The sequence below is a fragment of the Netta rufina genome (genome assembly GCF_964035555.1).
Source record: "Netta rufina genome assembly, chromosome: 16".
In the NCBI taxonomy this organism is placed as follows: domain Eukaryota; kingdom Metazoa; phylum Chordata; class Aves; order Anseriformes; family Anatidae; genus Netta; species Netta rufina.
Window position 1 is genome coordinate 10,478,123 of NC_140140.1, and position 68,858 is coordinate 10,546,980.

At 41.0% G+C, this 68,858-nt stretch overlaps 3 protein-coding genes across 3 annotated transcripts; 2 read left to right on the top strand and 1 right to left on the bottom strand.

Annotated features, from left to right (window-relative positions):
• Positions 1 to 3,821: 3,821 nt before the first annotated feature.
• On the top strand, positions 3,822 to 26,595 carry CASS4 (Cas scaffold protein family member 4; the record flags this gene model as incomplete). Its single annotated transcript, XM_084296565.1, has 6 exons — positions 3,822 to 3,866; positions 16,747 to 17,175; positions 20,170 to 20,274; positions 21,288 to 21,434; positions 23,257 to 24,582; positions 26,182 to 26,595. The coding sequence occupies 6 exons, from the start codon at positions 3,822 to 3,824 to the stop codon at positions 26,593 to 26,595; spliced, it is 2,466 nt and encodes an 821-aa protein (XP_084152691.1).
• A 1,547-nt stretch (positions 26,596 to 28,142) lies between these two features.
• RTF2 (replication termination factor 2) lies at positions 28,143 to 52,895 on the top strand. The gene is made up of 9 exons (XM_084296528.1): positions 28,143 to 28,263; positions 29,017 to 29,111; positions 29,213 to 29,306; positions 29,544 to 29,683; positions 30,462 to 30,540; positions 46,022 to 46,135; positions 48,508 to 48,562; positions 48,646 to 48,738; positions 51,397 to 52,895. The coding sequence occupies exons 1-9, from the start codon at positions 28,195 to 28,197 to the stop codon at positions 51,582 to 51,584; spliced, it is 927 nt and encodes a 308-aa protein (XP_084152654.1). The 5' UTR covers positions 28,143 to 28,194; the 3' UTR covers positions 51,585 to 52,895.
• LOC311215435 (beta-1,3-galactosyl-O-glycosyl-glycoprotein beta-1,6-N-acetylglucosaminyltransferase 7-like) lies at positions 35,462 to 38,056 on the bottom strand (the record flags this gene model as incomplete). The annotated part of the gene is made up of 3 exons (XM_084296580.1): positions 35,462 to 35,688; positions 36,508 to 36,603; positions 37,081 to 38,056. The coding sequence occupies 3 exons, from the start codon at positions 38,054 to 38,056 to the stop codon at positions 35,462 to 35,464; spliced, it is 1,299 nt and encodes a 432-aa protein (XP_084152706.1).
• Positions 52,896 to 68,858: the final 15,963 nt, after the last annotated feature.

Genomic DNA, 68,858 nt, shown 5'->3' on the forward strand with positions numbered 1-68,858 from the left:
TAATGTTCTTGAATGCTTCAGCTCCACAAAACAAATTTGCGTAGGCTGAGCAATCCTCTTCCTTCCTCTGCCTCCCTTCAAGTTTCTAAAACTTTAGAAACATGGGAGGCATAAGATGGTGGTTCTGGTGGCTTTTTGTTGGAGGAACAAGGAGGACTGGAGCTTGGTGGGCAGGAAAAGGGAAGTCTTGACGCAGTTGCAAGCGCGTGCTATACTATCTCAGCAGCAACAGCCCTCCGACATTAAAACCAGTCAGCTAAATTGTTAGTGATAATTCTTTATTGGAGTGCAGCATTTGTTCCTATTCTGTTAAAGAAGTTGTCTGTAAGCAACTCGTTACTGGTCTTTAGACTCTCTTATTTTTAAAACGATATTTTGGTGTTTTAGATACTAAACCACTTCTGAAGTTGATAAGTTAGCATGCTAGCTTTCACTTTGAGCTTCCTTAATTCCATTTAGAGATTTAATCTGTTAAAAACATCCTGAAATAAGCCCCTTTGATTTTTGTCTTTCAGCACTACTTTTTAATAAGAATTTTGATGGTTGTTGGAGAGAGAAAAATGAAGCTGCAGGATGTTTATTGATTTACTTTAAATAGCTTGATTTCTGTAGGTAATTAGAGTAAGAGGCCGTGTTTTTCACAGTAAGAATAGTAAATTCTTTGCCAAATTAGTTACCTTGTTCCATTACTTATGAAGATGGTTTGAAAAATACAAGAGATTTTGAAGGGGTTCAGAGAGCAATGTAGATCTAGGATGACAAAATACAAAGAAAAAAAATGTACAGGCTTTAGAGGAAATAGGATGTCCTCTACCTGAATAAAAATAAGTTTGTTTTTTTTATCTTCAGATAATTGGAGTCATGAATGCACAGTATAACTATATGAAAAGGCAGGTGACCTGAACCTAATTCGAGTTTGGGGAGCCTGTGAGCAGCTGAACCAATAGCAAGGAAGTAAGGTTAAGCATGTTTAGCCTGAGGAACCACTATCAAAAGTTCAGGGGTAGTGAGGGTACAGAGAATGTAGGTTAGGGAGGATAACACATCTACCTTCTCTTGCCTACTGGAATATTTTCTCTAATGCAAGGAGAGGATTGTTTTTAGTGTACTGAAATTTGAGTAAAATTGATGAGGCAAATTAAGCTTGCCTACAAGCAGACTTGTTCAGAGCTGTATCCAGAGAAATTACCTTCTCAAAGATGCTGTTTGTTGTTATCCTTGTGTTCTATGCTTCTGTTAATGCAGCTGGGAGGAAAAAAAAAATTATATGTTCCAATATTTGGGTTGTTTTCAGGATGAGCTTTAGGAAGACAGTTTCTAAAGCTCTGCCTACTCTTAAGTGATATAATCATACAAGTGTTTTTTGCTGAACTCACCACTGCTCTCAAGAGTAGACAGATGTGATGGTGTCGATCATGCATATTACTAACAGCTTCAGAACAGCTGTTTATCTTAACGAAGGTTACAACCCAGCCTTGCAACTATGTTTGATTTCCTGGGGGCCTGTTTTGGAATTGTTTTTCCTTGATATAGTCAAACTAGTGTTAAGCGAGTCTCATGCTTTCGGACTAACGCAGCTGGTGAAGGGAGCATCCTTGCCACTGCTTTGTCCATGGTAACAGATAGCAAGCTTGGTACACCTCTTGTATGGAAGAAAACATCTATTTCTGGCTGTTTTACCAAAATATCTCTTCCACTGTCTGCATTTCTTTCTTAAGCAGCTCAGTGGGATTCCATAGGGGGGTACCATGAGATGTGGTGGGAAAGGACTTGGGGACTGTAGGAAGCTTTCTCCTGGTACAGCTAAGTGCTCCTTAGTATTCTGTAGAAAGTGAAGAGACAGCTGCCTGCGCAAGTACAGTAATGAGCTAACCCTGCACCTTTGTTTTTCAGAAGCTCTGTTTTTAGGACCTTCCAGAGTCTATCTGAGGCTAACAAACTGGGTAATTATCCCAGTTTAAGCTCTTTGCTCCTTAAAGCTTAAAGGCAGCTTTGCTTCCAGGAAAAAAAGAGGAAGCAAATGTATAAACAAGCTTTTGCAAAACCAGATGCTTGCCCAAGATTATGAGTTGCCATGGGTTCAAGCACATGCCAAAGAGGCAGCAGTGACCTCATGCCCTTCCAGGAAAAAGGGATCTTCCATTGGAAGGCAACTTAGACTCCACTGGTGAGACTCGTTGACCAGCAAACATCAGTTTCCTCTCTCATTCTCACAGTTTAGGCAATCCTCCTTTGGCAAAGGAATGCCTTACCATGCATTCAGGGTTTGATCTCTTTAATCCTTGCATTACAGGAGGTAATCTCTAATCATAATCGTAGCAGCCCAGCTGAGGCAGGAGGCAGTGCTGCTAGCTGATGACAGTCTGTTTCACTTGGGAAGCCCTTAGAAAGGGGGAGCTTCAAACTGCCTGTGACAGTTGGAGCACTGGCTTGAAAGTAGGCAGGGAAATACAACCAGAATTCACCTACTCTTCACACAGGAGTGGCTTGAAATGAATATCAGTTCCTCTATTAATCAACAAATTCCAGAGAAGCTGCTTGCCCTCCTCCAGTTTCGCGGTCTGTACTCCCAGTAGCTACATCCCGCGGCGCTCCTCCGCTCACAGAAGCACGGTCATGCTCGGGATTTGTTTTCTCAAGGAAGTCTCCGTCACCTGCCTGAAAGTCAGTTGGATGCATCTGGTGTGTAAGTGGCTCAGAAGAATTCATCATGAAAATGTGGTGAGGTAATGCCGCAGCTAATGTGTTAGGCCAGCGAGCTGTGCCTAGCCAGAAGCCAAGCAGCTCTGGAGACAGATCTTAATCGTGGGTTTGTAGCTTGGCCTGCCAGCACTCCTTGGCACCCTGACTTGGCAGTCAATAACTGGCCCAGGGATCCAGGGAAGCTCGTTCCTAAAGGGGCACTGCTGGAATTTAGCTCGCTTGCTACCCATTGAGACAGATTTCAAACTTTCTGCTTAAGAGGGCAGAGTGGTCTCGGAGAAATATCCCTCATCTCCTGGACACAGAGGCTGCCGTGAGAGACTGAATCCCAGGAGAAAAATGACAAAATGTAATTAAGGAGAATTAGTTGAGAAAATTGCAGCTTGGGATAGGAAGTTGTCCGTGTGGCTGGAACAGGCCCTACAAATGCTGCAGCAAAACTGCTCTGCTCGCTGACCAGGGCATCGGGACGAGCTGAAGCCTGTGCATTTGCTTTCTGTGTATATTTAAGCCTTAGTGCAGCTAGGAGAAGTCTTCCACATATAATTCACCCCCTAGTATGTATGGGAATATATACGATTTTCACAAGCTCCTTCATATATATCAAAAACGGTGCCTTAGATGACAAGACAGCTTCGGAAAGCATGTAAAATACTGGCTTAGAAATCCTGGATCGATAGGACTGTGGCAGTCTTATTTCCATCCAGCACTGTGCAGCCTCTTGTGGTACGTAGTACTCTTGTATTCATTGCATTTCTAAAAGAGGAAATACAGGAACATGTAGCAAAAAAGAAGGGTGAGACTTCTGACTGTGGTTAATTGCGACAAGTTGGTGACAGAGTGATCAAGGAAAATTCCACTTGCAGACAGACTTGTCTCTCAGTTCTGAGCGCTAATAGGGTTTTTCTGCTCTGTTTTCTTCTTTTCAATCTTATCTGCTGTGGCAAAAACTGTCTTTGACAAGAATCTTTTGCACACATTCCTAAGTGCTTTTAAGGGTAGAGCTGTCAGATGTCTTTTCTTGAGATGTAGTTCCTGGCACACAGTGACTGTGCAAAGCTGACGGCTCTTCTCCCCGCGGTAATTATCTGTATTGCTCCAAGTGACACTGCTGGTGAATGACAACTATGGATAAAAACATCATCAGCAACAGAACTGCAAAGGTATGTCTGTTTTGTTTTTGTTGTTGTTTTGTTTTGTTTGTTGTTATTGTTTTTGGTTTTGATTTGAGTAAAGCACATAATTAAAATATATATGTTCTAGAGTGGGGTTTGACATTTGAATTCAACGTTATGCTAGGTGATGTTGGATGTGTTTGGTATTCTCATCCTGAGGGACAAGGGAGGGCTCTTAGGATGCTAACGTACCTAATGCCTCTGTGCTTTTTGTTGTGACAAAACCATTAACTGGAAGAATTGTCTTCTTGAGGAGCACTCCACATAAAGCAGGATTCCCAACAGCAAATACCTGTAAATAAGCTCACTTGTGAAATAATAAATATATAACCACAAGGTTCCATCTGTCTTCTTGTTGTTCTGTAATAACGTTTGGTATACTGTTATGTTGTTTGAGACTTATGGGGATACTCCAGATGAACAATTGCATGATAGATAATTTCCCTACATTACAAGTAAAACAGGAAAAGGTTTAAAATATCTCAGTTTCTTTTGAAAGACTGAAGCTAGTTTATGAGGTTTTCCATATTTACTTATATATTCAAATTGTACCTAATATATATATTTTTATACATGTATAGAGAGATAAAACAGCCTGCTGCAGCTGTAAAGGTTAGAGAATGCAGAAGTCTCAATTCCTAATTCAATGCCTTGATTATCCTACTGTCTGTGAGTCTAATAAGCACTGTAATGGAATTACTCTTTTCACCCTGGTCTCAATATTTACTGTAAAGAAACTGCTGCCTGGAAATTTGATACAAAACTGGCTGTGTGGGGGAGGTTAGTACTATCTTGATGAGCCATTTGTGGCACTCCGAATTTTCCATTGAGGCATGTAAATGTAAGAGGGCAATCCTCATCATCAGAACCTGATGCAGGACATCTATATAAAGAGAGCGTCTATTTCGGGGAATGCTATTTTCGGGTTTTCTAAATGGCTTGCTGATGGCTAAATAAATTTAATGGTAGCAAGCTGGTTTCCAGTTCTAGTCCAAGGACCTTAGAAACAGCAACACTATGCCCAGCCAAATTCAGGGACAATAGTAACTAGAAAAAGACAAATTTCTTTCTGCTGTATCATTTATGAATCATTTAGGAGGGAGTATCCTCCCTGTACCGCTCGTAATAATATCTGAATGCTATGCTCAGTACTGAAAATCAAAAGATGTTTTTCCTACTACCTGGATTTCTTGAAGTCCCATCAGTAGCTTTCCTATGACAGGTGATGCTTTGCCATTACTGCTGTGCCCCAGCTCTTCCATCTCCACATGGAAAACCGCTTCTGAAAATGAGTTCAGTCTAAGTTCACACCCAGAGAAATGATGTTATTTCTTCCTTGTTGCACCTGTGACAGTCCGCACAGGAAATGTTGCACATCTTGGTGCAATTTAAAGCACGTTAGCATGACAGCCTGTGCTTGGGAAATAGCTCTCTCACTGCTGGACAACGTTTTCTGTGCTGCTGCCAAAAGAAAAACAGGAGCATTTCTTTAGCATGCATTAAGTTGATCTGATATTTTCCTCTCCTTCCAAAACACTCAGTTTATATACTCCTGTCTTTCCCACAAACAAGCGCGTGAGTGAATGCTTGTTTCTGCGAGCTCCTCTGCACCTGGGAACAGGGATACCCCCAGCCCCTAAGATGCCTGCTGCCACCCACCCGGACTCCATCATGGAGCAAAGACATGCTTCAGGCCACAGCTAATACATTGAGCAGGGAGTTATTTAAACAGCCAAGAGGAAATACAAGAGAGAATGGTAAAGTCTCCATTTTTCTGGGCCTGGGGTAGTACATTTTGGGCTACTCTCAGAGAAGCAGTCAGGAGGAGGAGGACTCAATGCCCATCTTTCCTGGGGGAAATCCTAGAGGTAAAACTTTAGTTCTGCCATGGGCAAAACAGCTTCAACACAGGGAATTTTTGCATCATTTAATTTATTGCCAATTAGCCACACTTCTAATCACAGATTTGGCTGGGTATTGGGAAAGACAAAACCCACAGACAATTAAGCAAGCACTTACGTAAACACCTCTTCTCCCCCTTCTCAATCTCAAAGTGCCTTGTTTTTGGCAGATTTGTTCCCCCAGCCCCTCTCAGCGCAGGAGGTTGGGGCTGGGGTGCGGTGGTCCCTGCTTCTGCTCCCCAACTGCCCCAGCATGGGTCACCCGCAGCCACAGTCCCTTGGGGTATCCCTGTCCCAGCACACCGGGGATCCTGCCTGGGATTAACTCAAGAGAACAGTTAATCGTACGTGAAGGCAGTTTTGTGGCAGTGCTGTTACTTGTGTTTCTGGAACACCTCAAACGCTGGTGGCACCTTGGAAATTCCTGGGTAGAAAATGAGCGCCTGTTCTTTATCTTCTGCATGAAGTGGGGTGTTCAGGCTAATAAAAAGGCTGACGGCAAGAAGGAAAGGAGGAAAGAAAGACCCCGAAAGCATTCAAATGAGTTGTGCTGACAATTTTCTCTCATTTGGACAACAGCTTGTCTGTTCCAAGCCTGAGCCCAAAGGTGTGGATTTTGTTGAGAAAGCATTTTCAATTCAACATTTAGCGTGTAAGATGCATTGCGTCTGAGCTCAGTGATTGTGGATGTGGGAGTGAGTATCTAATTTCATCTTAAAGCTGATGTGGAAAGAGGAAGGAAAACGCTGTAGCCAGAGAAAAAGCAGCGAACACAAAGCAAAATTAGTAAAAGTGTGAAAAGCTTTGAAGCTCAGAAAGATATTAACAAGCACAAATCAATGAAATCTGCTCATTTGCATGAGAATAACCTGGACGGAGCTCCTGCTGAGCAAATAGCAACTATGAAAAATTGTATATAGCAAATATTGTTGAACAACATTAAACAATTTTTAGTAATCAAAGAAACAAAACCTTTCACCCACAGTTAATGTTTAGCTCTCCTCCTCAGGTTTTGTGCTTTGTGAGAAAGTGATTGTTTTGCAGTGATTTCCATAACTACAAAGAAGATCTGTTCAGTTTGTGAGAAACATTAATATTGCAAGGTTCATAATTTATTTACTTTTTTAATACAATACAACAGCAGTAAAAAATGATGCTGCAAAATTCCATAAAATCACTTTCTGGTTCATCTCCACCGCCCTCGTAAAACAGAAAAGGTAATTCCAGGGGGACTCTGCAAGAGGGACATCTGGGTGTCCTGTAGCAGGCCCTCATTAACATCAGCAGCTGCAAGCCAATTGCACCACGGAGATAATTTTGCTACGTAATTAACTCCCTTCATTCCCAATAGCTGCTCTCCTCCTGAGCTCCTAGCAAAGGCAGCGGTAGGTGGAGGGAGGCTGAGCATTTGCTTTCCAGGCTTCCAGCCAGCCCCCAGAGGACTCCCGCCTGCTCTGCCAAGCTGGACGGGGAGAGAAAGGGCTGGGAGAGATCACAGCCTCCTGTTTTAGGTGATGGAGTAACAGGGAAATAGGAGACAACAGAATGAAGGTCAACGTAAGTACTAGATTATTTTATTTCTGTTGCAATGAATTTAACTGCGTTGTTTATCTCAGTTGTAACGAATGCGTGTCTGGCATTAGACCTGGATCTGCCTGGGCTGCTTCTCAAAGCACGCTGTTGATCTTGTAAATGAGTTACTAACAAAATAAAAGGTCTTATATTTTAAAACACAATCTGAATTTAAATGAGGAAAAAAAACTTTTTTTTTTTTTTTTTAAAGAACAGTATGTCTCAGAAGGGTGAGGTTTTGTACCACGAATATTAGGCAGTAATGTGCCTTACTATAAAGTTATAGTGAGTGACACTGGTTGGCTATGAGGATGCCCTTTGCCTTCCTCATTTGATTGGAAATAATGTGTATAAATAACAACAGTTTCAGTTTTACCCCCCAAGAAAGAGGATGCTGTATTCTTGATGTCAACCTGATACCAATTACTAGGATATGAATAAAGAAAATATTTTAACAGCTTGAGTCACTCAGATGAAGAAATGTAAGGTCATTTGAATGCCTGTCATGTGAGTATGGGAAAGGCTGTGCTCTCTAGGACTGGGATTGACCACGTCCTACAGATCTTCTGCAAAGAGAACTGAAGCTCAGAAGAGGAAAGGGATGGTGGTTGTATTCATTTTTAGGAAATACTGCTTTGTTCTGGGAGAATGGGGGAGTAAGTGGATGGAACGAATCCCATTCACAATTATATGTAAGTGTTTTGTCCCAGACTTCAGAGCCGTGCACATGCAGACAGCTTTAGCTTCCTTTGTGCTAAGCAAAATTTATTTGGCTGTGAGGCTAAATGAATCTTTCAGTCTGATGTTACAGCTGATCCCTGGCAGCTGCGACTCAGGGCAGGGACCTCCGCGGTCCCCACATGCCCCAAGTTAATGACAGCGTGGCAGCAACGTGCAGCTGCTGCACGGGAGTGGTGCTGTGCCCCAGTCATCAGGGCTGGTGGAAATCCACCTCTTCTCTTCGCTGAGGAAAGTTAAAACTTCAGAGAAATTAAATTTTGTCCAAAAGGGTTGTTTCGGATCAGAAAAACAAAAGGAATTGTAATTTTGGGGCAGATCATTTCGATGAGGGAGATGGAGGAAGCCGGAGCACTTGGGAGTTGCAGTGTTGCATTATGAATCACTGAGAGCAGCCTCCTGGAGCCTCCATCACTTCTGCTGCCTTCATGGCATCACTAGAATCCCAGAACCTGCTGAAAGTCATGCAGGGCGCAGGGGTGGCATCCCATCACCCTTGTGCACTCAGGAGGAAGGAAATACAACAGTCCCTGCAAATGAATAATTTTTCTTTTGTTCCAGACAACTTATCTTAGGAATTTCTTGCCTGTTCCCTGGGAGGGCAGAGAACAGCATGGACCCAGCTCCAAAGAATTGCTGTTAAGCTGCTCTTTGCTTAGAAGTACTTGCTATGTTTTTAAGCCCATGTTTGGAAATAAATCCTGTAGTAAAATGAGTTAGGATACTAAAAGGTTTAGAAAAGCACAAAAAGTACATTAACTGGAGCATATGAGCAAAAGCCTTTGGATAGTAGGAGGAAACAAAAACCAGATATATACACACTTTTTGAAATATCAGGAAACAGCAGTTTGTTTTTCCTTTAGTGTGGGCATAAGAGCCCATGTGAAAACACTGAGTGGGAATGAAGTCCTGATTGCATGCAAGAGGGTGGGCGTGTGTCAGTTGGTTTTAATACAGCCAGGCTTTGATTAGCAACACTTGTGGAGGAAAGAGTGGTTGGGGGAAATTAACAGAGCTGGCCTTTAATTCCCACCACTGCTTGACTGATTAAATGTGACTCTGCAGAAGTTTCCATCTACGTTTCTAAAAAATCAGTTCTTTATTTTATCAAAAACTGATTTGACCATTCAGGACTTAAAACCTGATGATCAGTATGTTTCCACCCTCCAAAAATCAAGTAACCCGTTGAACAGGCAATAAAAGCAAGCCCTGATATTCATTCATTCCTTGCTCATACAAAAAGATCTGAAACTCTGCATAACAAGAACAGTCTTATTTTCTGAAATAAACAAAGGTAGAAGCGTGTTCTGCAAGCCGCAGATGATGTTGCCCATCAACAGGGCCATACAAACCCCGCACCCAGAAGGAGGCCTTGTGCATGTAAAGAGAGATGTGAATGCTTAATGCAAGTGCTTCTCCTGCATATGTTGAACATGTGAGCTCTGTCTGCAATTAACTGACTTGGGTAAAACTTAAATTGACTAAATTGGCCTACCCTTTGAAAGGGACTTATTTGGGAAGCACGTTCCCAGCTAGCAGGGCAAGGGGAATGTTTATTTCTTCAGCTTTGTTCAGAGGTGAAGAGATTAACTGGAAATGGTTCTGTAAACATGTCAGAGGGTGTCACTGAGGCATGAACATAGCTGTATAGCAAACACAGCCCACTGCCTTGAATGGTCTCTTCCTTCTCCTCAAATACTTAAGTCCCTTTTTTCTGCAGTAAAAGAACTTACAGACTTTTTGAAGTGTAAAATGCAGCTACAGAAGTTGGAAAAATGTTTGTGTTCATCCACAAGAGAAGCTTCCACAATAAAAATTATCTTGTTTAAATTATCTCAATAGGTTATTTTTAAGAGGCAAATTTAAGAAAATAGATGAAAATTTTCTTTTTTTTTTTAATTGAAGATGAAAATACCATCAGGACTGTAGTACCTATGGATCACAGAAAACACTATGTAGTAGTACTGGAGTTTCCAAATGAGAACTGAGGGGGAAGGGAGTACAGAAATGATTTTAGCAGACCTGCAGGTAAGCAGCTAAAATGACTGTTTGATAATTGTGAAGGATTTTTTCCAGCAATGTTTGCATGTGTTCTGTGTTTCATATTGCTATCGGCTGAAGATACAGACTGGGGTAAGAAAGCGGTCAGGATTGCTTAGTAACAGTAAATATTTTATGATGTTCTCACATTGTGGGTTGGCTTTTTTTTTTTTTTTTTTTTTTTTTTTGCCTTAGCACAGACATTCATCCTATATATAGAGCACAGATGCCAGCCTATGTGAGTACTCCAATTCTGAGGCTATAGGAATTGTTTCTCATAGAACTGTACAATTTTGTACAATTACCAGCTTTACTGGCTCTTCATTTTTTTCCCTTTCTGTATTAACAAGCAGGAGTTAACAGTTTTCATTCTGAAGGCTCTCAAGTGTTGTTCTGTAGTGGGAGCGGGATAAGGACATACAAACTATAGAGATGCAAAAAATCCAACTAGAAGGGAGAGTTCCTACTGCAATCTTGAATTAGATGAATTGATCAGAAATTCAGTAGAAGTAGGTGCACTTCCAGGTACACAAGAACTTTTCTTCACACCTAATTTAGCCGAACCCATGTCACCAGAGGTGTTATACAGCAAAGTTATTCACTACAGTTGGCTCAATATACGTGACTGATCCGCGTTGCGGTTACAAGGTCACAGGCTCCGTATGGGGGAGAGCAACAACTTAGAAAAGGTTGCAGAGGATGCAAGCTCTGTTTTCTAGATCCGTGCTCTACCGTCATCTTGTTAAAACGTGCTTAGTGAGCAGGAAGAGTAGCAGCGCTGTCTGCCAAGGTGCTTTCTCATGTGGTGATACACTGGTTTTTAAGATGTTCTTTATCTTACAGTAGGTCTGTGGGTGTTTTTTTGGGGCTGGTTATGGGATGACAGGGAAGAAGCAACAAACGCTGAAGAAGAAAAACACTTTGATCTCATCTACGTTGCTTTAGAGCTTATTACATGCTGGGCACTGCAAGGACACATAAGGAAGGAGAAAGGACACATTATGAAGGAGACTTCATAAAATAACGAAGAACTACACACAGCTGGCCCGAGATGGCATTTTGTGGATGACAGTGTTAGACAGCCCGTTTCCGCTCCTCTGGTAATACAGAAAAAATGCAGATCCCACTGGCCCCGAAGCACAGCTTCCTCCTAGCTAAGCATCCCATAAGGTCTCTGTGATCCTGGGAATGCGAGGCTTGTTTATAGTTAATGGCAGGTCAGAAATGTTTCTGCTTACATGACAGAAAGGGGCTGCCACAGTGATTCTGTACATATGTCCTAGGCAGCTGAAAGTGCAGATAGGGCCCGATTTCTGAGAAATAACCTCGCATTAGATAAGGCAGAGCCTGCACTACAAATGACCTCATTCCACAAAACCCTGGACACGCTTGTTATACTTTGCTAGATGTGTTGTTGGATCAGACGCTCACCTGCTATAAACATAACCTTAACTTTTATCCATGGAATTGCTCCCACTGTTATTGCAATCAATTGGTTAGGATAACTTCTCAATAATACATGTAAGTGTCTCAATAAATGAGCCATTTGGAAGAATTCTGGCATCCAGCAGCTGCTCAGTAACTCCCTCTGTGTCATAACATGAACAGATGGAGCCTGGAGGATGCTGAGCTGTGGGGCTGGCTGGGGCCTGGGTGCTGGGAAGGGAATGGGGCTCAGACGGGGATGGCAAGTTCTTTACTCAGCCTTTCAGAGCTTTGGTTTACTTGGTGTGACTGTACCTTCCCTGTGGGAGCATTGCTGAGGATTTCAGTTCAGTGGAACATGGGCAGAAACAGTTTGGCTTTAATAACTTACCCAGCTTAGCTGCCGTTGTAGGTTTTTCTAGCGCGGAGGAGTTCAGCACCACCTCAAGCTCCAAGGAAAAGCAGCTAATGCTTAGCATGCTCTCTGCTGCCAGAACTACAGCACTTTCCAGGACCCAAGCGAGCTAGCTCAATGCTTTCCTGTATGCATATCCCATAAAACAGCTAAACACATCAGCACCTGTGATGTTAGGCATTGCTGGGAGCTTGTTGCATTTTATTTTGTCAACATTAGGCTGATCTACAGCAGTTGTTTCAGCATCCTGGGCTCATACACATTGAAGCCATAGCTGGGACTCCAAAGAGCTTACAAAGCTTACACAGTTTCCATACCACCAGATCCTGAGAGGCTGGTAAGTAACCAGAACACTCAGAAAGGAAGCAATAAAGGGGACTTACTACTCCTGTAAGCAGAGGAGCAAAGGGCAACAAAGGGCAAGATATGAAGGCAGACATGTTTGACCTGTTGGTTTTTCACATTGTGAAGTTGTTCCTTCTTCTGATTTCTTGGTGGTGAGTGTTCAGCAGAAATTATGTTACTTCAGTGGCATGGTGTGGTGCTGCTTGGGTTGGATTTACTACATGTTGTAGTAGCTTTATGCCAGGTTGTGGACACAGAGCAGGCAGAAGAGTCTGCTTAAAGGAAGAAGGTGGTTGTGTGTTTTGTGGTTTGGTTTTCTTGTTTTTACTATTGCAGTGTGAGATGAAGATGCAAATAGAAGATTACTTTGAAAGAGTTTTGCCTAGGACCTTCCTTTAGTTTGGTGGTTACAAATTACTAATATTCTTACCTATCTTTATCTTTTATAAAACTCCTTCAGAGACTAGTTCCAAGGCAAAAGGAGAAGAAATATTCATTAAAATACCTCAGTTTCTCTGCCCTTCTTGAAATAGAGTTATACAATATATGCACTTATACTGAAACTGAGAATGAATGGAGAAGACTTGCTCTCAAACTATCACACTGAACCTATGCCATGAAATGTGAAATTTGATTTTGCATTGCCTTAGGTGAAAGAGCTTTTCCATTTCATTTTTATCTCTGACAACTCAGCTGGCCAGCAGAAGTCTGACAGTCACCCAAATCAATCGTGTTCTATAGTCTGGAGCTTGGTGTTTGTCTCCATTGATTCTCTATTCAAAGTCTTAATTTTCCCAGGTTCCAGCCTTATGGATGGGATACAAGGAGATCTAAGAGAACAGGCTTGTTTTTCCAGCTCAGTTGGATGTTTCCAAAGCTTTCTTCTACTTTTTTTTTTTTTTTTTTTCTTCCAATCTCCTGGTTGGCTTGCAATTGAGATAATGCCCAGGAGCCTTTGAAATCCATGTTGCCAACTGATGTGAGCCCGTACTCCCTAATTTGATCTCTACAAATCAAGGGCTGGCTTTCAAAATTTGAACCACTCTGTTCTGCTCTGAACTGTGTCTCATCTTGGGTGTTTGCACAGTGTCTGTTGACAAAATTGTCGTGGTTTAACCCGGCTGGCAGCTAAATACCACGCAGCCGTTCGCTCACCCTCCCCCCTCCCTCTCTGGGACTGGGGAGAGAAATGGAAAGTGAAGCCCGTGAGTTGAGATAAAGACAGTTTAATAAGACAGGAAAATAATAATAATAATAATAATAATAATAATACAATGATGATAATAGTACTACTAATAATAATATGTACAAACAAGTTATGCACAATGCAATTGCTCACCACCCGCTGACCGATGCCCAGCCTAACCCCGAGCAGTCCGGCCCCCTCCCCCCAGCTAGCCACCCCTATATATTGTTTAGCATGACGTCAGATGGTATGGAATACCCCTTTGGCTAGTTTGGGTCACCTGTCCTGGGTCTGTCCCCTCCCAGCTCTTACTGCACCCCCAGCCTGCCTGTTGGCAGGACAGAGCAAAGGCTGAGGTGTCCTTGGCTTGGTATAAGCACTGCTCTGCAACAATTAAAACATTGGGGTGTTATCAGCACTCTTCTCATCCTAAGCCAAAACACAGCATTCCACCAGCTACTAGGAAGAAAATTAATTCTGTTCTAACTGAAACCAGGACAAAAATCAAAGGAGTGGGCAGTGTGCTTCAAGTAAAGAGATCCCTGTGTTGAAAAGGTTTGATTTCCGTGCAGTAAGTTTAAAATGTAACTCCTCATTCACTGGGGTTGTTACTGAATATATTCATCTGACTTTGCTAAATGAAGTGTTGGTCAGCTGAGTTGTGATGCTTCTGTGGAACACCTTTGCTGTTGAATGGAGTTCAGACTCCCGTGTTGCTCATGCTGACCGGGCTGTTCTCTTGATTCATTCATTTGGCAATGAAAGCAGACTTGGCAATGTCTAGAAAGAGAGATAAGAGGACAGTTGGAACAATTGCTCTTGCTAATATTTGTTGCAGTCATGTTTGAATGTTGTTGAAGTGTCACTGATGGGAAGAGTACCTCCTCACTCTCATAACCTAGGTTGCAGCCTAGATGCAAACAGAAATTCTCACTGGTGTGTACAGACCAAATTCTGACCTAGTAAAAATCAGCACGCTTACTGTAAAAGAAACACAATTTGAAATTAGACTTGAGTAACTTCACACACAGGTTAATTAATGAATTGGGCTCAGTATGCTACTTCCACAAGAAAGAACTAGTTGGAAAATGTTGACGTTTGGACTTCTAAAACTATACTGCAATCAAAATTTCCTCTTTGTTTCAGTGGAACTTGGAAGAAAGGTTTTGTTGAATAATGCATTAGAGAGGAGATCAGTTCCTGAGTTCAGATGCCCTGGCTCTGCCACCAGTGTCCTGCCTGACCTTGGATAAAGTTCTTTGTACTTCAGCTGTCTGTCTGCACAAAGGGGATGGAATTCCTCTGTTCCTATACGCATCTTCTTGGCACATTATTAAGAGGCTCTGTCCTTCAGCATCTGTAGAGTGCCCAGCAAAAAGAGGCTAAATGTCAAGCCATGTCTAGAAGTGGTGTTGAACAGTAGGAAAAGTCAGATGAGGCAGGGGAAGGGGGGTCAAGTGTGGTTGTGTTTGTGTTTGTTTTTGTTTTCCATTTGTTTTGTTTTTATTCTCCTTTCACTTGTAACAGCATGTGAAGCCCAAGCCCACCCTGGGCTGCACTCTGTGATGAGATTCCTGACAGCCTGGCTTCAGCATGGGTGGTTCAGAGCATTTGGCACTGCCCAAATAGAAAGTGGGCTACCATGTTCATGGCAAAACTACTTTAATCAGACTACACCACAAGGAAAATGGGACAGTTGTCTGTCTCTGACAGCTGCTGATGGACCAGTCCATGTATCGTGAAAAGACCATTGTTCATGGTCATTCTCACAAAGAAATGTGTGCTGCTAACAACAAGATACTTTCATCAGCTGAGCTGGCAAATGGGCTTTCTGCTGCTGCTCCAAACCAGCTGTTTCTTTACAGCAAATGCTCTGCATAAAAATACAAGGCATCATGTTTCCTATTTGGGTACTATCTTTTTGGACATTACTTGCACTTTCTGATAAGAAATTAATGCTGGAACAGCCAGTGGGAAGCAGTCAGTCGCATTTTAAAGCTGCAAACAAATGGTATGTTGTATTAAAAAGCACTACATCACCGTTCTTTCTACCCTTTGCACAAATGCACCTGGCTAATAAAGCTACCTCTTGCAACTGCTTTCACTCTCCTGTCTTGTAATGAGTAAACATACCCAATATAAATATGCTAAAAATAAAACACAATCATCACATATATAGGCTTCAGCTGAGACGGATATGGCAGTCCTGTGGTGAAGAAGCTTAAAAAATAGGAGTATTTGCTGTCTCATTTCTGTGATCTTAGGCAAGCTGCTTATACTATTCTTCCTCGGATTCCTCTATATTTAACAAATAAACAATAAAAGCGCTGTCTGAAGATGTTGAAAAATACTAAATACTTTGGTCTTCAATGTACGGTGATGTCTGTGTGATGGAGAGGAGCATGGTCACTGTTTCAGGTGTTCTTGCCTGAAGATAAGTTTATGGATGCACTGCTCTGCCTCAAAGACTTACCAGCTATCAGGGAGATCAATTCATTTGGTGTCACCTGCACAAAGTTGGATTTTTCTCCCTTAGCTAAAGTGTCACATAAATTGTTAGCCTGGGATTCTCTGAATTGGTAGAATCCAGCTCCCCAGGTTGGGGTTGACAAGGATCCAGCTGGAGGTTGCGTCTGCGGCAGCTTTCCTGCCACTGGCATTACCAATGGACATGTATTAAACTCCTCAGTGTTGATGTTAGTGAGAGGTCTGTCTTTATAAGGCTTTGAAAAGAAAAAATAAGTTTGAGGGAAAATAAGTAGTGTGTGTGTTTGCTTCTTTTTTCAGGTAAGAAACAGTTAACCTTTTTCATGTGCATCTGAAGGCTTCAGATAAATGAGGTAGCGGTCAGGGAGGGCAAGTTTTATTTTTAGTTGGGTGATGCATTTCCTCTGACTTCTGACAAAGAATCCACAGAATGCCAGTGGGGGAAAACCACCTATTTTTCATAGCATGGTGTTCATAAAATCCAAGCAATAAATGTTGGCTCTGCTTTCAAGAGCCTCGGTAGGCACAGTGATGAAGAAGCGTATAGCAGCATTATGCTATTGCTGCACAATATAGTAGACAGATGCTAGAAAACATTTAACACTCTGAAACCAATGCTGAGAAACATTCTTTAATTGCAGCCCACCAGTTTTTATACTTAATTGAAACTAAAGTGGAGATGAACACCAAACTGGGAACTAGCACAACGTTTCTATCAGCGTAACATAACAGCACAACGCCATGGCTTTCTCTCTCCAGAACACCTTGGCAAAGGCGCTTTATGACAACAAAGCGGAGTGCTCAGATGAGCTGGCCTTCCGCAAAGGAGACATCCTGACGGTTCTTGACCAAAATGTCATCGGCAGCGAGGGCTGGTGGAAATGTTCCCTCCATGGCAGGCAGGGCCTGGCTCCTGCCAACCGCCTCCAGCTCCTGCCCGGCGCTCAGGCCCTTCCACTGCCTCCTTCCACCCACGGCGATGTCCCAGAGCCACCAGCAGGCCAACAGAACATCTACCAAGTCCCCTCAGTCCCCAAGCCTCCTGTGGCATCCTCTACGTATGAGAAGATGGAGGGGTGGGTGAAACCACCAGCTAGGGCCTGCACTCTGCCTGCCCAAGGGATATATCAGGTACCGGCCTTGGCTGCGCAGCTGCTCAATGAACGGACTCAAAGCTCAACGCGCCAGGTAAGAGTATCAGTGGCTAGTAAAGTAGTAAAGGTTGTTGTAATTAAAGTAATCCTAGGCGAAGGGAAATAATAATGGCTATTGGCCTGAAAAATCCAGGGGAATTTGCAGCGAAGTCGTTCAAATAAATGGTGTTTAGGAAATTCCCATAAAGTCTCACAATTTATAGCATTATGGGAGAAAGGCTGATCTGGGCAGTATATGAGTCTCCATATTCTGTAGTGTCTCACTGTTTTTGACAGTTTAAGGCAGCTGTAAAGTACAGCAGGAAGTACAGAATATACAGTTTGTTTGGGGGAATCTAGAAATGATTTACAAACCCATCCCAAAGTTAAACAAGACACAGAGCTTTCTCCCCTGGCTGTATACAGCATGCATCTATCCAGTGTCCTCTGGCACATGAAGGGGTCTTTGCAATCATCTGCACAGGAAGATGATTCCTAATAAACAAATTGTCGTTTGAGACTGCTGGCTTTGATGTAGTTTCTCAGAGTGCTGCTGTCTCTCTTTTTGGCTGTTCGAGGTTGTCATTACCCTTGCACAAAGCAGAAGCGCCTACTTTAGACATGCTGAAGAACGCGGGGTTGTTCAACAGTGAATGGGGCCTCAATCAGTTTCTCTCCCAGCCTGTTTTTACTGCTGCTGAGACAGTGACCAGGGTATGTGGGATGAGAGCAGTTACCAGCACCCCTGGTTAGGGGGAACTGCAACCCATTTTTCTAGGATTTCATTACAACTGCTGGCCTGGCTTTTTCTTTCTCCCTGTTCCTTTCATTTGGCATTCAGATGAAACATGTAAGTGGAAAATGAAATTTTGTTAAATGTCACATAAAGCATCTTAACATCAAAAACTTGAGCTTTCTTCAGCATAAAATTAATTGGGAGTCTTCTATAATAAAAGATAAATAGAGCAGGTGTGGAGGGAGTTCAAGTGCAAGCTTTTGTTGGGTCCCATGAGCTCTTCAGCCCAGGGTAGTTCTTTATTCTGTGTGTGAAAACCACATTAGAAATGTTAATTGGCAAAGGAAAGACGTTCAGCCCTGAACTGTATAGCCTTTCAGGCTGTTTAATGAGCATCTGATTATGGGACTCAGCTGGCCAGCTTTCCTCCTACTGTGTTGGAGGCAAGCTACAGGACCAGAGGTGCTGGTCTCTTCTTTGTAGCAAATGGGTGGTGGAAAATGGACAAATTCAGTGCATCTCTAGTGACTGAAATCTCCATTTTCAGTACTTCAGCTGCACACCCAGACCTCATACACACCTACCATAAAGGCAAGCTCAAACAGGGAAATGGCTCCAAAAGACCCTTGTGTGGTTGCTGTGGTCTGATTTCTCTGTGTTCATAACCCTAAAGAAGGCAAGACATTTGCAAACTGAAGTGAGATCAGTCCAGGTTTTCCACATTGTACCAGCAAATCAGGCCCTGAAGTTGTCATCTTTTTCTCTATTCAAGTGCACAGCCCAATGTTAGAGATCGTTGGCTTTTCCTATATCTGTAATTTCATTATACGTGCCTTGCTTACCCTACCAGGGAAAGGAGAAAGGGAAAAGAAAAGCCCTAACCTGCTTTTATTATCTAGAAGTTCAGCTTTGCCTGAGCTGTCTCCTGCACAGCATCACAGCTGTTGTTACAACAACTGTACCTTGGCGGTCACAAGCTGCACGCAGATGCACCACAGCATCCTGGACTGCCCTGGGTAGATCCTACAGGACAACTGGCAAAGCTCCTGGCATACTCAGCTGTTCCCTGAACAGCTGGGTAAAGCCACTGTAAGTCTTTGAGGGAGATGATTGAAAGCAATAAAACAAAACAAAACCTCTCAAAGGCTGTATGCTTTCACTCTATACAAAAATGTTGCCCAGAGCTTAGGGCATCTTCCTCCATGTGACTAAAAGTGTTATCAGTTAAGGAGAACAAATCATTTTATAGTAAGATGTTTCCTCTACTGTATACTGAATAGACTTTTTCCACATGAAAATGCCAGTTAGTGCTGTTTTGCAAGCAAGATGGCTCATGCTGTAGAGCACTGTGGGGACCCGTGTTCACTCTCTTTTCTTTAGATAGGAGCAAAGAGCTTTCACAAAGACAGAACAAGCAGCTATGAACCTGGAGTCTTGTTGCCCTACCACGTTTCCCCTAGATTTAGTTGCTGCGACTATTATATGATGGAGATTATTACATTAATTCTGATATTACACAGTTTGTTTTAATGCCTCATCTCCAGCAGCGTTTCTGTGGGTCAGTAGTTTGTAATCCTCTCTGTAAAGCAGGCATGGAGACCCAGGCTAAACCATGCTGAATGAACAAAACTCTGTTTCTGAGGCTGATGAAAAGATCTTTCCCATCATTCATATTTTGGCATTTTAACTAATTGTCCCACAGACCTGGTCATAGCTCTTAAAACAGTGTTTTAAGCAAACAGGGGAATTAGTTTGTAATTGGCCTCAATAATGTAATTCCCGTATCAGACTTCTGTTTAAAGAGCTGGACAGGACATCAAGGTAATTATGTTTTCTCCTTCCAAATGAATAAATCCCTTGAAATTACAGAATAATGCACCTCAGCTTGTATTTTTTGCTGCCATTACTCCTGCTAAATACGGACTGACCTAATGGCTCTCTGAGAGTGAAGAAGTAGAAATTCCCTTGCTTTCTTTTTTTAGTGGTTCTGCTTTTGGGCAGTAAGATTTAAGTGATAGCAGAAGCTTGATTTTTCTCCAAATCCTTCCCCTCCCTTGGCTAATCACGCAGATTCTTTGAATTGTATGTGCCCGTACTTATTTGAAATAAAGCAGATATGAAGGTGAAGGAAAAAGTATGAGGCCTGCTTGTAAGTTTAGCTCCTCTCTATCACCATAAGTGAAAAGCTGGAAGGTTTTTAATCACTTAAGAGCTCTCTATAAGTGGCCTATTCAGCTGGTTGAGTTTTCAAAGATGTCCTGAGCCTACTGCTGACTGCAGTTCCCTCATTATTTGTTTTTCTTCCCTTCTAAGCACCTGTTTACTCTCCCAAGAGCATCCCGGGCTTCAGTCCCAAACATCAGAAGTGAGGTGTACGACGTTCCCTCCACGCAGCGTCGTGAGTCCCTGTTCACACAGGTAAGTCCTGCTGTGGTCCCCCCATGCAGCTGGGACCTTGTTCTGCCTCCCTCCTCTCAGAAACATAGCTGAAGGTTTAAGGTTCAATTCTAGAATTTCCCTGTTGGCTTTTTGCAAAATTTGGCAGAAAACCATGTATTTTTGGGGAAGTTCAAAGCATAAAGCAGTTCTCTTTTGAATCTGTTAAACACTTTAGATTAATGCATCTTAAACATGGTTATGTTTCTAACAAACACTTTTAGTTTTACTGTCACTGAGTTCTAGGGTACTCTTCCACAGGTGAATTCCCAGTACCAGAGCGGCCAGCCTCTCTGCTTTGGTTTATCCATCAGGAAAGGGGCTTTGTCTTTGTGTCTCTTGCCTAGGAAGATTTCAGGATGTTTGCAAAATGTCTGTGGTGCATGTACAAAAAGCCTAAATGTCACCCACACCACCCACCCTCTGGGCAGCGAAATACAAGGGATGAGATCATGTAACCCCAGTTCATTCAGAGGAAAGACAACATGCTGATCAGGTCTTCCACTGGAGCGTCCTGGTTCATGATCTTCCTCTTGATAACCTGTCTCTGTGGAGAGCAAATGTCACCATTCCCCCTGCATCTCTGCAGTGTGTCCCAGCCCCATCTCGCTGCCCACCATGCAAAGGGGGGCGTGCAGGATCACAGCAAGTCACAGGAACCTCACACCCCCTGGTACCAGCTGGCAGTGCAGGGTTCAGCTCACCTGAATTCACTTAGTACCAAGCTGTAACAAAGTGGGTTTGTTTTACCCGCTTTGTATTAATGAGGTGATCCCTGCTCAGCACCAGCACCAGGCTGCAGGTGACAGCTGCCTTGCACCACCTAGTGCTCATCCCCGTCCTGTCCAGCTCTGCAGACAAGCACTTCAGCAGCTCTCCAGCAGATCAAGCCCTGATCCAAACTGTATGATCTGAAAGCCTTTGGATACCAGCAGAGTCTTCAGTGGGCTCTAGCAAGGATTGAAGCCAACCTCTTTGCTTTTCCCTTTGGCCAGAGCGCTGCCACTCCACCCACAGCACGAAAGGGCTCTGTGCTGCTCAGATCCACCGAGTGCTTCCAAGAAGAGCAGCAGCTTTACAACATCCCATCCAGCCCAGAAAAGACAGGAGCTGTTAATCACAGAGACTCGCCAGTGGCCAATGTAAGTAAGGTTCATTGGGCATGAGAGAACAGTCTTCTTTTACTACTGGGATATAGGGTGTGTGTGCTAAACTTCCCCCTGAGCGTGTTTGTAGGTGAGGGTAATGGGGATAAGACCACATCTTCAGTGCAGTCCTTTGTCCTTCATATCAAAAGGACGAATACAGCCTGACTCCTGGATAGTCAGGATGCCTACCAGGACAAGGACTACCTCTTCTTTTTATGACAGTGTGAAAAGCAAATTCAATACTGTGCATTAGCGAGTGTCGGATTATTTGTAGTATTCAAGCAGAGAAAAACAAACTCTTCCCCTTGCATGCGGCACTCCTGCCATTCCATCTGGGAGAGCAGCACGCTTGGTTTTGGGGGCGGTATTGAGGTGTAGGGCAAGCATCCCGTCTCCTCCTCACTGTTTGAGGAGCACCCTCCTTGAAGAAAGGGCCGATCTGAAATTTCACAACAGGAAATGCCTCAGTGGAAACTCTTTATTAGCTGAATGCCAAATATTTCAGTTTTCCTAAACAGTTTTAGGATCCGAGACAATTTTGACAGGTTCCCTAGCACGTGTGCGTGGACACTTCTAGGGTTGGCGAAGGGTTCCAGGGCAGACCAGCCCAGCACAGGAAACTGGAGGCTTCATCGTTTTGTGGGCTTAAAGAGAAGTGCCATAGGTTCATGGCTGCACCGCAGCTGGAGAAGCCAGACTTGAAGAGAGTGTGGTTTCCCCAGTGAAAATAAAATGGAGACCTTGGCATATGAGCAAGTGCTCATTGAAGCTGGCATTCCTGGCATCTTCATGGCTATTAACAACCGTGCCAACCAGCTGCAACAGCCTGGAGCAGATTTCCTTTTGGAGACGCAGTTTATCATTGCTTCCAAAATGAATTTTTTCTTAGAATTCTTCTTCATGGGGAAACTTAAAAAATGCTGGCTTTGGTCTAAAACACCCTTGTCTGCGCTCCCTTTCTCATGCACGTTTTCTGCAGAGGACCTGGCCAGTTCTTTCTAAAGTTTTTATTACGTAGTGGTACCTTCAGTTGTTTCTTGTTGTGACACACACCTGTAGCTCCTCCACTCCTTCCCACTTGTGTTTTGTGCTTGTAAGGCATTTACATATGATCTATTCCAAAGTGCCTCTTAGTATTAGTTTGGATGTTCTCACACAAGAAGTGGCCTTATGTGTGCATTTTCAATTTCACAGATTTCAGCTGTGCACGCATCTTTTTAAGGCATTGCATGAGATCTATAGACATCTTAGTAAAACCCATCAAGTAAAAAAAATTAAACTCACTGAAGCTTTTTGACAATGGTTAGTTCTGCCTATTGGTGGCTTCTGTTTGTCAATGTATGCATACGAATGTGGGTGGGGATACTGAAAAATCAAGTGTTTTCTTATACAGAGGTTAATAAAATCTTACCTGCTTCACTCTGTAAAGCTGAGTGTCTAATGTTTCCTACTAATAAGCTAATATTTAGCTTTTCTTATAGTCATTTCAGAAAATTATGAAATGAAAGTGTCCCACGCCAAGGAAGATACCACAGATTTCACTGGCTGGGGATACTGCTGTGTGACTTAATCAGTAGTGCTTGAAATATTTTAACCTCCACATGTGCAGCCTGTGCATTTTAGAAAGGAAATAAATACTATGGGTTAGACTTTTCATGGTACGATTCCATTGACATTACTGGAGTCACATACATTTGCACACTCCAAGAATTCTTTTTTTTATTGTTGTTGTTATTGTTGTTTGTTTTTGTTTTGTTTTGTTTTGTTTTGTTTTGTTTTTAAAAAATGCTTATAAATCCTGTGTGCTCTGTTGCAGTTGTATGATGTGCCTCCCAAAAGAGAAACCGATGCTTCAGGGAAGGGATCTCAGAAAAAGTGCTGGGGCCACTACAATACGTTGCCAAACCCTCGAAAGTCAGAATGGATTTATGATATTCCAGTTTCACCTGAAAAAATGGGATTAGAACACAGCCCTTCTGGCCCTTCCTTGGAGAACCAGGTGCTATACGATATACCCCCAGCCAGGTACAAGGCACCAACAAGTACTGAAGCCAAAGGTGTGAATCCACAATTATACGATATTCCACCAACACAACGGAAATTAGTGTTTCCAGATGCCCCTCTTTATGATATTCCACCCCCAAGGGACATGCTCCTTTTGCCACAAAACGGTAGCTGTGAGGCACCCCCAAGTCACCTGGATCCAAAGGCAGAGAACCAGACTTCTGAAGAGAACGTTTATGATATTCCTAAAGGTTTGCCCAACACTTTGCAGTCCAATAAAGAGAGGGAAAAACCCAACAACAGTTCTGGAAACCAGGCATACCGTGTTCCAGTCCAAAGCTCAAGAGACACCAAACTAGAACACGACAGATTATCTGTTCCTAGTGCGGACAGCAGAAGCAGCACTGTCTCTAAGTTCTCAAACTCTTCTGCTGAGTTTATGTCATCATCAGAAGAGCCTGTCAAAGAAATTAAACTGGATCTTGATGTAGCCATAGAGACACTGACTAGACTGCAGCATGGTGTATCCAGCTCAGTTGCTAGCTTAATGATTTTTGTGAGTAGTAAGTGGAGATTACAAGAACACCTGGAGAAAAACATTGAAGAAATTCATAGGGCAGTTGATCACATAAAAGTATCACTCAGAGAATTCTTGGCCTTTGCTCGAGGCATAAAGGTAAATGCCTCCTATATCACTGATAATAATCTTCAGACCAGAATTAAAAAACAGCTGGAAATTCTTATCAACTCATTCAAAATCTTAACAGAAACAAGAGAAGCTCTAAACAACTGCAACTGGTCACTGGAGGCTTTGGTCCTCAGGAAGCCTCAGAACAGCCCAGATGATCTTGATCGCTTTGTTATGGTAGCTCGCACAATTCCAGATGATATCAAGCGATTTGTATCCATCATCATTGCTAATGGAAAACTTCTCTTCAGAAAGAGTGAGAAGGAGCAAGAAATGAAGCAATCAAACGTGAGCCCGGAATATAAAATGGCAAAACAAATCCCAGTGCCAAGAAGAATAGAAATAGAATCGCTTCAAAGAAATGCTCACGACAAGCCGAGCCAAAGTCAGGTCTCCCAAGAGAAAACAAAAGACGATGATATTGAGGACTGTGAATATGTTCAACTACAGGTTAGTATGATAGGATTTTACACATATTCTTGATTTTTATAGGCATTAAGTCATTAGCACTATTTTATCTTTGCATCAGAGCAAACTTCAGTTTGCACAACTACTTTTTGATGGCACAGGTGCAGTGACCAATAATTTTAAGTAATGAAGAGAACTGGCATTAGGGAATTTGCCCACATAGAAAGACAACAGTGAGAGGAGATTTTTAGCTTGTCTGTTTAAATAAATTTGAGAGACTTAACATATATATATATATATACATATATATATATATATATATATATATATATATATATTTAGCTAGGAGTTCACAATCTTTTTCTTCTCTTTAGACTAGTGGTTGCTTTCTTGCCTGTACATTCCATTTGTTGGCTCTGAAAATCATTATATGAGAAATGCTGACTTTCTAACTTGAAATGTATTAGGCTTTTGTAGAAAATTTTGACTCACCAAACTAAACTCTAAATTATCAAGCTTCTTAGAATAAAAATGGTCATTTGTTAGAATTATTTTTCTTATAATTACTGAAATGCCTGCTAAGAATCTTCCTCTTTATTGGTTTTACAAAGAAATGCTGACTTGTCCTTGGAATATAAGAAATGTTTTGTTTTGTTGAAGCTGATTTCAGTCTTAGACCTTGCAGGATCCTGACACTAATATTTTAGTAGAAAAAACTGCAGTTGGTTCCAATACGTTTATCATTGTAGTCCATAACATGAAGCAAACAGATTTCATGTTACTTCTCCTGAAGTAAGTGGAAAAACATATTTATACTCACATATTTTATGCAAACTATTTCAATTTTGCTTTCACTTTGATTTTTAACAGGCACAGAAAATCATTTCAGGTAAAGAAGTGTCAAAGAAGAGTACAGATTCAAAACCAAAGGTATTTCTGACTTTCAAAACTATTACATAAAAGGACTTGTAGTTCTTTATTTCTGTGCTTGCTAAAATTCAAAATAATTTGTGTTTGGAAGCACATATCTATACATAAAGATCTAGTTATTTTCTCATAGTTCATTTTCCCATAACTAGTTCTTCAAATAAGTGCTGAAAAACTATGCAAAATATTTTCCTCAAATATAATGAACTAAAGTCATACTGTTCTTTATCTATTTGCCTGTGCACATCATTTGGGATAAGGCTGTGAAAGGTTGTACTTCAAAATATCTTGTAATGCACTGTTATAAAGACTGATTCCCATTATAGTACATTTTTAATTATTCATAACCCTCATGAAGACAGTACCATTAAAAATCAAGTCTGTGTTTTGCCCAAGAGCTTGAAGTCCAGACTCTACAAAGGATTGATATTTAACTACAGTACTTTGTGTGCTATCCATTACTAAAATTGCGTTCAGTGAAAACTGTTTAGAGAACAGGTAATTGGGAGAAAACAGCATTATGAAGCACAGTACTTTGTAGAAAGAAAAATTATTCCAAAAATATTCTGGGCTGGGGATGGGGCAATTTGGAGCCCGTTAACTAAAAGAACTTGTACGTGAAGAAACATGCAACGAATACAGACTAGAACAAATAAAGAAATAACCAGTGTGACCCCAAACTGACTCTAATTACTTTTTTTATCCCTTTTCTAGGTCTTGCCATCTTCAAAAAAGAATGTAATTCAAAGCAAGCAAGAGCCTGCAAAGAAAATAGCTCTTCCAGAACATTGTAGGCTGTGTTTTGGTGCGCTTCAAAAGGCAATTGCTGTATTTAATAATAGTCTGAGCAATAACCAGCCACCTGAAGTCTTTATATCCCACAGCAAATTGATCATCATGGTAGGTCAGAAGATAGTGGATTCTCTCTGCCAGGAAACTCAAGAAAGAGATGCTCGGAATGACATTCTCCATAGCAGCAGCCGGTTTTGCAGCCTCTTGAAGAACCTGGCTCTTGCCACCAAAAACGCTGCAATACAATATCCAAATGCAGACGCAATGAGGGAACTTCAGAATCAAAATGATGAGCTGTATAAATATACACAGCAGTTTAGAGCAATGATGGAATGAAAGATGCTTCATGATTTTATTTTTTATTTTTTAGAACAGTGGTGAAAACTTGAGTCTCTTCATTATTAGAGTTCTCTTTGCTCCCTTTGTGTAGGAACCAAGGGGAGTGCAAGAAGCTCAGTGCTGCCAACTTTGTCCTCCCCAAGTATTCCTACCAGGTTGTCCTCTCTCAGGTACTGATGCTCATTTAGCAGGTGAAGACCCACACAATAGCAGACAGAGAGGATTTGTAGTATTGAATTTGTACTTTCTCCTCCGCTGTTCAGACACTGTCTAGAAGTGTTATCTTACTGTTGGGGCAGAGATGTTTGCTGTGTATTCGAGCAAATTTTATTATCTGATTTTTTTTTATTATTTTTTTTCTATACAGATAAATATATTTTCCTACTTTTTTTGTTTTTCTATTTGGGTATGTAAAGTCTGTCTTTAAATTTAAACACACTGTTGTGTAAGTTGTCATATTGCTATGTGTACCCATCATCGTTTCTAGAGCACTTGACTCAGATCTTGTAATTAGGGGTGGAAAAAAGTATCCGAAGAATTAGCTTTGCAGCTGTTTAATGTAAAAATGTGTGTTACAGGATGAGATCTGTATGGTATAGATATTAATCAGAACTGTTCCAGCGGGCTGTCTGAGCACTGACAGGAAGCTGGGGGCTCTGCCTTGCCGGGTACAGACACAAGGAGCTGTTCCTGCTGCTCTGCCTCAGAACAAGGTGGTTTCAGTCAGTAAATATGGAGCAAGGTGGTTTCGGTCGGTAAATACCGAGGCTTTGGACGAGCACCTCCAGCACACGGGCAATGCTGATGGTGTTTGGGTCGTGCTGTGGGCGCACACCTCACACTTGGGCAGAGCTGGTGTGGCGCCTCAGCGCTGCGCCGTGCTGTACGCCTGGTAACTGCTCCTGCGGACCGCTTCTGTGCCCGGCTCCTTTTTATTTTTCCTGATTAATTTATTGTGAAGTTCTATCTGAAATGTGAAGGCCGGGCCTTTCGGGTCTATCTGTACGTTTGCCCTGACGCGGGCCCAAGCCCTGTGTTTCTACAGCTGCCTCCAGCCTCCGCTCGTGCCCGCGGGGCAGAGACAGTCCCTCACGGCACCGCCCCCACCCCCTCGCCCCGCCCCGCAGCGCCGCCATTTTGCGGGGCTCTGCCCCCCTCAGCCAGACCCCTCACATCGGCGCGGGAAGCGTCGTCTCAGCACCGGGGGGGGGGTGTTACGAGTTTGGAAACGCCTGCTGTGGCCGTAAATCCTCCGGAGCGGGCGTTCTGCCTGCATTTGCTCACTAATTAATTAAATAAAAGAATAAATAAATAGAAAAAGACAGTTGCTGCTGCGCTAAGAGGGGGAGTGAAGGCAACCGCGGTTGGGACGCCCCCCCGCTGGGCGCTGTGGTAGCTTCCGACGGCCTCCAGATGGGCGCTCCCGGGTGGCCCCGCCCCCTCCCGAGTAGCCACGCCCCCCTTTTCAAGAAACCACGCCCCCAAGCGGCCGGTGGCTGCCGCGCCCCTCTCCGCGCGCGCCGGAAGTGCTTCCCGCCGCCGGAAGCGCGTCGCGTGTGGGGAGAAGGGAGAAGAACCCGGAAGCGCGGCGGGGCGATGGGGTGCGATGGCGGCACCATCCCCAAGCGGCACGAGCTGGTCAAGGGGCCCCCCAAGGCCCAGAAGGTCCGGGCGGGGCGGGGAGGGCTGGGGGAGGGCCCCGGGGGGCGTTCGGAGCGGCTCGGGCTCTGCCTCGGGGAGCCGCAGGGTGCGGGGCGTGCGGGGGGGGGTCACTGATGGGAGCGGGGGGGGGAGGCGGGGAGAGGGGCACGGGAAGGGGCGGAAAAATAAACAAGTAAATGGGAATAAGTAAATAAAAACGCTTCCGTTCCCTCTCCGGTGTGGTCATACTGCTCCGTGTGTCGGTCAAAGTCGCTTTGAATATCAGCGTGCCTTTTATGGCCGAATTTGCCACAAAACCCGCGTTTTAAAGTGAGATTCTGGAGTTTGTTTTTACAGCTGACGTCCCCTGATACAGTTGTTGCTTTTCCTCTCGTTATAGGAATGGCCCCGGTAGTTAGCTCGAGTTGGTGAGGTGGGAGGGGTGAGATCCAGGATTAGGGAGAAAAGGGCGGTGGGTAAGGTGTGGAGAGATAGTGACAGTGCTGAGGGCAGCGGTTAAGCGCAGGTGACAAAATGGAAGAAAACTGACTGAAAAAGTAGCTCCCAAGATGCAGAAATGAGCTCAGTAGCTAAAAACTAATTATGAACTTTCACCACAAGTTTTTGTTATTTTATGGGGTAGCTTTAAATGTAAAGATGCAGGTTTGGTAAGGTGCATGGGGATTTGATAAATATTTCAAGTGTTGTTTGAATTGATATTTAAATAATTTGTGAATAGAAAAGCTATTTTAAAATCATGGATATATTTTCATTCAGGTTGACAAAACTGCTGAATTGGTGGCAAGGTGGTACTACTGCACTCTGAGTCAAGAGAAGCTTTGTCGACCGATTGTAGCCTGTGAGCTAGGCAGGTATGAATTTCTATACAGATTTCTATATTGAAAGGTACTAATTTGTAAATAAAAGAATATTTTGAGCATCAAACGTTATTACTGAAAATTTTATGTTACAGGTTGTATAACAAAGATGCTGTCATTGAATTTTTGTTGGACAAGTCAGCTGATAAAACGCCTGTGGAAGCTGCCTCACATATCAAGAGCATTAAGGTAAAAAGGTTGTTTTTAACGCCAAAGCGTGCCACAAAATTTAAAATGTGCTGCAAAAGTTCAGTTGGTTTGTCTTCTCACTGTATATTAAAATCGTTAAAAATAGCAACCCTCAATGAAAAACATCTCTGGACATGTTGCCGTGGCTCAAAAGTCAGCTGTAAAAAGCCTAAGGCTTTTTATTTTTATTATTTTTATTATTTTATTATATTTATTTTATTTTTATTTATCTTGCAGAACGTAACAGAACTAAACCTTGCAGATAATCCAGCTTGGAGTGGTGATAAAGAAAGCAAGAAAGGTGACACGTACGATGACATCCAGTCAGCACGCTTTATATGCCCTGTGGTGGGACTGGAAATGAATGGAAGGCATAGGTCAGTATTTTAGTTACTGTTTGTAGATTATAAAAGTGAGTACTATGTTAAATATGCAGCGGGTTAAAAGTTTTAAATCAGTAGCATTACAACTCACGTACACACTTGAGCCTTTGTGGGGACCACGTGTCCTTCATTCATCCCATGTTTAAGAGGAAAGATGAAATGTTACCTGTGTCCTAAATCAAATTATGTCTGTAATAAAGGAGTAGAGAGCAATGTTTGCAGCAAAAAACTGACTTAAAGTTGTTTGGGGCTAAACCGTGGGAGACTGACATGGACAAGTGGAGGAAGGTCAACTGAGACATTTTGCAGTGGGATAAATTGCAACAAGGAATTCCACTTTGCCCTGTGCTAGGATAAGAATGAAGGGGAGGTGTATGTCTATTAAAATCCTGTGCTAGCATCTATTTTTTATGTTGCTGAAGAAGGATTTTCCTTAGCATTCTGGTTTAGGCAAATTACAAATTTCTTCTTCTGTACATATTAAACCTGATAGATGAGAGAGGTTTGGTTCACAGCTTGATAGTTTCAAAGTATTTCTTTGTTCAGTGAACGATTAGCCTGTATTTTTCCATCACTACTTACATTAGGTACGTATTAATTCGCACATCCAAAATGTGCAGATACCTTGTTTAGCTGCAAGCATATATAAAGAGAAAGTTAGCTGTGTCCTACCAGCTGTTTGCAGTATTTGTTTTGTGTTAATTTGGCACTTCAGGTACATGCTTCAGACGCACAGGGTTTTTTAAAAGTGATCTTATGCCTTTGTTTAAAGGTTTTGCTTCTTGAGGAACTGTGGCTGTGTGTTCTCGGAACGTGCTCTCAAAGAGATTAAAACAGAAGTTTGTCACAAGGTGAGATTTTCCTTCAACTTTAGTAGCAATGGGTTTACACGTAACCCACAGAGATAGATGTAGATATATATGAACAATTATGTTCACATCCACTATTGTAAGGCGGCTTTTTAATCAGAATATGCACATTGAAACGTGTATAAGTTCTGTTTTATGGTGGCCTGAAATAAGTCTCTACGTAGTTGTCAAAATGAATGTTTTTGCTCTCAAAAACAGTTTGGTGTTGCAATAATTACTTTCAAAACGTCGTTTTTCAAATATTTGGTTATAGTTTGTTTAAAAGAGGGTGATTTCTTTGTCTGGTTTGTATTTATCAGTGTCTGCTATATTTGTTTAAAATGATTACATTTCCAAATTACGTTTTGATCCCTGTATTTTGAAGGGCCATTGTCTTTTTTTGGAGGCAAAAAAAAAAATCATTTTCAGCAATTTCATGGATTGTTGTTGAAAATACTGGCCGTGTTTAATTTTCACAATAGTGGAGTGATCTCCTTATGAAGTTCTCTTTGGAGATGAAGGCAATGATTCATGTTGCAAATGCTCTCATTTTCATATCACTACTTTTATTTGCATTTGATTTGTGGTGACACTTGCCACAGTTATTTTTCACCAAATACCCTGATATTTGATAAGCTGTACCGTGTACTTACAATAAACAAGACCTGTGAACCAAATACTTTCTCAGTACGGTGTTGTATGTGATGTGAAATAGAATTAATCAGCTTTAGCCTCATTTTGCTGCATTCAGTGTTAATTTTGTTCTATAGAATGCTGCTATAGCCCTTTAGATAATGGCTCTGCTTTCATGTTGCCAGATGCTGCTTTATTTTTAATGTGTTTTTTCTCTGTTTCTAAGTTTGTTGTTGATAGATGGATGTAATGGGATTAGTAGATGCAGAAACCGGATGTTTTTTCCATGGTTTGGCCAGCCTAGTAATCTTATAAAAAACTAAATTAGTCCCACATGTTTTATGTAATTTTATTAATAATTAGGAAGTATTTATCATAATTTCATTATTTGCGTGCAAGTGTTTTTACATGTATGTGACTTCACTATATACAGAAGGATGCTTCTGGAAATAATGAAGTGAATATAATACAGCTTAGTCTGTCTTCCTTTCGTTACTGGATTTTTATTCAACAAGGCAATGGTAACCAGCCATGAGGATGTTTTAGTCTTCCCTTTGATTAAGAGTGATTCAGTAGATTTTTAGATACACGATGGTAATGCTCTCATTCTGTGCTCGGAATCAGGAAGAGGGACTGTAACTTTTATTGAAAGGATCATGAGGAACTGATCGCCATGCTTTCTGGTGGCTAACAGTTTTAGTATCCATAGCCCTAACTAGCTTCATTGACCCAGCACACTTTGTTTTTATATTGCAATATAGTAAAATGAGATGAAAGTAATGAAAAAGAAAAAAAAAAAAAAAAACTGTTGTGTGTTGTACGTATGCTGTTTTCATTTCATCCCAGGGGATGAGATTTCTAATATGGATGCAAACTGGGGAAGTGTCAGTCTAGATGTTTAGCAGCTCTTTTCTCCACTACTGTGAAATTCAAGAAAGCTCTTTCAAAACAAACTATTCTTGTGCGTTAGTCTCACCTATGAGCCTAGAGAGCAATCTTGATGGTCTGCTAATTTGTAAACAACAGTTCCCCAGAGGACTCTACCAAACAGATGCATTAATGATGCAGTAAAAACATTCGCCAAAGAATACAGATATCCGACAGCCTGAACGGTAATTCTGCAGTCCTCATCTTCCTACTCATTTGCTTTAAACTAGATAAACTGAATTAGATAATTAACATATTTACATGCTATAAAGATACTTAGCACAAAATGCTGTGCTGAAGTATTTGGGACAAATTTTGAAGATTTTAACTACTTAGGCTGAAAAGGGTTAAAAAAAATAGTAACTTGTGAATGCAAATAACTTCTAGTACATTTTTACAGAGACATATTTTGTCTGGGCCGTATTTTTGAGGTTTTGTAGAACAAGTTGAGAAAACTTAATCAGTAGGAAGTTGTAGGCTCAAATGTGCAGGATATGACTCCCAGTAGGCAGGAAGGGAAACAGCTTTGTTTAAGATACTGGAGTTTGCTGGTTATGAGTATTCTGTAGGAGGAAATCCTGAATAATAGCAGTTCTCTGCTGCCTCCTTCCTGCCTGCAGTTCTTCAGGAAGGGTTTTATGTGATGTAAAAAATATCAATTTAAAATATACACTTCTAAATTGGAACTATCCACCTACTATTGGTTTTGATTCTTTGTCAGAGCACTAAAATTAAAAGACCAAGCCATATAGTTTCCAATCACTGTGTTTGTATTTGATGGTTTCTTGAGCAAGACCGGTACCAGTGTGTACGTTCTGTTGAGGCTAAATGTAATTGAATGATTAGGATAAAGAGCAGCAGTGAGAAGGAGCTCTCATATCACTCAGTGTTGAAAATTCCACGGGTCTGGCATAACCAAAAGGGATGACCAGCTTCAGAGTTTCATGAAGCTCCCCCTGTATGAAGGGGGCAGGAGGCAGGGGAGAAGCACGAATTCCTTATTATAATATTTCCTGTACTTCGTATAATTAATTTCTGGCTGATGATCATCCTACAAACCTGTTTCTTAACCAGCTTTTTGAAGTGTAATCTCTTGCATGTCTTTACAGCTTCTTTTGGAGGTGATTCCAGGTTCAACAGATTTCAATGCACACTTGAAATAATACCTTAACTATTCAAGCTTATGCCATATAGAACACTTAATCAAATGTTTAACTTAGATACAGAGCTATTGAACGTGTGCCTTCAGCTTTTTAAAGCAGAAATTATGCATACATCTTTCAGATACAGAGTTAAGGTGTGTGCAGTATGTTATGCAGCGTAGTGTTTCCTAGAACACGGTCACATTGACAATTTATGCTTTTAGATCAACAGTTTCCAAAAGTTAGTAAACATTGGTTGCTGAGATCCAAGAGTAGTGATCTATCTACTTGTTTCACAGTAGCACATACAGGACTTTAATGAATGCTTCTCTATGCATGTTGAATGCTTTCAGCTTTCACAATTTTATAACTTACTCTTTTAATTGTTGTTAGAAGTAAAAAAAACATTTCAACAATTTAATGAAGTTGTGATCACTCAGTAATGGGTAAAATAATATTTCTCAATAATTGAGAATGGGGTGGCTTGTTTAAGATTTTGCATAGGGTTTTTATAGGCGTAGAATTTTGTGTTTAAAATATTAATTTCTTTAGGAAAGGAGAGTCACTCCTCAATGTTTTTCCTGGATTAACATGGCTAAAGTAAGACATAAATTATATTTCTAAGAGGGATTTAGAGATCTACATTTTTTCCTTATTTTTCTGGTCAGTTGCTGCAAACCAAGCCAGTTTAACTAAGTGCCTTGCTATTGAATTTCACCTTTTCAGTCAACTCAGAGGTGAAACAGTTGTTCCGTATGAGGGTGATGAAAGGTAAAAAAACCTAGGTGCTGGATTGTCTCCAAAGACAGTAATGAGGAACATTACATCCATGTTTTAAAAAGCAACACAGAGTAGATAAACACTGGGAGTGCCTTACAGTGGATTGGGTGTGGTTTGGAGAGAAATTCAGTCTGAATATTGTTATGGTTAATACATGTCTGGGACCCATTAGCTTCAGTAATGGCTTTCAGAGGGACTCTCAAAATGCCCAGTGTGAGCATGGTGTATGGCTTTTTTCCTTCCTATCCATAAAAAAAATCTTCATCAATAATTAGCCATAAGATAGGCCATGGGTTCTACATGAGACTGAGTACAGGGTTGAGCTTTTTAAGTTTCTGTAAATAAATATAGACCAGATGGTCCTCCTCTAGGTTAAAGTTCACTTGAAAGAAATTGTTTCCAAGAAAATTGTGTGGGAAAAGGAGCACTACAGTTCCAAGAACCTAGGAGTAAGTTTGTAATAAGAAAATTTTGTGTTCTATTGTTGGGTCATTTCTTGATTCATTTGAATTTTCGGAAGAATGTGCAGTCTTTAAGTTAGTTTTCCTGGTGCTGAGTTCAAAAATCTACTTCCTTGCTGTAGGCTAGTGAGAACTATGCTTGGTCTGCAAAGGATCTGGAAAATAAGATCTTTGTCCTAGATGGTGGTAGATTAACGCCACTTGTCGCAGACTGTTGCAAGATTCAGGGAAGTTTTGTTTCCCTACCCTGGGACTGAAAGGTCTTCACTCAGTTTTTCCATTGTTCCCTGGCCTCAGATTTCCCACGTCTCATTGCCATGAGCTCCTGCAGAGAATCAGAACCAGGGACTTAGAGGTAAACATGGATTTCAGGACCCCTGCTAATGTTACTGCTACAGACACCCTCGTCATTAGGAGCAAAGCATGAATAGTGCAAGAGTGGTGTTGCCATGCTACACAATGAAATTAGAGATGCAGATGGCCATGAAAAAACAGTGAAATGGACTGTGTCTGAAGTTGGCTGGCACCTGCTTCTCTACAAGCTCTGCAGTTTGTGTCAACTTTGTTAATCAAAGTGATGTAGTTCATAAAACATACAGCAGACACAACTTGTGTTCTTCATATTTCACCTTTGTTCAGTCATTACTTCCATTTTATTACTTTCATACCATTTTTTCAGCTGTAGACACACAAGGGGAACATGTATTTTCCACTTGAATAAGTCACGTAAAGGATTATGAATGTCACCTTTGTGTTCTGTAAGTTGCAGATTTAGATATGTCATTTTCTTTAAACTGATCCCTTAGCAGTTGTTGCTTTCTTTTACTGTAATATATAAAACTGCTTATTTCACTGGTGAAACAGTAGTACAGCATTAAAGCATGAGGGTAATCACAATACACCAAGTGAGTGAAGTCTGTGGCTAAAAATCTTGATGGGTTCTGTCAATATTTTGAGTATTTTTTTTAGCTGTTGGTTAACTCAAATGTTCAGCTTCATGTTGAAGTAGTTATCTTCCTGAAAACGCCAGTGATCTTCAATTGGGACTTCTGCCTGGTGCAGTACTTTAAGTCTGTGGCGTCTCTCTAGGCAGTCCGTAACAAGGGGATATGTTGCAGGCTCAAACTTGTTTGCAAACAAGTGAGGTGATTCAATAATCCACTGTAAATCCCCCAGTCCATAGACGCAAATGTCTCTGATGTAATGACCTGCAAAGACAAACAGAAGCATCTGAAAGCAGCAGAAAGCTGACCTGAATCACTTGAAAATATTTTGACTCTGTGCTGTTATTAATAAAAATTACCTTTTGAGTTCTCACAGAGCATTATTACTCTAGGTTTTAATACTAGTTGTTTTTTAACAGTAGATTTTTTTTTAATACTAGATTTGAAACTTGATTTTGTATCTCCAACTGCTTCAATGACACACCGTATCTTGTAGTGGGGCATGCTGAAGTTTTTCTCATATCCTATTTCTTTTTGGGTGCCTATTTAATCATGCAATGTTTTACTAAGCTGAGTTTTATGGTTTTGTATTTTAAACTTTTTTGTGTGTGTGGTCAGCACATGAGGAGATTTAACCCAGAGCTGATGTGAGTATCCGACAGTCGTGCTTGTCGAGTAAATCCCTTCACACTTCTCACTGAAAACTGATAAGCCAAGTTAATGCATTGGTAAATGTAATAGAAGAAGGCAATCAAATAAACAAAAGCTTGCAAACCTTAGCCACCGAAATATAAAATAGATGCAATCCTGCCGTTGCCCCCCTTGAATTATTGAAGTATTGTAACTGGAGGTTGAAAGAATGGTTGTCAGTATGTGGTTACTGTGAAAATCTTTGCAAGAATCTGTCAGAACATATTTAAATTAGATACAGTGGAGGAGGATGGATTGCTCTTTTATTCCACACTTCCAAAATAAAATATATATGGCTAGTGAGACACGTTTAATAGCTAGCTTAACACATAATACGTAATTTGCAATGAATGCTAGTCAGTGAATCAAATTCTAGTTCACATTTCACATTACCTTTGCAGCCCTTGTGTGTGGTGCCTTCTTGATCTTTCCATTTAATGGCTCGTATGTTTCCTTCCCAGTCTGCATTTGGTGTAGCACCTGGAGCATCTTTAAAAACAATGTTCTGATAAGATTCCTTTCTACTTATTTCTACGAAGAGGGATAATTTTCACTGCTGTAGACTTTTTAAGCATAGCCTTGTCAAGTATTTATTTACAGTTACTTACATCATAAGAAAATTATTTTGTTCTCTGTTTCATTTATTCTTTTTTTTTTTTTTTTTTTGTGAGAGCATAAGCTTTTATGTAGTTTAAAAAATTACTTTTTTAATCAACATTTTTGTAGCCTTGTAGCTAATGGTCTACTACAGCATAAGTAGTACTTCCTGGAGTTAGGCTTCATTTTACCATCAGGAGATGGGGTTTGAAGGAACAGCACCAGGACTGAAGAAATTACCATATTTATGCAACACAATTCGAGCAAGGTGGCATTAAGCCCCAAAATGGAGCTCACTAGCTCTCTGTTTCATAGACCCTGCAGTATTGGTGCAGGAGTTATCCACAGTAAAAATTGCATAAATCTTACCATTTAAACGATTCAGTGTGACCCAGTAGTGTTCGTCCGGACTGTATGTGTCTCTTGACCATTCAAGCAAGTCTTTTGCACGTGCATCAGTCAGTGTAAACTCCACAAATTCTTTAGTGAGAATGTAATAGGCACTACCGAAATATATAGTCAAATTATACGGAGGTTTAGATTTTATGTTCTTGGTTGGATACACGTATGACGTTCCAGAACGCACGTATTCTCTGTAACTAAACTGTGTTCTGTGTTTCATATGAAGGGGTTGGACTACCCCAGGAGTCATATTTTTACCATTCCATTTACTTTTGATGTATTTGATAATGTCTTTGTTTGTTTTAATGGGATAATCTTGGCCACACAGATTAATAACGTAATTCCACTGAATTTTGGATTGAACTAGATCTCTCATGCAATTAATATCAGCTTGTAATCTTGAAAATCCGGCATAAACAACATTTTCTCTTTTTGAGGAAATAAAAATATTTTCAAAGCAATTAACAATATTTTGTACAGCAGCTTTATAATCCTCTGATGATTTTTCATCGACATGTATGCAGTAAATATTCTGAGGCATATAAATAGCTCTTAGTAGCTTTACAAACATTTCCAACTCCTTGTGAATTGTGATAATGTATGCCAGTGAGAAGCTTCCTTCTTCAGCTGACAGTGGTCTTGTTATAAAGTGTAGATTCTTCAAGACCGTGGAGCAGTTGCATGGAGTCTGAATGCAGCTGAATGTTTCAGGTCGGTAGGTATTCTGGCAAACATTTCCAATTTTAAAAGCAGCAGTTTTCCCCATAAAAAGAGCTGAACAAAGTTCATCCGGGTAAAAACCACACTCTGCTGTATTTCCACTAAATTTCTGTTCATTTGGATCTTCGAGAAGTGTATCCTTTAGGTAGATGAAGGTGTAGATGAAGGTACAGACTGCAATGCATGCTAAAAATCCTGATTTTGTTGCATCAAGTGGGTTCATCTTTTATTATCCGGAGACTGTCTTCAGATCGTGTGAGGGTCTAGCTCATAAGCGAGAAGTTGATCCTACTTTGAAGCAACGTGTGCTCCAGCAGGTGAGCAGTGCAGTAGGTTGGTCGAAGTCCAGTCCCCCCCACAGGAACGGTGGGCAAGCTCTGTATGGGACAGCGTGTAATCTCAGCCATTGACGAGATTTCCTTAAGGCCTGGGAAACCTTAGCTTCTGCTGGAGGAACAGAATTTAATTCAGTGAATTAAGTCAGCAAAAAATTTATTAAATAAACAAAAGGGGAAGATGAAAATGCATTCTACAAAATGCGTCATTCCTTATCCTTATAAAGTCAGCAAATGTTTCTTTCTAACTCATTTTGGACCTTCCCCCCCACACACACACACATCTTTGCATTAGTGCTTTGGAAAACAGCACATGCGGACAACAGTCATCCCTTATTTTTAGCATGTGTACGTATCCTGAGATAAAGTATGCTCCTGCCTCCATTAGCATTCATAGATAACTGTAATTTACATTGCTGTTGACATAGGAGTTTTTCTTTTTCTTACTTATACCTCTCTTGTTGAAATGTCCGAAGCATGATAGTGCAGCAGTCCCAAATCCCACAGCTATTATGTGAAGTTTTGTCCTTGAAACATTTGGTACAGAGCTACCTAGAGAATGTTCCAGGGAGGGGAGGAAGAGTCCATCAGCTGTCATTAAGCTTGATAGTTAAGAAATATTTTATGTCTTTTAAAGAAAATTCATATGCTCCTGTACCTTATTCAGTGAATTTGTTTTTAATGCTTTCTGTTATTTTCACCTCTAAGTATTCTATGTTTTGCAGCTGTCAGCATCGCAACATATTTGCTATTATGTAAGAACAAGCATAGTGTTGTAGTTTCTTTGTGACCACTGTTGTGGTTAGAAGGATCTAGGTATTTGTTAGAAAATCAGTGGACTTATTAAAATGAAAAACCAGTATATGGCAGTCTTAGAAGCTCAAAAATAGAGGTCATTGGAGTTGAAGTTGGAAAGAAACAGAATTTTAAAAGCATTAAAAATACAGGATTTTAAGCAAGAGTACAGATCCCGTAAAACACTAAAATTTTGATATCTATTAGGCTGTTGGGAAGGAATGTATTTATCTTGTTATCCTTACTGGTATGCACTGAATTTCATGCTGAAAGAATGCCTCTTTTGCACTTAGCATTTCAGAAAGTGACTTTGTGTGTTAAGTGGAGGATTCATCCATTTTGTTTCAGTGTTCTGTCAACAGTGCTCCTCAGCCTGCATTGAATGCATAGGCCAAAGAAAAACATTAGGAAGTCAGGTCCCAGAAGATTTTTTTTCATCAGCTCCTGAGGGATACATTTACCGTGTAAACAAGCTTGATTGTCTTTCGGCCGTTTGCGTGAAAAACTTAAGCAAATCAAGTCCACATCAATCTTTTAATATTGTGCAGAAAGGAGGAGAACAAGAATGCCATTAAAAGGTAGAAGCCAGAATTTTTCCAGTAAAAATGAAATATGCCAGTGCTGTAGCCTGCTACCAGCTGACTACCAGAGCCAAGAATAGATTTGCGTAAGAGCCATTATGTGCCCAATAGCAGAAGCTAGGGAGAGGGAGTGTTTGTTAGGAAACACTGTTTTTTATGGACCTGGAGCCAGAAAAAATGTTTTATTCTTAGAAAATGATGGGGGGGGGGCATTGAGGTTGCTCTGAATTAGGGAACATGATGAGATCTCTGTGATCCAGCATGTGGAAAGACCACTCTGCACATAAAAGTTACACTGGAGACATAGAGCAGTTAAAGAAATCTTTGGGACTTCGTATTTGCTTAGAAAAGAGAGCATCTGTCTGTATATGACCAGTACGCGCTTCATGGTGTTTGGTTGCTTGTTTGGTTGTTTTAATTGAACACGATTTTGTGGATGGGTTGCAAAAGTTAGTTCCCAAGGGAACCAAGCTATAACCAGTTTGTTTTGTACACTTACGTTTTTATTACCCATCAAATAATAGCTACCAGGGATGTTTCAGCTTGTTAAGTATTTACTCTGAATTCTTCCTGTTGAATTACTATAGCAGCATAAATGTACACAAACAATCCGGTGTCAGGTAAGAGGAAACAATACCTTTCATAACAGTAAAAATGTTTCTGGGGGTTGACCAAATGATGAAGCCTTGCCTAAGAGAGCAGAATTTGACATCACTCAACCTCAGGATATGTTCACAGAATGCCAGCATTGGCTTTCTGCTAGTGTTTTAGCAGGTCTAGAGCTGAAACTGTAGCTCTTGGTCCCATTGTGTTGGAAATTTGTAACTGACGAGATTCATCTAACCTCTATTCTGTTACCTGCTGTCAAGGACTCTGCTACCATACTCACTCCTGCCCTTGAAGAGCAAGGGATCTTTCTGTTAAGATCCACTGTCCAGGCACAAGCCAAACTGTCTTGCCTTACGTTAATTTTATCATGCTAGAGTGCCCCTATAGGTGTTTATTGTTATCAAAACATCTCTGAAATCCGACCTTACATGGATAGGTTTTCTAAATCTGGAGTATGAAGTTGTCTTAATCTTTAGCAGTGCTTGGCATTCTTCAAAAAAAATAGCACACTGTAGGGATTTTCACGCATCTTTGTGGCTGCTTTTATGGGTATTACCTAACGGAAAATTGTCATCTTAATCCATCTCAATTAAATGTCAACTGTAGAGAAAAATGGAATTATGCTTGTACCTGAAAATAGGCCTGTAAAATATCATCTCAGTTTATAAAAACCCCATTACAACTTGCAGTGTATTTCATAGTTAGTAATGAATTGTTTTATAGTTCATTGTTCCTTCCTGCCATAAGATTTTGGACTGCATCATTGCATGTCAAATTTTCCTATTCTGTCCGTACTCTTTGTACTGGTTAATATTAATGGTTAGATAAAATTTAGTTTGTATGGCAATAATCCAATGAAACAAATGGTTTAGGAATACTTTGTCTTGTACTAATTAAATGGGCAAAAGGCATTAGCTCCTGTATTTCCAAATCTTTTTATGCCTTTTTTTGTCTGAAAGGTGAAAGATTATTCATGCAGGCCTTAGTGTAGACATTTCATAAGCAAGTGAATACTAATTCAGTCCTCTAAAAGTTTAATGTTAAAATCAGCACTTTCAGTGGATTCTACCTTTTTTTCATTAAGGCCAGGTGAGTGTGCTAAGGCTGCCTCTGTGTCACGTAAAAGAAAAACTTATTCATACATCCCAGTTAACTATCTTATAAATCTAAAACTGTTCTCACTTAAACATATTGCATCAGTGTTTGCTGATAAATATAAACAGATTTATGGAGGTGTACCTTCTTATCCTTAATTTTTTCCTATTTTGTTATATTTTTTTCAGAATGTTTGATCTTGTAACAATCTAAAACAAACGCTGTGATAGCTATTTAAACTGTTACGTTATATGGTTGTAAGGTACTAATTTGGTTGGACCATTTTTTATAAATACTTGTTAAATTCTGAGTTTATTGATACAAACAATACGTGCAGCAATGACCTTCTTGTACATCTCTAACAAAATTTAAAGAAAGCTTTACTGCAGATTTGAGTATTTTGTTAAAGTGAAGTGGTCTTTCTGAAATGCAGATATGGCACTTTATAAAAATTACAATATTCTGTGCTTTAATAAAGAAAAAGCAAAAACCCAAAGTCCTAAAATCTAAATTATTTAGTCTTACCTTGCCCAGAATTATCCAGGAGAAGGCAACATAATAAAAATAAATAGTCCCATTGTCCTTCAGCAAAATTCAGACAGCATTCTTCATTCTGTTGCTCGTGTGGAAGTCTCAACATAAGTGAAAAGGGGTTAAACATTAACATGCATGTTTTCATTTAAGGCTTCATCTGGCTTCCCGCAATGCTTAGCATATTTATTCTGCAGTAATGCTGGTTAGCCTCGGAAGAAACGTCCTCAGCTTCTCTATAATGAGAGAAAACTTGAGCTTTTCCAAATTTCTGTTGCCACTGTTCGGAGACAGCCTTTAAAGGACTGAAAGCCGGCTTTCAGATCCGTGGAGTACATTGCTGGTGGTTGTGAATTGCATTGCTTTACCACAGGCTCTAACCTCGGTGCTGGGCGATGAGAACTGCAGGGGAAACTCGCCTTTCTCTCCTCCTCCTCCTCCTCCCCCCCCGGTTCTTAACTGTTTGCCTGCTGAAACTTTCCGATTTGCAGCACACAAGTATAGGAAAGAATTGTACCTGGTCACTTCTAGGGTCTGAAGCTTAAAGATACTGAATGAGATGTGTTCCTCCTGAGCGGTCACTGCATTACCGCTTTTACTGAGATTTTTTGGGGGGTGGAGTCTTAACAAGCGAAAAAAATAAGTTTACTGGAATTACAAAGCTTTGGGGCTCTAGAAATAAGAAGGCTGGCATATTTTGGATACTTACAGATTAAAATAGTGTATTACTCAGAAATAAATAGGGAGAAAACCTGGAAGTAAACTAAGGCACAGCTGCAGGTACAGCCTTTAAGGGCAGCTCTGTGAACAGAGGCTTCAGCTTGGACACTGTTTTTGTAGCAGATGCTACAATTTCTGAGTGAAGTTTATGATCACTGACTTAATATGAAGGAGGCTTCTTCCACTCTTCCCGAGTTACCTTTTCCCCATCTCTTTGCCCCATTGCCACTCTCCTCAGCCCCTCGGACAAGTGCCAGAGGTGGTGTTCGGCTGCTCGTGCCCTACTGGCCTCCTAGGGAACGAGCTGCTGGAAAACGCCCTCTCCCACTCCATGTTTTTAGTTAAAGATTATTGTCTTCTCTAACTGTTAATGCGTCAGCTTACATGGCTGGTAAATGAATACTGATTTGGTCCATGGCTGAGTAGGATGTCTGCTCAGGCTGGTTTCTAAATAGGTCTCAATCCTACCTCAAGAGGTGCGGTCAGGATGCGGTGACATAGCCCCTATGTGGGTGAGAATTTCTTTTGGAAAACTGTTCATGTCCTTTTGCCTTCCTCCTAGGGGTTGTATTTAGGAGGGCTGCAGGAATGAACTTGGTGTTTATAGTTTGGGAAGGGGGTTTCAGGTCTCCATAGGATATTGAACTGTAACATTGATGTAAATATCTAGCTGTGGAAACATAATGCAGTTGCGTAACAGGCAAAGATGACTGGAGTAGTCAAGGATGGAACTACATGTTAGATGCTTTACACACACACACACACAAAAAAATGAAAGTAGCTTACAGCAAGAAGCAAGGTACAAATGTCTTCTGTAGCTGAAACGTGTTGCAAGAAATGATCTTGAATTAAGATTCTGTTACTACTGAAAACGAAACCAAAGAAAACACTTGCAAATTAAAAGGTCTTCATTATTCTAAAAAGTAGTCTGACTGTTACTGGTGTGTTGTTGTTTGTTTTTTTTTTTTAAATACAGCTTTTTTTTATTCATCTTCTGACAACTCTTGATACCTTTATTGTTCTAATGATTTAAAGTCTTTGGGGTGCATTTTTTTTTTGTTAAGCTGGTGTGTGAACATGTAGAGTATGTAGAGTACATAAATAAGTGAATAAAAGATTTTGAAGAAATTATTATTACTTGCAGACCCTAAATCCTTGTTGCAAGCATGTTAAACCATTTTAGTATAAACAGTTATGAATATGTTTTTTATAATTGGATCCTGAAAGGACATTTAGACAAAGACTATGCAGTTTATCCAGCATGTCCTTCAGCTAACATCCCGGCCTTATCCCAACCTTCAATTAACCTTTGAATCTCACATTCACATCTACAAGCTGCTGTTCTAATGCTTTTGTCCACTCCAGAATAGTGCACAAATTCAGTCTCATCTGTGAACGTCTCCTGTTCAAGGTGCTGCAAAGACGTTAAGGAACTACACTAGGCACCTTCATATGTATTTTAAATCCCAGTATAAACAAGGTACAGCAAAGGGGACCTTGTGATATCGTAAGACAAATATCTGCCACAGAACACCTTAGGTGGAAGGAACAACCTTCCTGAGTTTGCAAAACTGAAATTTCTTTCTGTTTTTTATCTCAGCGTTTCAGATTGTTGGGATAAAGTCCTTTTATTTTTTATATGAAAAGATAGCCCCAAAAAAAAAAAATTAAAACTTTGCATCGACCAATGATGACAATTAAAAAAAATGTGATGCACATCCAAACAACAAATAGTATCTACTGGAGTAAGTGAAACCTGGGAAGGTGGAGTTGGTTCTACGCATGTAACTTGCTGTACTTAAAGTGTGTTTGGAACAGTTTGGTCTCTGTAATACAATCTGGTTGTTGTCATGGCAAGAAGTTATCTGTTTCAGTGTATGAAAACAGGACACAGTCTTTTCCCCATTTATTGTAAATATTTTTCATTTTAGAACAGTTCCACCTGTGTTTTCCAGATGAGAACCCTGTATTTCTTTGCTTTTTTTTTTTTTTTTAATGCAACATTTATTCAGATTGGAGTCTTTTTACGTAAACTTTTACTTGCAGGAAATAGCCTCATATTTTTGTATTAACAGGTTATGCTTTAAAATATTGCAGAAATTACTTTTCAAACCAGTAGCGTGTAGGTGGGTGCTGTCTTTCAGGCTGTATTCAGAAAACATCCGACTGGGAATGTATGTGTAGGGCTTCTTTAGACTCAGTACAGCTCCAGTCATTTTCACTTTAGTAGAAAGATTAATGGTCTGTCTTGCTTATCTAGACTTCTCTCTCACCAGTGTCTGAGGTCATACTGAGCTGGTATTTCTAGCGGTAGCTTATTGAGTAACTATGGAAAAATGTGAGCTACTCACCCATTTCCTGTGTGAGACTTACTATTGCGCCTGACTTACATGAATATTCTCCTTTGTTGTCATTCTGAACACTTGTACTCAGATTAATTTTTTTTATTGTTCATCACTTGAGTATACTGTAGTTAAACAAATGAAAGGAGGTATGTACAGTACTACAATCCCTGCTACAAATGCCTGAATAACCTTTCTAATCCTTTGTTCAGAAAACATAAGAGTAGCAGCAGAGACAGAATTATAAACTAATCTTGCAGACAAGGAGAAAGGTTCTGGATTTACCAAAAGAACTTATAAAAAATAAAAAAATGAGATCCTAAAACAGTAAAACATCATATTCAATGTCCTGGATTTACTAGATGATTAAAAATTGTGCAGTGAAACATCTGTATACTCAATCAGAAAATAAATGTGAAATTACATGAAGCAGATCACATACAGGTAAATTAATAAGTACACTCTGAAAATGTAAAACTTGATAGTGTTCAATAAATCAGGTAAAGGACGGTGAGATGGCCAGGCAAGGTTAATGAATAATGCCACTTTCATGACCCCCCTTTTTATCTCCATAATCATTTAAAATAAAATAAAAAAAGTTTTCCTGTTGTAGCTGCTGGGGAGAAACGTTCTCTGGTGCTGTTCCTGGTCAGTATAAAGGAACTGCTGCTCAGGCGCTATTGCTTGTGTGACTATAAGTAAGTTGAAAGACATCTTAGAGCATTGTGTCATAATACTTTGATCTTAATCAAATGCATTCATAAATTTAAAAAAAAAAAAAAGACAGCTTTGAAGAACAAAATATTTTAATACTTCAAAAATTATTTTAGAATTTCCTGTACAAATTGACATGGGAGCTGCTTTTAAATGTGGTTATCACCAGTTTATGATTCACAGTGAAGATGAATATTCATCTTCCTTTTGATGAAGAGGGATGCTGTCAGTCAGTATTATTTTGCTCAGTAGTAAAAACTACGGAGATTTTCCCTTTGATGTTTTAAGTGAAAAGCTGTTTTAGACTGTGTTAGAAGAGAAGAACTATCAGAAAAGACACAGTGGTAAAGGGAAGAGTTAGGGAACACTTTGGAAATGGTAAACACAGAACTGTTAATTCTAACAAAGGTTCACCAGCATAAAGATCCTGAAGAAACTGTGATTTTTTGTCATCTTTTTTTTAAAGTGTGGTGTTCCCTTTCAAGAGGAAGATGTGATTATCCTTAATGGTAATAAAGAAGATGTGGAAGTGTTGAAGAAAAGAATGGAGGAAAGAAAGCTCAAAAGTAAATTAGAAAAGGTAATATTTTTATATATTGCTTAAAATAAGTTATTCTCTATAATGCAAATTTTGATCAGACCACATAGCTTGGTCTCCTGATCTTTATACCCACTGGAAGATGTAAAACTCATGAGATTCTGTGTGCATGTTCTGTTAACAGCAATTTGAAATTGTGTCTACTGAAACTCTTTTAACTAGCAGACACTGCGTGGTGCTCAGAAAATCATGGAATTAAGTGATACATGTTTAGGGGAATCTTGAGAGTGTGAATCATCATTGCCTGATGCTTCCAGCAGCGAAGACTTTACGGAGATGTTAATCACTTGACCCTTATTTCTGCGCTTGATTTTGTCTGCATCTAAGATTAGATGGCATACAAACGTTTTCCTAGATTCTGTTGGACTGAATGCTAGTTTAGTTACCAGCAAGCATGTAGTTCCTTTTCATTGGAGTCACTCACATGTGCCAGTACAGCACCACAGGGCATGGGCCTGGGTTAGCCCGGGCATGGGTTAAAAGCACGTTTTTAAAAGGACTTTAAAGACAGTTGAGGATAAAGTATTATAGATCCCAACAGATGCGCAATCATTCCCAAAAGCGGTCATTTGCACTCAATTTTCATTAGGAAGGTGTCTCTTTTTGTAAGTGAAGCACCTGTAGCTTTGGTTCAAATAGACTGGAAGCTGATGCTAGCCTTAACTTCTACACAAGAGAAGTACCACCAAGGTGTACTGAGCAGTTCTCTCTCTTACGGTGTCAGCACAGTTGCTCTTGGCAGCAGACAAAAAATTATGCTTTGGTCTTGAGCACTGTGTGGGCATTTGAGTGTGCCAGTATTTCTGTTTTAGAAGAGACGTGCATCACAGGCTGGTGCAGTATTTGCAGATCTCTCAGCAGGCCTCTTGTGTTTTGTCCTCAGTTACTGATGAGTTTCACAACACTTCCTTGCCCTGTTGCCAGATGAATTTTTGCAGCTAGAATCACTCTTCTCTGCTGTCATTGGCTCCACTGGTTATAACCAGAGATCTGTGAGCTCCAGCTCTGGTGTCAGTGAACAGTTACTGGCTTAGAGCCTGTATGCACTGCTGTTACTCGGTTCCTGCTATCTAGGGGAGCAGTCTGAGTGTACCAACTGTAGTTGGAACAAAAACCATAATCTACTTTTCTTTATACCCATAAGACAAATCATAAGGAAGATGCAGCTAGCACTAGTACTAAAAAATAATAATAATAATTCAAGTTTAAGTGTGTCATATGTGCCCATGCTGAAATATGTATAGTATACACTCATGTATAGCATATATTGACAAACATCTCATAATTCAGATAACATATACTGGGAGGTAACTCATTTTAAATCCATTCGTAATAACAAAATCTGAAGCACCTTGAAAAGAATATTTTTGTGTACAGTGGAGGAGGACAGGAGAGCCAAGTCTGCTTTTGGAATAGTTACGCTCTGCCACCACCTTCTGGCTAAGTTTTGCAGCAGCATGTGGTATAGTTTTGTTTTTTTTTTTTTTTCCCCAAGCATTAATTGTATTCTTGACAGCATGGGTTCTCCTAATTCTTACAACATATTGAAAGGAATTTGTTTTTTTGGGGGTTGTATAACTTCTTTGAAATACGTACCCCATTCTGAGTGTATATGGAGTCAGCTTTTTTGATAACGCTGCCAACAGCTGTTTTAATATATCTTTCTTTTTCAGTTTGACATTTTATATAATCAAAGCCAGTAATGAAACTCTTGCTGTTGCTGCTGTTTGGTTTTGTGTTTTTTTTTTCCTTGTGGTGTTTTTTTTTAATCTTGACAATTATGAATTAACTAGGAAAATCTGGTCCACAGATGCTTTTAAAAAAAATGGGTTAGCTCTTCACACCTTTGCTTCCCAAGCGATTTGCATCAAAGAGCCCACTTACTGAAAGTTACCCAGAAGGGATTTTTTTTATTAACTAAATAAAAAGAAGTAGATATAAGATGTGGGATTACTCTGAATTTTATATTGAAAAATGTCTGTACTGATTATGGTTAGCTGTGTCCTGTTTAAAGTCCTTCAGTTTATTATCCTGCCATGTGAGTTCAGTTTTGAATTACCTTAATGATTATACCTCCTTCCCCTGCAAAGTATACAAACCAAAATATCAGATCTAGACGGTTGAATTTTGGCCTCTATGTCTTTATTCAAGGTTCCTTTAAGGTTTCCGATACTATTATTTTTCCCCTATAGAAATAGTATTGAAAATATGGTTTGAAGTTTTTTGAAAATATGAAAATATTGAAAAATTATGTTGGGAACAGTTCCACTGTTCTTGTTGTGTGTCTATCAAATGCAAATTAGGAATTGCATATTCTTCAGTAAATCATTAGATTTCTATTTGTGTTGTTTCAGAAATCAAAGAAATGTAAGTCAGCAGAAACAGCTTCTCAGCAAGATACCACCGAAGGTAATGTCACAGCTATTAATTATGTTTACTCTTAGGAGTTGTGAAATAGGTTGATGATTTCATTTATTTTTTTTAATTCATAGAAGCTCCAGGTCCTTCAAAAGTCAAGAATAGAAAGGATTGTATCAGTTCCAGTTCTGGGGAAAAGAGGCAGATCATCTTCACCAAAAGTTCAGGTTGGTGATAATGCTTTGAACTAAATGTTGAAAAAAGTGAATAGTTCTGCTTAGAAAAATATTGCAGGAGAGATCCTTCTTTGTATTTTTGTACCAGAGTTTTCAGAAGCTACCTGGTCACTTCTTTTCTGACCAGTAGGTTATTGCACTCAGTTTGCATGAAGAATTTCTTAAGCTAGAGCTTTTCCCAATGCGTGTGTTTAAGTGTAGTCTCTTGTACATGTGAGCCCAGGTTTGAGTGAACGGAAGGAATTTTCTTTGGGCTTTTTCTTTACTGATTTATATAACTTCATTCTGAAACTGATTACACACTATCAGTTAAAAATTAGAGAAGATAAACAATATTTAAAATAATTTAATTTAGTCCCTCTCATTTAAAAAAAAAATCTGTTATTTTAACCACATCACTAGTCCTAGTGTATTCGTTAGCTGCCCCATACTACTTTGAAAGGCAGAACAGGGAGAACTGAGAATACAAATTTCTTCACAGCCTATCTTAATTTATTGTCTTTCTTGGTAATAAAAGGTCAACTCCAGTCTTCAAATGAGCCATGATGTTGTTCTTTTTTCAAAGAACCTAGTGTTTTGAACATATATCCTAAAGGCTGTCTTTTCAAGCTGGAGTAGGAAGCTTCCTCTTGAAGTTTAACAAAGTTCCTTGTTCAACAGAAACTGTAGTCAACTTTTTCTTAAAATGGAGTTTTGCTGTACCATCTGCCAAATCTACAAAACTGGCAAGTGCTGTGATAACTAACGAAAATAATATACGCTGTTAACTATACTGCATTTCTGCATTTTTTGCCATGAAAACAAGGCAGATTTGCTTGTTTATGTCATTCCAATGTTGCCGTGCTTTAAGTTGGTGGGAACCGACTTAAACAAATATGATGAGAGATTCTTATTCACACAGTTATATAGTCAAGGGTTTGGTGTATCTTTTTTTTTTTTTTTTTTTTTTGGAAGAGATAGTGTGAGGAGAATTAGTAGTTATCCTGAAGTTCAAGCAGTCAAAAAGTCTTCTATGGTGATTTATTTCAGTGAAGTTTATTAAAAAGTCCCAAGCTGATGAATTTTAGTCCTCCGTTTTAGCTACTAATTTGCTATGCTTCACTGGGAGCATTGAAATATAACTTCAGGATGTACTGGTGTATCTACAGTAGTTATGAAGGTATGAATAAAATTGCCTGTCCTTTGGTGACTCTCTTTAGGTAATATGTATTATTCTATTTAATGTCTCCAATTCATACTGATGTGTTAATACAGAAATATAAGAATGGGTGTGTGTTTAAAGGCTGTCTGAGGTTTTAAGGTGAAGTATTAAACTGTGTATATTACAGCCACAGGAAAAGTCAGAATCATTTGTTTGAAGAATCTAAATTTATCTACACTTCATTGTTTAATTATTCTATGTGATAAGCTGAGAGAATTTCCATTAGAAATGTCTAACCTGCCACTTTCTGTTTTTATAAGGGCTAAGCTTTTAGACGTGTTTCGTTTGTGATTATTATAATTGCTTTAAGTTGTTGAGGAACTTAGTAATGCTAATAACACGATGTATTTTTCTTTTCCAATAACATAAAGGAGAAAAATATGCCTTTTGAAATGTCAGGTCATTGGTTTGTTTCTGACAGCAGTTACATTGACCAGTAGGGGAATAAGAGGAGAGAGGGAAAATGAAGAAAAAACATGGGGTGAGGAATGCCAGTAGCATAGGAATTAATTTGTGAACATGGCACCCTAAGGTTTCTGGACTTCCAGCATATGTATTCAGTCTTTCAAATCCAGTGTTTAGTAATTCTTTCCAGACAACTATTAGTGGCATTAAAAGCAGCATTCTCCAAATACAAAAAGGGTCTGATATATGATGCTTAAGATTGCACATAAAATTCCTATGACTACATGCAGAAATTGGATAAGTGCATTTTCAGACAGGCTCCATGCTAATTATTTACATGCAGTTGTGCCTAAATTATACTAAATATGTAGAGTTTCTGCAGACCTTTCTGTGTTCATTTCTTTGCATGAGAGATTTGACACATGCTTTTAAAACACTGTCCTCCTACTTCAGAGAAGGCTGAGTAGTCATTAAGAAAGAGTTCTTTTTTTGTAACACTAAATATAACACTGAGAGAAATGGTGTGAGAAGTGGAGGAATGGACACTTTCCTATCCCAGATATTAAAAAAAAAAAAAAAAAAAAAAAAAAAGTAGGTGAAGTTGTTGGTCATGAATGACTTTGCACAGAATAAAGAGAGTAGATTCCCTGGGGATAGTATGTCACAAGTTTGGCTTTTGTCATTTGATAGCTAATTTTCAAACAGTACTTCAGGGTGATGGAATACTTTAATGTTTCTTAAGATTGGAGTTCAGAGCCATTTTTCATCTGGAGGAATAAATGTTGTCAGTACTGAATTACAGTGCAAGGGTTTGCACAAGTAGGAAGGAATTACTCTCTTCAAGGTTTGTAAATGCATTTTGAGCATAAATTTTGTAAGCTAAGGACATGCTTGCTATTGAGATCAATTATAGGATATTTTTGTGATAGCCATGAAAAAATGTATGTACTCCATGTCTGTACACATAACTACAAAAAAAAAAATCCTTAATAACAGCTCACAATTGGAAAAATGTATGTTTGACTCTATTCCTTTTTCTCTAGGAGATAATGGAAGTCCATCTGTCCCAGGAAAAGTCAATAAGGCGGCTTCTACTACCACGAAGAGATCCATCGCAGACAGCGAGGAGAAATCTGAGGCATACAAATCTATTTTTACATCACACAGCTCAGCAAAACGTTCAAAGGAAGAGTGTTCCAATTGGGTTACTCACACAGCATACTGTTTCTGAAACAATGATGAGCCTGATCCTAATGTTCATTACTGCTTTCCTTCCCTAAGGCTTTTTCTGTACAACTCTAATACAGAACAGTTGTTGTAATCTGATGTTATCTGGAATTACTCAGTTCGCAAGTAGTTTATAAACTTATGAATAGCTAATGAACTTGTGTTAGTTGCAACTTTTGTTAAATAAGAAATAGATTACCAGAGTCCATGTTGTATCAGCAGACCTCATTCTAAAATGATGGATTATTTACACAACTGGTTTTTTGTTCCCTCAGCTGGATGCTGTCGTTCCCGGTCACAGTGTCTCAGTACTAGAAATAAGGATAAGAGGATATGCCTGCTGTCCTCGTCTGTTGAAATCTGCTGCAAATGTGTTTGAATTTTTCATTGTATTGGTACAGAAATTCAGCCTTTTGAGACTTTCTGACAGTAAAAGAAGCAATAATGCTTTCCTTTTGAAGTATCGATCTTTGCTCCCAGTGGAACTGTTATGTTTCTTAAGGGGCCTGTAGGCACTTTCAAGTACTATACATTTTGTTGGTGTATATGGAAGCATTATGTTTGTACAAATGTTTGTACAAACAGCAAAGTAGCTGTACAATATTCTTATTGTATGTGTTGTAATCTGCTTTTAATAACATACTTTCATAGTTAATCATTAGATATAAAGGTGAGCCTGTACTAATGAGTTTTTGGTTTTCCAAAAAGGCTTGGGAGGTTTCTTAGTGGTGGTGTTTGTAAAGCTAGAAGTATCAGTATATCTGAGCTTTGATTCTTCTGTTAGAGAATCAGAATAGAGTGGAACAAAAGTGTGAGTTTTCTTACTCATCTGCTGAAACAGTAAGGTTCTGTGTCATCTGTGAGGAGGAATTTGCCTTTCTGGGCTGAATTAAATTCAGCAGTTTACTTGAAAATATGAATATTTATACAGGGAGAGAGAAAAGCATGCCTAGTAAAAGAATAGAAATGGACAGATCTTAGCTGGATTTTTAGGGAGAAAATAAATATGGTATGTGCCATGCAAATCAGAAACCCGTTGGTAGCCGATGGAGGGAACCCTTCAAGGCTGAAGTTGCTGTCTGAGAACATTTCTCTTTCACTTTGTGGGCAACAGAAACGTGTGACTTCGAGAACATCTGTAGTACACATTATTTTATTTTCTGACAAAATTCTCCACCACAAACGACTATTTGACTGTTAACTGCTGGTTACAGGAAAATACAGCATTATAGTACTTCACTGAGTTTTGCTTTTGTATCTGTGCTTTTTATTCCTGTGACTTTGATATAAATAAAACTTGCTCTTGTCGTATGACCGTAACGCATCATGTTCAGTTGAACAGACACACAAATGCTTATTTTGTTAATGTTAGAACATAACTTTTTAATGGTAGCCATTGTGTAATGCCATAGGCTTTCATTTAGCCCTTTTCTTCTTAGCTTTTCTCCAAACACAGGAATCCTACTAAAATGTTCATGTTCCATAGCAATCAGCGGTTGAATATTTGAATCCAGTACCATCGAGATGAAATGACCAGGGAGAGGGACAAATGCTTTTCACCTGTATTCCTCTTCAAAGAAATGAAAGCTGCTTTTATGATCTTGGCTCAAACTAACAGAATAGAAATGCAGGAAGTAGGAGGATTTTAAAACCACTGCATGATGTTACATTGTTACCTTTGTATGTGAAAATAGTTAATTATCCTCATAATTTATTTTTTAAACTGTCCCCATTTATAATTGGCAATAATTAATCAGGAATTAAAACACTGTGTTTATATTTGCATAGGTGGTCTTTGTGATACAAGTGCGTTGAAAGAAACTGGTAGGACTTTATTATTTTGATAGGTGTAAGAAGCCAATGTTTATTGGCTTGTTGTAGAATTTATATGGCGGTGAGCATTTTTGTTTTCCGAAGATGTGAATGCATATATCCATCACATCAAACAGTTTGAGGTTCACTTGAGCTTCCAGGAAGCAAACAGACATACTTTATATGCATGCCTAATAATCGGCTTTGTTCTCCCTCTTTTGTATTCTTTTCCTGTTCATTATTATCCTTCATTATTTGTTAGTTAACGATAATGAAGTTAATGCACTAATATATATACCATGGCTGTCCCTTTACTTGCAGTCTAATTCAGTTTTGACAATACAAGTTAGTCTTATTAGTATTTTATAGGAGTCTATTTTTCTTTCATTTAAATCAGTTATAAATCTTGAGGCAAATTAACAGAGTTACCTTAATGCTTTTGATTTAGCTGTTACTCAGCTAAAGAATAGGAGCAAAATATAACGTGCAGTATTGCTTCCTCCCTTTTCTCCCTAGTATATTAGGGCAAGCCCTGCCTGCTGACTTGGTAACAAACCTTTCCTGCTCTTTGGGGCATAACAGACACATTTTTTTCCATCTGACCTGCTCATCTATTAAAATAAGTTTAAAACTACCATGATTTGGTTAGTATACCGATTCTTTGTATACACTTAGCACAAACTATCAATTCCAGAAAATAAACCTATGCCCCTTCATTAGGAAGGGTTTTGTGTGGTAGGTTACCATCCTGGCTTTGTGGATGGAGTTCTCAAAATGTTTATGGTTTATAGAAGTGTTGTCAGTGACTGATGAGGTCTTTTCCTTCCCTTTACAAAAAGCAGCTGTGAAGGAATGTGATATATTGTTGGCATGTGATGCAATTCATCGCCACAATTGACTTTTGTTAATGTAAAATAGAGAAGGAAAAAACTGACACTTCTGTTGTTGGCAGGCTGGGTTAGGCAGTTGAGACTGGAACGTTGACTTGGCAAGTTTTAATAGATCCAAGCGAATAGTTTGCTGGAGGATGTTTGCTTTGTTGTGGTTTTCTTTTTGTGGGGGAGGGCAATTTAATTTTCTTTTAATGTAGGTGAATTTGAATGTTGGTGAAAGTTGAAGACAGCAGAAGTCCAAAACCTTCTATATTTTTTGAGATGCCACATAAGTCTGCCACAGCATTGCATCCATGTGCCTCTGTTCTGAGGAGTTCACAGAACTGTTAGTTCTGCTTCCATGAAGTTCCAGTCTTGGTCTTTCTTCTGAAGAGCCTAAAAAGGATTCAATTAGTGTCAGTTGTATAACGGGGAGATTTCTGTGTCAGTGTTGTGGAACCTGCCCACTGAGAATTGGACTGAAATTCAACAATTTCCTTCACGTAGCCTAACAGTCACACGCTGGTAGTGAAACCTGGCCTGATACACACCGGTGGAAAGGGGCTGTGAAGCTCTGTATCCTGTTCTGCAGTCTGTCAGCTATCTGTCTGTCTTTCTGCACGCTGACATAGCATTCAGTACATTCAGTATTTGAACCTCTAAAACTGAATGTATGGACGCCCTCGGGTTTTGAGACTCAGTAGAGGTCAGCCTGGTATCAGTCGTCCATACTGCACCTTTATTCCCTAGTCACCCCAAATCAGACGTGGTATTTCATTCTGTCTTACAGGAGATCCTGTGAACCTTTTCCCCTTGTCCCCAGTGACCCTTAACAGCACCAGGTGCTGTGAGGCAGCCTGCAGCCTCCAATGCTGGGGTACAGCTACGATGCACTCCTGCAGCTCATAAACCAATTTGTGGCCCCCGTGCACTTGGAGATCTGGGAAGAGGAGCGGAGGGGCAGGCACTGTGCTTTTTGCCTTTGTAGGGGACAATGAGCTTTGCGTATGGAGCATCTCAGAGCTAAAAGAGGTGAGTTTGAGCTGGGTTTGTCTCTCCTGGTTCCTGCACTTTGTAGTAGAAGGTGATTTCTGTCCTTTGTTCCCAAACCTCCAGTACCTGCGTTCCTTACACATCTCCTGACCTGACCACAGCTCCTTCCCTTCCGTGTTTGCCGGCAGTTGGGCTGGAGGTATGTGCTGATCCACCCGCCGGCAGGTAGCTGCCCAGCTCTGCAGCCTGTCCCTCTCTAAGGGCACTGCCCTTGGAGGCCTTGCCTCTCCAGCCATCTATTTCTGCGAGACCTTGGTAGAAAACAGTGCATCTTCAAGGTTTTTATATCTCTGTGAGCCTTAGTTGAAATCAGGCGATGATTTTTTACACTGCTGAAAGAAGGGAGGGTGTAACTGCTTTAAATCTCTAGAAAATTAAATTAAAATCCTTCAGAGAAGAAGCATGCACACGCATGACCAGTGACCATCAGGAAGGCAGAGTGGAAGAGGAGGAATGAGAGGAGGAATGAGTGCTGCAAAGATTAGAATTTAGTGACTTGCTGATAAAAAAAAAAAAAAAAGTGAATAATAAAGGGACACAGTTCATTCTGTAAGGGTATTTAAAATTGTATTTCCCTCAACCCCTTTTTTTAGAAGTAATTGTAGAATTATTCTCCATCTAATGGGAATAAGCTTGAGAGGTGTCCAGTAGGAAAATGCATGCCATTCGCTAAGACGGGATTTTACTGGAACCTCAGAGCTTCTCTGAGTCAGTCTCCAACTTCCATGCCATGAGATCATCACATGCCTATCAAATTGACCAAAAAAAGCTTTAAGTATTCTTCTCTTTTAAGCATGATGTTTGTTAGATTAAAATATTTCTTATTAATGTCCTATTATTAGCTAAACTGAACGAACACAACTGCCTTTAAGTGTCCTGTCTTGCTTGCTTTGCAGCCTAGACGCCAGTTGCAGTTGGTATACTTTGTTCAAGATTCAGAACTGCAGTGACCCTGCCAAATAGTTTCTTAGTTGCATTTAAAAATAAAAGGGCTGTTTATACATTACAATCCACAGAGGGTCTGAAATCAGTATGTCCTAAGATGAATACAAATCATAGACAAAAAGTGTTTTGTTGGAAGCCTTCACAAATATGGAACTGATTACTGCTAGACAGCGCAGATTTCCTTCTGTAAGATGGAACTGATATAATTCCTTCCTGACAGCTAGAAATTATAATTGGGTTGGGTTTTTTCTGTGTTTTAAACTTCACCAACCTTCAAAATGAGCAAGAAGGATGGAATCCTGATCCATCTGCAGTTGATGGGAATTCTGCCTGTAAGCCAGGATTTTCATCTAAATATCCATTCAACTGCCCGGTTACTGTGGAGGTACTGCTAACAATTTCATAGCTGTGGTTTTGTCAAGCATTTAGCTTCATGTGGATTAAAATATCTCTTACAGGTCAGTGACAGAATTCAATTTGCAAATTGACCACAGGTCTTTTTGGGGAGAAGAACCGATTTCACTATGACATTAAGTAAAATGAAATTCCCTTTTAAAAATGTTACCCTAGCAGCTCTTTATACCGCATCCAGCAAGCATCCAGCCTTTTTGTAGTATTTTGTCAGCATCACATCTCTAAGAGTTTTTCTCAAAAGTCAAGGGCACGAGTTAGTGAAAAACAACCCCTTTCCTTTGCAGAAGCATTCATCTGTCAGACTGCACCACTACTTTTTCATCCAGTGTTCCCTCCTTCCCTCTCATTTGCCTCCTTTGTTTCTGCTGCTTACAGAAATCAGGCCAGTGCTCTGCTTAATGGTTATCAGCAGAGTGGGGAGTACGGAATGATCAGGGCGATGGGGCTCTGGCTTTGGGTCCCTGATTGCTCGTTTGGGCTGGTTTGCATTTGTTAGGCAGTCAGGCTGCCTCATCAGGCTGAATTTTCTCCATCTTCCAGGCGAAGTCCTAAATCTGATGGCATCTTGAGTCACGGTAGACTCAGGAGCCATGTCTCGTTGCTGTATGGATTACTTATTTTGCTACTTATGGGGCAGTTTTTAAAGAGCAGGGTTGTTTCCACAGTAGAGAACACCAAGGTGTTCAATCTGTCCTTGCTTTCCTTGTTACTGCTAAGGACACGTCTCCCTCCTCCTTCTCTGATGCTGGATGGATGTCCAGTCTTTCACTCCCTCCTCTGCCATGTATTTCCCCGCTGTATGAGGTTGTCTGAAGACTTAATTGTTATGTTCAGGGACACCAGATGTCCGTATTAGCAAACAGTGTAATTTGTAAACAGAAGACATGAGGAATGCTTTTCCGTGGGCTGACTTGACTCTGGAAAGAAATATGTTGTTAGGTGTTAGATGAAAACAGAAACAATTTGACAGTGTAAGTTTTCCTTGCAGTTATAAATGTCATATTTTTATTCCATGAGTTTCCCTTTTTTTAATTAAAAGTAATTCAGTGGAACCACACAGCATCCACTTTGCAGCGATAAGTGGTTTTTGCCATGTTAGCTTTGAAAGGGCTGCATTGAACGGGATGGGTGTAGCTTTCTTCAACTTGCCTACAAAGCTAAAGAAATGCAAAGCAGCTTATTGCTCAATTATGCTGACTTTAGCAAACTCGGTAGGACAAATTAAAAAAAGAAAAAGGGAATATCTAGTCTCAACCTGGATATTTAATGGGTCCCGAAATGTGCTGAACTCTTTAGTCTAAATGGGCTCTTTAGTGTGGTGTCAAATAAGTTAAAAAGCGAGGGAGCTTTATAAAGCTTGCTTCATTGTTTAAACTTGTTTAACTCATGTTAAGGCTAATGTACATTTATTCAGACTGACAAAGTGCTGAATTTACACAACAGGGATAGTAATAATTAGGTCAGATACTTTTTAAATGGCAATGGGGGAGTGGGAATACTTGACTCTTACATGCTTATGAATGGAAATGATTATGAGCACTGACTGAGGCCAGCCACAGTACATGCATATGCTCTGCACACCCCCCACCCCCAGCAATTCCCCTTCCACGTCCACTGGTGCCAGTGCCCCTGTCCTCATGTCCTCGCGTCCTTGCTCCTGTCCCGGCTGCAGCCGAGCATGGGCGGCAGCTGCCAGAGCTTTGTGCTGCATCTTGTGAGGACGCCGCACTCCTAACGTGGTTCCATGTGTCTGCTGCAAGCCCGTAAATGTCCTTTGAGGCCGGCTCTCATCTTCCCTGCCAGGGTCTGATTGAGACCAATAAATTACACTAACAAAGATGAAAACCCCGTCATTAAAGCTGCATTGTCTGTTCAAGCTTATGAAGTTCAACTCTAATCTTTACCCATGTCCACTTTGACGAGACTATTTAGTTGTTAGGTATCTGCGTTTTCTGCAGTTATTACCTCTAGGGCCAGAGGTGATAGGGGTGAGCTGCCTGCGCCTTGCACCTTTCTGAGAGATTTGAGGCTGGTAACTCCTAGGAGAGAGTCCCAGATTAGTTAGTCCATGGAGCTGATCCAGCACAGCAGGATTTGTTTCTCCAAGATTTTTTTTTTCCCCTTGGCTTTCCTAATATTTGAACAAGCCCTCTTGTTTAATTCAACGAAACCGAATCTGCTTGCCTTTGAATTGTGGTCAGCAGTGGGCATGCTGGGCTGGTTGGATCTCTTAAGCTGCAGCCATTTACTTCCCCATTGAGATTTAAGCTACTCATAGCTCATTTGGTTTGCATGTTTCCATTCTTTAAGGAGTCATTAAACAGTCCCAAGGTGCTGTCAGACGGGCCAGCTGCGCAGGGCCAGGCAGAGCCGCCTGAGCGCTCCTGCGCTTACAAACCACGGAAGGGAGCTGGAATTGGGCTGAAATGGTGAGGGTTTGGTCACAAGCACCAACTGCTTGGAAACCAGCACCTGGGGACGTGTGCGGGTGCTGCTCTCCCTGATCACGGTCCCCAGAGCACAGAGCGGGCAGGGGTGCAGCCGCGGCACCCAGGACTGGAGGCAGAGCTGCTGCTGCTGCAGGAGCCACCGGCCCCAAAGCCAGCTCGAGTGAAACTTCGCTGCAATGGGGCACTCCTCTGTGGCCATTCACCGAGACTTTTTTTCTTCTCTGTGGCTTTGGGCCAAAATACGACGGCGAGCGCATACGAGGTGCACTTGGCCCTGTCGTCCATGCGGTGGCACCAAAGGCACGGCCCAGCCGCCGGCTGCGCTCTTCCCCCTCTTCTCTCTTTCTTTTCCTTCATCCCCCTCTTTCTGCCCCCTCTCTCTTCCTCTCCCCACTGCTCCCAACCCAGTGCGACAGCTTCACAAATCCAGAGCTGAATTTCTTCCTCCCTAAACCTTCTGGTTTGCTTCCTCTGCTGCCCAAAGTCTCCAAAACTCCCCCAGCTGCGCTGTAAGTCATCTCTTTTTCAACCTTAATAATCGGCTAGAGGTAACAGCCCTGCTAAGGCTTTCCCTTCAGTCACCTACAGAAATGTGCCTGTAACTCCGTAGAGCAACAAGCAGATGATGTTGGAGCCTGGCACAGGAGTGCAGCGTGCAGGAGGAGCTGCTGCGTGCCAGCTGGGCAGCAGAGTTTGCTAAGTGCCTGCCCTGAAGAATCAGCGATCACAGGGTAAATCTGCCGTCTCTGTCCTTCCCTGCTCCCTCAGTTGTTTTCATATGTATGCAGATTAAAAACCCTTAATATCAGGGAACGCATCTCGTCTGTGAGTGGAGAAATACCAATAGCAATAAGGAGATGAACTGCAAGAGGGGGAAAAACATCTCTAGAGGGAGAGGGCAGTGGAGAAACAGTGCCCGGCTTTTAACAGAGGGCTCCCAAGTGAAAACAGCAGGATTTATTTGACTGTTTAATACGCTGATTTTTCAAAGAGAGTTGGTCAGAAAAGAGAGTATTTGTTCCGCAGAAAATTCCAGTGCTTCAGAGCTTGTTTCCATTCCAGATCAGAATGAAAAGCACAAACTACCCCCCCGAAGTAATGTTCTCTAACGTTGATTGGGGACGGTTCAGCTGGGCCCATTGCTTGTGTTGTTCCAGCTATGTTCTAATATTTTTCTTTTTGTTTAAAACAAGCTGCTCACAGAATTAACATTTTCATTTATCTCAAAGCTGAAATAAAATATTTGGTTCTCTCATCCTCTAAAAACACTGCAAAAAGCTGCCTGTTCAGGGTTTAAATCCCATTTTCTGAGATCTTTAATACCTTGAAAAGTTTTCAGCAGCTCTCCTTGTCATGTCTAGCACTTCATATTTGATTTGGAGAGATCCCCAAGTCAAGTTGTCTGTAGTTGAAATTTTAAAAACAAAAGAGGGAAAGAAAAACTTGTCTTCTATTTTAGGGTCTTGCAGTACTGGAAATGCAAACAGTGCACAGTGAATATTTAACTAGTGCATGAGAATCTAAAAAAGTGTAAAGCAAATGCAATGCAGCAAGTCTATTTGCCTTGTTCAACTAGAGCAGCATTAAGACATTAAAAATAGATTTACAGATTTCATAATGTGATTGCAACATTCACACAGGTTGGGATTTTTAATTTAACTTTGAACTGGATAGTGCAGATTGCACGGAGACCAGCATGGACTGTATTCTAATGGGAGCATTTGCCTTATGCGGAATTAACATATCAAAGGCAGAGAACGATTTTTGGAGAAGATGGCACAATGATCCGTCTTGCTCGCAGGGTTGACATCCTACTAAAGCTGGTGGCATCAGAGCGTGGGTTCAGACTGTTTCAACCACATGATACAACCGTGGCGGAGCCTGGCAAACTTTGCTTCTGTCTTCCCTTGGTGTTAGAGGTCGACACGGTGCTGGAAGGGCAGTGTGCTCCAGCAGCGAGCCGGCCTGGTAGAAGCCACTGAAAGAAGGCTGTAGTTTTGGCAGGACTGCCCGTCCCTCTCGCAGACAGTGGTGACCAGCTTCTGTACGCATCATTGCAGCTTGCCTCGTGCTCACTCAAACTGAAAACGTTTGCACCTGGAAGCAATGCTTGAAGTGAACTTTTGTAGCTGAGGACGTGACAGCTTGCTTTGGAAATGGACCTCAGCAAGGCTGGTGGAGCAGTATGGTGGGAGCAGGTGTACCTGTGGGAGGGGATGAGCATCTGGGGGTCCCTTCCCACCGTTGCTCTGGCTGCTTTGCACGCCATGCGCCTGCCCCTGCTCTGCAGCGTCTGCGAGGCAGCGTCACCGCACCGGGTAGAGGTGCTGCACAGCCAGGGCAGGCCTTCGCAGGTCCGGGTCAGAATTTGGGAAGTCTGCAGAATTTCCTGGTACCAGGAGAAGCCAGCCTGTGTCTGAGAGAGGCCAGCACCCCAACACTGGCTTACTTCAAGGAAAATAATAACAATAATAATAAAGAAAAGGCAGTGTTTTAGCACTGTTGGCTGGGGCAAAACAAGCAGGTATCAGCCTCTCACATTTCTTCCCTAACAGCTGCCATCATGCCCTGACTGAGGTGTAGTTGAGAGCATTGGTTTGAATGCCAGTCAAGTAGTATTGCTAGAAAAGGAATTCGAGGCAGGGCTGTCTTCAAGGAATTTGTCTGTATCACTAACAAGGATTGATAGATGCAGTAAAGATTTTGAAAGTACAGAAAAAGAGAAGAGCAGCAAAAAGGACACAGGCAGGTCCATAGGTGGAACTGCCTGCTGTGACAAAGATCGAGCCCCTGCTGCTGTCAGTTTACCTCTGCACTGGGTTCTTCTCTTGGGGATACATTTGACAGTGCAGCTGTGCTGGAGATGGATCTCTTCCACACTGACAAACAACCTGAAAGATGGAATCCTTTGCCGTTTGACTCGAGAAGAATCAGTCATACACCATCTGTACTTCAAAAAGCAAGACACAACTCTGTCCCCATGCACATGCAAATGTGTAATTTTGAAGATGCTGTGTCTGTCATACACTATTTTGCAACCCAAACACAAGGACATCAGATAGGTTTACACCAGCTGCAAACTCTTGAGGAAGTACGCTCTCTGACCAGCCCGTACCCGTGTGTACCTATACATCTTACTGTGAAAATCCTTCTCTGAGCCTGATAAAAGGTTTTCAACAGCTAAACTGAGGACCACATTAGTTAGCTGTTTTCTTAGAAGGGGAAGTAATGTATTTGCAAACATCAGTATTCTGTCCCTCAGCACAAAGGAACTGCAGCCCTCCACTGGTGTGGTAAGCTCTGCGTGCTTTTCTAGGATGTTGGCATTTCGTGATCACAAAGATTATCCTTGCTCTTCAACAATGTCAGAAAGTGGTCCATATGAAAACAACTGAGTGACGGGATAAACAAAAGGAATTATGAAAACTATATAATTTGGTCTGAGAACTCTGATGCCTTCTGGGAAGTATAATATAATACCCAGCATGAAATAACCCATCAAACACGGACAGCGCAGCCATGGAGCAATGTTGAGCAAGAAGTTTGACCAGAGCACCGATTACTGATTTCAAAACACCCCAGTGCTATGTGGCCACAACAATCTGAGGCGAAATTGGAGTAGTCAGAGAGAATCAAAGTGGTGCAGACGTGCTGCTCGCACAACTACTGTTGAAGATCACTTAATGCAGATATGCAACAGCTGCAACAAGTTTCATGCAGAGACATGCCTTTATATTTAATTTAAGTATGGGCATTGGCACTCACAGGGGAAGGAATGCTGCCTGAAAGTAATATTGAACCTTCTGCATCTGGAACAAAAATTCATATTGAATCATATTGAAAGTGAAGGAGTCATGGGTAGCCCAAGAGGTGCTTTCATTGCAGTGACTTAGGCAGTAACAGCAGCAGTTGAGGATTAACTATGAATTGGGCTATCTCCTTACATCTTCAGGAATGGAAAATGAGGTTATTTGTAAACTTGCATTGCTGCTGTCTGCAAGGTAGTTGTCCTGAGGATAAGGATGCTGTGATTTGCCAGGGCGCAAATTAAGTCATTCCTTTTACACCCAGCCTTTTTTAAAATCTACACTGCTGCTTTCCAGCCAGCTCCAGCAGCCTCCAGGGGTTCATGGGTTACTCCCAAGTGACCCGTGCATGATAGCAAAGGAAAAAAAAACAAGTTCACTAAACAGTGATCCTAGCATCTGCTGGAAGGTGTCTGGAGATCATCAAAATTAACCATGTGGAGAACTGACCTCCAGTAGAAGTTAGTCAGGTACATCAAAATCAGCAAATGTCAGACTGTGCCTTCTAGGTGGAATGTGAATGGTTGCTGACCGAAGGCCACAGACAATTCTCTGGTGTGGTCATTTTTAACATCAAAACATGGAATTGTGATGGCACAGCAAAACTGTGCCAGAAACAGATTATGTCACCAAATGCATCTGAAATATCACTTTGGAAATCACTGTGTTTTTATGTGATCTCTTTGTCTTATTTCTTCCAAACCAGCAGCCATCTGCCTGCGGAGTCTGATCTGTCTTCCTGGGACATTGACTGGGGCTGAGGTCCACCAGTCTGTTGGGTAAAAGCCACGACAGCATTTACAACTCAGACCTGCTGATTTTGTCTGCTAATCTTTATAAAGTTACAATTTACATGTATTTATTGAGAGTTTTTTTTTTTTTCCTGAAATAAGGTTTAATATTTATCTAAAACAAAGCAGCAAGTGTTTGGGAAGTAGATTAAATCCTTTCTATAAACTGTGGATTCAAGATTTCAAGATTATAGAGCCATTTTTGCAAATTCAGCTTGGAGCATTCCTGTAGGTTCTTAATCTCAGGAGATTTCACCAGCAGGTATTGCAGTAGTCTGCAGTGACTTTTTACCTTTTGGGCAAAAATTAAATAAGAATTCATAATGCGATTGCATTAAGATTTAAGAACTATGCTGCAAAAACTCATCAATGTTGCTGTGATCTTACCTGCCTTGAGATTGCAGGCAAATACCGCCCCGCTGGTACAGTTAAACTTTCCATAGCAAGCTTGGATGATATACTGAGCTCCAGCATGTTTTCACTAAGCTTCTCTGAAATGATTTTCAAAGGGCAAAAACCTAGGCTTAGCTCATTGCGGAGCCAAACTGTTACCTGTAGTCTTTAAAGAACATGCTGTAACCCTTTTGCTAAACGATCTGCTCTGCTGTTACCAAGTTTTACCCAATATTCAAATGAAACTTATTCCTTTTCAACCTTTGCCAAGCTGAGGTTATTAAGAAAGAGATACAAATTAAAAGGATTAAAAATGCAGCTCTAATTAAACACATATGAGCAGTTAAGAGTCGGCTCTGCCCTGGTTATCTGTGCACATAGAAATATCACACAACTTAAAACAGCCATAGTCTCCATTAAGTGCTTGCTAAAGGCACCACCAAGCAATGTAATAACACGCTGTGTCTTTCTCTAGAGCTTTTTATATATAGGTCCTAAAATGTTTTGAAAAATGAGATGAGCCATTGCTGACCCGCTTACAAAGGAGAAGCTGTGGCAGAGCGAGAAGGGCATTTCACTGACTTGTGCATAACCAGGTGTGAGGACTAGAACTGGGTCTCTGAATGTGCAGCTTTGGACAGTGAAGCTTCTCCCTTTTAAAATTATTTCTCAGCATCTCAGAGCTGTAACACTGCTTCCTGCTGCAGATGATTTCTGGCTCTGCTCACCTCTTCAACAGGTTTGTAGCACCCAGCCTCCTGCATGGAGGAGAGCTGCTGGTTGTTCCAGAAAGCTGTGGCAGTGGCATGAGGCAGGGTAGCCTGCATTTCCAAGCAGACCTGATGGTTCTTCTCAGAAGAATGTAATGTGCAACCAAAACATATCAAGCAATTTTGGCTTTCTATGACAGAAGTGAGTTGGTATCTCTTAATATGTATCCAAACAAGCCCTTGAAGACATATAATCACAAAACAGCATGTGCGATCACAGCTCGGCATTTTAAGGGATTAGAGGGGGATTAGGACGTTTGTAAATTCCTCACCAACCTTTTGTACAGACAGGATGGAATATTTTTTAAAGAATTCACAAGCAGCAACTGTCTGTTAAAAGCCTTTATTCCACTCTGATTTGTGCTAGGTGTGGCTTGCTTTGTGATTTTTTTAAAAGGTAGCATAACATAGCTCATCAATCCAGGCTGCATATAAATCCTGCTTTGTGTGATTCTTAATATGTTTCAAGGGCTTTTTGCTCTTCATGAAGAATAGGAAAACCTTGCAACAGAGCATAACAGGTCCTTTCATTCTCCTCCTGGTGTTGCTGGTTTAACACACCCACCCAAGGGAATTATATCACCCGGGGAAAAAAAGTGAGTGAATTTTGATCCTCAAGAAGTGTTCAAGAAAAGCCATTAATGTTCTAGTACTTCTGGGGCCAACTTATCATGATTGGCTTCAAAAATCACAGTAAATAATCAGGATTTATCAGACAGGATAACAGGACTTACCTGCTTTTTCTGGGAATGGGAGATGAAGCTGGACAGGAAAGGAGAGCAACACCCTGACTTGTGCCCGCATCCAGGTGTGATGATCTGACAGATCATTTGGATACGGTGCGTATTAAACAGCACTGCTCAGAGCATCCCTCGGGCAAAGAAGAATAGGAAATGCTATGTAAAAAAAATGTTGTTTGCTTGAATGGGTCAATTTTTCAATATTATGGCTGAATGAACCATGGCTACTGGTTAATAGTAAACTTTCTAGGGAGAATTGTCCCACAGGTAGGGAGCTGCTGCAGCACACAGTGCTAACATGCTTGATCTGAAATGAAACTTTCTCCGTGCACATGTCTCTAAGATTGTCTCCTGGTTTGGGAGAGTGGATACTGTTTGGGACTACTGTAAGTCACTCCAGGCCAAAGCTGTCGGTGCCACAGGATCCAGGGGTTGTTGTCTTCTCACCAAGGCTGCTGAGGATGGACGCTCTGCACTGCACCCTCCACCTGCTTCTAGCAGGGCGCGGTAAGCCTTGTCTGTTTGCAGATCTGCCAAGGATAGGTCAACCAGAAAGACTGCAAACTGTGCAGAACTTTTAGGTTCATTATTTTTCCCAGAAGACTGAATGTTTAAAGCTCTGAACTTGACAATTTCCTCTATATCCAGTACCTCACCACTGTTTCTTTATCCAAAAGCTAATCTTGACCATGACAGTTGCTTTGGGTCAAGGATGTGAATATAAAGCACCCTACCAAATCCTTAATAGCCTCTGCATGCCCACTTACTGCACTATTAATTCCAGGATTTGCCTGGAAACCTTTGGAGAAACATATCTGGAGGAGGGAGGGAGAGGCCCTGGGGTCAGCAGCCACAGTGTCGGGCTTCTGGGCCTTTGCTGCTGATGGAGCTGGTGACTCAGGTGTCAGTAAAAGTGACTGTGCCACCACCCAGACAGCAATAGCAACCTCCCCGCAAGGAAAAGATGGGGGTTGCCACCCCGTTTCTGTCTGACTGGTTCCTCGCTCCCTTCTGGCTCTTTGTTCACTTTTAAAGTATATTTGGAGTGTTTTTTTTGCCCAGTACGGTGTGGCTAAGGAGGGCACAGGGATGTTAATTTTTGTTACTGCTCATCCTTCAGACATAGCTTGCAAGCTGTGGCCCAAGGGCAGCGTGGAGGGGCCTGCACTTTGTGTTTCTCCAGAGGGAACACCCGACACAGAATTCCGTGTGGTCACCCCTTAGGAAATACAGTAATTCCTATTGGTTTAATTTACCCCGGGAAGACACTGTAGTGAAAACAAGGCCACCTGTAAGGGAGAGCAGAGCAAGCACCAGGGCTGTACAGGGGAGAGTCCCCAGTTTTAAAGCGGAGAGTAGGTGTCAGTCTCTTAAAAAGTGGGGAGGGATTAGGACATACAAGCCCAGTACCAGCCTAATTTATTGGTAGTTGCGTGTTCAGGTGTAACTTTATTAAAAAAAAAAAAAAAAAGTAATGCTTGAATATTCATTGTGCCATTTCTTCATGGCCACCGAGATTAATTGGGGAATGAAGCAACTGAGGGAGCCGAAGCAGCCATGGCCTGCAAAGTGCACAACATGGCCACCTCCACACGTGAGGGGTTTGCTGCCTGGGCCCAATTCTCTCCTCTTTCTCGTCTTCCTCCTCCTCCTCCTCCTCCTCCTCCTCCGTGTTTTAATAATTCCTGGGTGACTGAAACTGACCTTGAGGTCAGGAGCCTCCGGTTAACAGCCAGGAAATGCCCTTCCCATTGGTCATTATTGCCTAATTAACAACTTGAAATATTTCACAATAAATCTCAACGACACAAGATGGCCATTTCGAGGGTGGGGGCTGCAGAGCACTTGGCAGCATTTGCATTTAAAAGCCCCCAGTGAGATGCAGAGGGCCGAGTGCATGCCTCAGCTCTTGCTCACCCGGGAGTGGTGCTTCCAGCCTCCCTCACCCTCCGAAGAAAGTTTTCACAAATACAATGGCCAGGAATGACTGGCTTTAAGGCCAGGTATTTCCAACCACCGCCACGGTGCCAGAAAGGGCTTATAAAAGCCAGGAACGAGGAGGCCGGCCTTAGCAGCCCCTTCTCTCCCTCACACGAGGAATTCTTGGCTTGAATCAACACCGGGCTGGCCCGAGCCATGGCATGCTGGTGGCCTTGGGAGCAGGGGCTATGGCTGGGCCTTCCTCACCTCCAGCCACCAGCCAGGACTGTCAGCCCCTGGGGTTTGCCAGTGACGTGGTCCCTATACACTATATTGCAAGGGATAATCCCAGTCCAAGGGGTTTCATAGTTTTTGTGGCACATCGAAGGGGGTGTTAGGAGAGCAGGGTTTGGGAAACAGCTTCCCTCTAGGTGAGGAGGAAGGTAAGGGCAGAGGGAATGCCCTGAGTGGCTGGCAGGGGGAAGTAATGCAGGAACATGCTGTGGGCATGAAGGCCGGAGATGGAAACTGGGTGTCAGGGTGGCCTCCGTGGGCCACTTTAAGGCCCTAATCTGGCAGAAAAGTCACACAACAAAAGCAACACGTGGAGGGGTCCAGCAAATGCCAGGAGCTGGGTCCTGCCTAAAAAGGGAGAAAGAAGAGGCAAAAGATGAAATCCCCTTGTCTTTTGGCACTGGTGAGCCGAATTGGTTCAGCTGGCCACAGAGGAGCAGCCTGAAACCATGTTCATTATAAGCGAACCTGTTCCCTGCCAGTGTCCAGCAGCACACGTCTGCTGAGCATCAGGAGTGCAAGGAGACGTATGTCTGCTGAGATGGAGCAAGTAGTATGGTGTATACCCCAGCACACTGCTTTGTCCTGCCCCACCAGGGATTTTGCCAGTGCCCCAGCAAATTCACCCCTTAAAAGTGTAATAAAACCAAACCAACAGAAGGAACTTGCTTCACTGTGAAGATGGAATTGCTTCAAACTGAATTTTGCATTTTCTGTTAGTACACCTTTACACCGAGGTTTAATACAGAGTAGTCAATTTAATTGGTTGTTACTTCCATCTGTAGGCACTGAGAGTTGTGATGTATTTACAGTAAAAACGTGTGCCATGTGTCAATATAATGAGTGCAGCTTATAGAGCTGCTCCTTGTAGAGCTGTGGAGGAACCACTGGGCTGAGTGCTCTGTAACCACCCGGTTCTTTGGTGGTAGGATCACCAGTTGGGTGAATGTTCTGCCATATCACACCACCAGAGCAAAAGGGTCAAGCCAAACATGAATACACCTAAAAGAGCATGTAC

Bases quoted from the DNA above. Each gene is read 5' to 3' on its own strand.
- RTF2 (XM_084296528.1), top strand. From the start codon at position 28,195: ATGGGGTGCGATGGCGGCACCATCCCCAAGCGGCACGAGCTGGTCAAG. The intron at 29,684-30,461 runs GTCAGTATTTTA...CTTTGTTTAAAG, and splicing joins GAAATGAATGGAAGGCATAG to GTTTTGCTTCTTGAGGAACT. The intron at 30,541-46,021 runs GTGAGATTTTCC...TTTTTTTTAAAG, and splicing joins AAACAGAAGTTTGTCACAAG to TGTGGTGTTCCCTTTCAAGA.